Source organism: Balaenoptera ricei, chromosome X (assembly GCF_028023285.1).
Source record: "Balaenoptera ricei isolate mBalRic1 chromosome X, mBalRic1.hap2, whole genome shotgun sequence".
NCBI classification, from domain to species: Eukaryota; Metazoa; Chordata; class Mammalia; order Artiodactyla; family Balaenopteridae; genus Balaenoptera; species Balaenoptera ricei.
Window position 1 is genome coordinate 2,142,030 of NC_082660.1, and position 72,089 is coordinate 2,214,118.

Consider the following 72,089-nt stretch of genomic DNA (forward strand, 5'->3'; position numbering starts at 1 on the left):
TTGTTTGGCACAAGGCACATATGTTTGGCATATGCTCAAAAATATGCATTTAATGAATGCATGAAGGAGATAAGCTATACAATAAGTGGTGTGTGAAGTGGACTGTCTTTCAAACACACGCACTCAGATTTGTAGTGCTTGACAATTTCCATGGTGTAAATACTCCACTAGAGTTGAGGCCAAGCTATCCATGGTTGACCAGATGGCTCTCAGAATTCCTGGCTGTTTGACTTGGCTTCTTACAGCCAAGGTGAGCCTCTGCATACACGGTTCATCCACAGTGTGTGAGAAAGGTCTTTGGTGCATGGAAACACCCCTTCTCAACAAAAGAACATGGTTAGTAACTTAGGGTCAGAAGGATTCTTGTTGATTTAATTTTTTTATTGAAGTATAGTACATTTACAATGTTGTGTTAATTTCTGCTGTATAGCAAGGTGATTCAGGTATACATATATAAGCATTCTTTTAAAAAATATTCTTTTCCATTATGGTTTATCACAGGATATTGAATATAGTTCCCTGTGCTCTACAGTGGGACCTTGCTGTTTATCCATCCTATATATAATACTTTGCATCTGCTAACCCCAAACTCCTAAGCCATCCCTCCCTCCCCCCTTCCCCCTTGGCAACCACAAGTCTGTTCTCTATGTCTTTGAGTCTGTTTCTCTTTCGTAGATAAGTTCATTTGTGTCATATTTTAGATTCCACATACAAGTTATATCATATAATATTTATCTTTCTCTTTCTGACTTACTTCACTCAATATGATAATCTCTAGTTGCATCATGTTGCTGCAAATGACATGATTTCATTTATTTTTATGACTGAGTAATATTCCATTACATATATATATATATATATCTATATATCTATATATCTATATATATCTCACATGTTCTTTATCCATTTATCTGTCGATGGACATTTAGGTGGTTTCCATGTCTTGGCTATTGTAAATAATGCTGCTATGAAAATAGGGGTGCATTTATCTTTTTGAATTAGTGTTTTGTCTGGATATATGCCCAGGAGTGGGATTGCTGGATTATATGGTAGTTATATTTTTAGTTTTTTGAGGACCCTTCATACTGTTCTCCACCAACTTACATTCCCACCAACAGTGTAGGAGGGTTCCATTTTATCCACACCCTCTCCAGCATTTGTTATTTGTAGACTTTTTAAAGATGGCCATTCTGATCGGTGTGAGATGATACCTCATTGCGGTTTTGATTTGCATTTCTCTAATAATTAGTGATGTTGAGCATCTTTTCATGTGCCTATTGGCCATTTGTATTTCTAGAAAGATTCTTCTTAAATAAATATTTGCTTTGTGTTGCCTGATGCAGATTTTCTTGAGTAGAAAAGCCCTTGTTTCTTTTTTAGAGCATCTGTCAGAACCAGAGTTTTGAGCTTTACCTAAGAAATGCTGCTCCAGATACATTGTCCTTCTGTTAACAATCAGAAATGCTGTCAACCGGTGGCTTTGGGACGTATAGTCAATAGAACAGAACAAGAAACATAAATAAGAGATCTAACAATTGGGGAAGAGAATAAGCTATATTTTTTCACAGACAATACGATCAATTAAGTAGCTCTGCTGAAAATGATGTATGTAAAAAAGACCTCCATGAAAAGATTTAGCAAAAGTATTCAAGACTTCCATGAAAAAAAGATCACAGCGTTTCTGGCAGATATAAAAAGCAGATTATTAGTATGAACAATTCATGTCCTTGTGTGGGAAGACTCAATCTCATAAAATACAAATATTGCAAAACTAATTCATATTTTTTTAAAATTCCAATTGAAATATTGATGACTTTTTGTTATGAAATCTTGGAAAATAAAATTTATCTCAGGGCAAAACTGGGCCAGAATGCAGATAGCAATATGGGAAATACTAAGAAACTTGCCCTCTCATGTTAAAATATGACATAAAACACCCTACAATAAGCCAGAGAACCAAAACCCACAGGGGTATTTAATGTGAGGGAAACTTCTGATTACTGGGAAAATAACACATCAATACATGGTACTAGAAAAATTGGTTTAATGAGTCAAAAAAGTCAGGTGTTTTCATCTCATACCGTAGAGCCAAGTGAGTTACAAATGTTTTGAGTTTTGATATTTAAAAATGAGAAATATTTTAAAAGTATGTAGGAGAATACCTAATCTCAGAATGAAGAAGGACTTTCCAAACATACAAAAGGATTAAAAAAAGAGAGGGAATAAAAGAGAGATACAGCTACAAACAGTTTCAAAACGCCTGTACTTCCAAAGATTGCAGTTCTCCAAACAACTGAAAAAAAATGATGAGTGGAAAAAACATGTGCTATATTTAGAACAAGTATTGATGCCTTGTTGTGTATTTGCTGCACTTAGGGTGCGTTAATGCCTTGTTATGTAAATTATTACATTGCTCAGCAAGAAATCCTAAACAGCTCAAAAACTAATAACTAATTCCTCCATGAAATGGCCAACTTATGTATTTTGACAATTAATTAAAAAGTATGAAAGACAGAAAATACAGTGCCACCTTTGAGTATAAAATTAGGAATTGTTAAAGTGAGAGCAGTTCTTAGGCATAAAGGGTAGAAAGATAGCATCCTTACATGCCAGTACGGTGGCCACGGGAAGTGGAAAGCCTTTTAAAAAAGGTTTTCGACAGCACTTCCAAAACGGTTTGCAAGAGCCTTAAAAATGTTCACACCCTTCACTGTTGCAATGATATATCTCAGAATTCAGAGATTTATGAGACAGTCTTTGCAGAGACAGCCAAAAATGGAGAACAATGTAGATATCCACCAAGATAGGATTAAATACTTAATGGCACATCCACTGAATGGGGTATTAGCCTGACTAATGACATGGGGAGATGCAAATCACATTGTTACATGGAAAATAAATGGACTTAAAATCATATAGTTTGGCTTATAAATAGAATATATATATATATATATATATAATATATATATATATATATATATATATATTTATTTTTTTTTTCACAAAATCTGAACGTGTTCAGAGAGTTTATCCTTGGGTAATGGGATTGTGAATTTTTGTGTGTGAATAATTTCCATTTGTTCCTATATTTCTATATTATTTTTAGTTATTTATAAAATTTATACTATAAAATAAGGGTTTAAATCTCAGTAGAGTAGAAGCTTGCTATGCGACATTAGAAACGTGGTCTTTTCCTCCCAAAAGGCCCCCAACTCCCAGATCCACCTTTTTTCTGGGCAATTCCTTCTGTCCCTTCAGCAACCTGGCCTCATGGTGGGTGGCCTTGTGTGCACTTCTCTGGTTTCTGCTGGAAAGATGTCAAGAAAGATTACTTTCCTCCATTTTGAAATGTACTCAATGTGGTATTTTCTGCAGGAAAAATCTCAGTGGTTATTTTTTTTAAATTATTAGCTTAAATAACAGCTTTGACAAAACGTCTCATTTTCCAGAATCAACAATAAGAAAATGAAAAAGCAGTGGATACTAATCCAGTTCTCTGAAAAATTGTGTTTTTAATCTCTTCCTTTAACTATTGATTTAAAATAGACCTCCAGCTCCTGCCATCGTTCAGAAAGAAAAATAGAAAGAGAGCTTTTATACAGAATCTATTTTTATAATCATTCAGAGCCAAGGAAGTCCATAAACTCCAATTCTTCATCCAGACCCAGAAAATGTATCATTGAATTATTTTGACATATTTCATAGATGCTATACAACACAAAATAGTAAAAAGAGACTGCGTGAACCTTCATGGTACACATGAATTCTCTTAGATGGGCTTGTGTTTTTTTATCATTGTTTTTCGATGCCACGTCGCCAGACATTAATGGAAAATAGCCTTGTTTTTTCCTTCCAAAAGCAGTATGTCTGCATTTTTTTTTTTAATAACAGAAAGCTGAATTAGGTTTTTCACTAACAATGCATCACTACTCCCAATCTTTCTAGGACTTTGTAAAAATTAAAATATACTTTACTCGTTCTGTCTCTTAAATGATAAAGGGGTCGTCAGAGTCCAGATGCCTTCATTGCAACATTGTACAAAATTTTAACGTATGCCACGTTTAATAATCCAACTGAAATGCTGACCTGGACTTCAGACAGTCTTTCTCTGCCACTCGCAGACGGCAAGAATTGGGGCTGGCCACGGAATCCCATGAACTAGAGTAAAGACATAATAGTGAAAGTTCCGTTGCTAAAGTCACAGTGTATATGAAAGATTTTGAAAATTGCCACTCCTGTGCAAATTTGAGTTCCACTATCAATCCATCAAGATGATAATAACAATAATAATAATGACTTTAAAAAAAAACAATTTCCATGGCACACCCTTGAGAAATCTTATCTTATTTAAACATCACAACGTTTTTATGGCTTAATGTGTCACGTGGGACAATGCTATAGGTAAGATAAATAAATGGCTTAATGTTTCATGTGGGATGATGGTACGGCTGAGATAAACCTCAGGCTTGCAGACGCGTAACACAACAAGCATGGTTTTCCACTTTCAAGAGCAAGGATGGTTCTCAAGAGCCATGGTGGGCATAAGAGGAAAGGTGATGGGGACCGGAGCCCAACAGAACCCACAGGGCAGCCCATGCCAGGTGTTTGTGTCTATGGTGATTCAGGAACTCAGGTCCTTCCTATCTTGTGGCTCCTCCATTCCCTGGTCCCTTGTAACCTCTTTACTCAGTTGGGGGATGGGAAAAGAGCCAGAAAGGCATCTCTGCATCTTCACCTTCTCAGCCTGGAAGGGACACACGTCATTGGTGAGAATTAGTCACGTGATTCCACCTCCAAGCAACGATCCTGGGAAATATAGACTCTGCCTGGGATGCTGTACTCCCACCAACGTTCTGCCGTACGGCAGCTGGTGCTTGAGGCTTGGGGGACGGGTAACCAAGCACCTCTGCCTCAGGGAACTTGCACTGCTCTTAACATTTTAGCAGCGAAGGAATTGACATAACTAGGAGCCAGATTTAGATCCAGGCTACAAGGTGGTAGGATTGCTTCTGAAAAAATATGTCTTCTGGGCACTAAAATGTGAGTGGCATACCAAAAAAAGAGGACCAAGATTTTTAAAATTCATTTTTGGGGGTTGAAATTGTCCCCTAAGTTGTGTGTTCCCTCCTCTGTGTGACTTTTTGGATTACCCAACTCTACAGTTGGAATCCCATCTGTTTACTTCTCCACGTGTCACTAGAGACACTCCAAAGACAAAGAGAAAGGACATTTAAAATAAGAAATAACTTCTAAGATGACGTTAGGACGTGTGAAAGGACCTGGTTACTATGAAGGATTGTGGCATTCTCTTCTATGGATGGAAGAGTTTTTGTAAACAGATGAGAAGCTGTAACTGGGACAAATGGATCCTGTATGATATTTTTATGGTGTGTGGACCCGGCCCAGGTGGGCAGTGGTGTGCGGACTGTGAGATTTATGTGAATATTTTGGGTAGTAAACAATTCGGCCGGTAATTTAAAATTGATTGTATAGTATGCTTAAATGTGAGTCCTTGAATCTTGAATTCCAATACATATTCACATATACAATTTTATATTAATTTGTATATATTGTATACATTTATATATTATATACTATACCTGTCTACCTATATCTATCTATCTGTCACCTATCAATGTATCTATCTGTGTCTATGTATGTATGTATGTATCTGTGTAACTATGTCTATCTATGTATCTATCGTCTATTATCTATCTATCTATCAATGTAACTATCATCTATCTATTTATTGTCTATCTCTCTCTCTCTATTCTGATTTCCTGTTTGTGTCCTCACTACTTTGCTCTCTATCTCAACTTCCTCCTGACAGCCCAGCCATGGGAAACTTTCTACATAATCTAAAAGTGTCCTAGCGAGTTTTCTAAAACAAAAACATATCTTTCCGATGATTTATGCTACCCTACTGGGGGGGCGGGGCACAGCTGTGGGATTTTTAAAAATATGACTTTTGACCTTTGTTCCACCATCCATATGTTATCTCGGTGGTTTTCCCAGTAATCCTATAAAGTGAGCGGTATCCCTGCCATCGGACACATACAGAAATGGAAGTTCGTGTAGATGACACCAAGGTTCCCACAGCTGTTAAGGGGCAGAACCTAAATTCCAGCCCACGTCTCAGCTGCTCAAGGCTTCGTTGGTTCTGCCATAAACTTCTAATCAGCCTCATGGTTGAGCAGAGCCCAGCACAGCACACAGGTCGGTTCTGATTCTGATTCTGGTTCTGCAACATGGCTTTGGATGGACAAGTCACAGCCAATGTCGCCTGGTGTAGGACTGAACCATATCATCTCTATGAACTCTTCCCCAGAAATCAACTCTTCCAAGAGCAGGGGTGAAGCTTCAGTGGGATACAGTGTGTGCAAGTGCTTTGGAAACCATAGCTATATTTTTTTAAACCCTGGAGAAAAATAGCAAGGATCGTGGGAATAGCAATGCATACTAAGAACAGGCAAAGGATCGGGCTGTGTTCTAAGCACCTTACTCCCTATCTGCACAATGACCCTATGAGGGGGGTGTGCAGTAATTCCTCTCTCTCAGAAGTCTGGAAACAGAAGCATAGCGAGCTTAAGCAACACGCACCAAGCTTCTGATTTTTGGATGGAGAGGGGTCCTACAGTATGGTGGAAATTAGCACATTAGAATGTCCCATGGAGCATTAAACCATGAAGAAATGCAGTGGATTCCGGTACAGATTTGCCAAACCATTGGCAGGATGCCAGCGCTAAAACCCTCCACATGTTCATCTCAGCCTCGACGAACATATTATCGCTGGGGCTTCTCTCGCAAAGATTCTGGTCTAGTTAGTGGGTTGAACAGTGGACTTCCAAAAGATACGTCCACATACTAATCCCTGGAAACTATGAATAGGATTTTACTTAGGAAGAGGATTTTTGCAGATGTAATTAACTTAAGGATCTTGAGATGAGGTCCTACTGGAGGAGGGTGGCCCTACCTCCAATGACAGGGTCCTTCTAAGAGAAAGAAGAGGGGAGACCCAGACACAGAAGAGAAGCCCCGGGAAGATGAAGGCAGAGATGGGAGGGATGTGACCACAAGCCCAAGAACACCTGGAGCCCCCAGAAGCTGGAAGAGGCAGGAAGGACCCTCCCCTGGAGTCTCCGGAGGGAGTATGGACCTGGGACACCTTGACCTCAGACGTCTGGTCTCCAGGATGGGGGAGGATGAATTTCAATTGTTTTGAGCCACGTGGTTTGTGGTCATTTGTTCCAGGAGGTGCAGGAAATGAACATACCAGGGCATGAGAAATTTTTAATCTCCTTAGTTGATTACAACTGGAAGCCAAGGAGAACCACTAGCTTGCCTTGTCATTACAAGATTAACGTACAGTAGAGTCTCTTAGGAAGGAGGCTGAATAGCCAGACACTCAGGATGGAGCTAAAAGGACCTTTGGGCTCCCCCTGCCCCCCAACATACCCCCCATAACCTCAGGTCCTCTTGGGATCCAGGAACTCACCACACTGCCCATCCTTAGTCTGGTCTTAACACGATTAAAAGTGCAGAAAAATATCCTGCTCGGCATCTTGCAGTGTGAATTCAGTAGCAGGTCACCCCTCACCAGGACTAAAGTCCTGTCCAGATTCTTCGGAATGAGAGCTGCATTTGCAATTACACACCAAATCTTAAAGAGTGGGTTTAAAAGCCTGGCTTGGGTTTTGTTTTTCAGTGAGGACCTGGGAACAGTCGAAGAGTGACAATTGACGGCTAACCGAGATTTGTGCTTGTGCACACAGATTTACAAGCACATATACCAGATGTGAGAAGTTGGTCATTTGGGAGGAAAAAAACCCCCTATCTTTTAGTTAGTATATTATTTACAAATCACAACAGAACCATATGTGATTGCAATGAATGATCTCAAACCACATACACCCCCCATTCTGAGCAAATTATTTTAAAAGACTCTTAGGATGACTAAATCTCAAAGTACTTGGGTACCTCTCATTGTGACTGTCTCCACTAGAAAATTTTTAAGATTTGTGTTTGTTTTTCCACGGATGCTATAACCAATTATATCAAACGGGTTGTCTTAAAACAAAAGGGATTCATCCTCTCTCAGTCCTGGAGGCCAGACGTCTAAGATCAAGGAGTCATCAGGGTCGGTTCCTTCTGGAGGCTCCAGGGGAGGGTCCTTCCCGCCTCTTCCAGCTTCTGGGGGCTCCAAGTGTCCCTGGGCTTGCGGCCTCATCCCTCCCGTCTCTGCCTCTGTCTTCATGTGGCTTCTCCTCTGTGTCTGTGTCTCTCCTCTTCTGTGTCTTATAAGGACACTGTCATTGGATTTAGGGCCACCCTCATCCAGGAGGACCTCATCTCAGACCCTTCACTGCATCACATCTGCAAAGACCCTATTTCCATGTAAGGTCCCATTCTGACATTCCAGGTAGACATGGATTTTTGGAGAACATTATTCAACCAACTACGGATATCATAGCATTTTCAACCAAAAAGGAAACACTTATTTAAACTCTAGTCCAAATATGCCTATTACTTTTTATCTGTTGCTCGACCACAGGTCACCTTGCTGGAGGCTGGAACTTTCTTCGAAATATTTTTGCTGCGGGGGGAGCAGTGCTTCCCTCCTATGCATGTTATCCTGCCCAGACATCCCTCTTTCTTAGCCCAGTAAAAATGGCTTCTCCATCAAATAAATATCCCTTAGACTTCCATATGACGTGGCCTTTGAGTCCCCTGGGACAGGAACACCCCCCCTAGAACCACGATTAATGCTTCTGAGTGTCTCAGCCTTGTAGCAACCTGACTTGTAGTCTTATGTCTTTTGAGAAGATGCAGAGTGTAGACCACCATATACCTCTTCATGTCATGCTACCTCGCCTACATCAGGACAAGGCAAGTCCTTAAGAATGTATGTTGAAGGAAATTCCTGGCAATCCAGTGCTTCCACCGCAGGGGGCACAGGTTCCATCCCTGGTCGGGGAACTAAGATCTCGCCAGCCACACAGTGCGGCCAAAAAAAAAAAAAAGAATGTATGTGTAGCTCGCTTACAGAAGTTTACCACCAGTTCTTAACCTTACACGAACCCAGAATGATGGGACAGGGAGATGCTTCACCAGTTTTTTCTAGGTGATGTGTATACAGCAGCCTATGCCTTGGTTGCTGTACCATCCTGGGTCTCACCTTCTGAGGCAGTCAGCCCAAATGAATCTGTTTCTAAAATTCCTTGCTGCATTTATTTCTCTAGCACAGTGGTTTCCAACCAGGAGTGATTCTGCAACTCAGAGGGCATGTGGCAACGCCTGGAGACATTTTTGGTTGTCCAACTCGGGGAGAGGAGGGTGGAACGTGATACTGGCATGTAGTGGGTGGCGGCCAGGGGTGCTGCCCACAGCCCACAGTGAAGGACAGCCCCCCCCCCCCCCCATGGAGGATGGCTCAGCCCCAGAGAGCAAGCGTGCCGAGATTTGGAGACTGCCTTAGCATGACAGACTCAATCTGTTGGTCTGTCTCTCTCTCTCTGTCTCTCTCTACCCACCTATCCATCCATCCATTTGTCATCTATCTTCCCTATCTATATATCTATCATCTATCTAATCTATCATCACCACCATCATCATCTAGCTATTATCTATCTACTATCTACTGATGTATCTATCAGTCAACTATCCACCTATCAGCTATGAATATATGTATCATGTATGTCATGTATCTACCATCTATCTTCAACATCTAGCTATTATCTACTATATATTTACGTATCTTATCAATCATCTGTCTATCCATCCATCCATCCACATACATATCTATTTATCTCTATCATCTATCTCATGTGTCTTATCTATCATCTATTGTCTACCTATCAATCGTATGTATCATCTATCATATATTTATGTGTCAATCATCTATCCATCCATCCACACACCTATCTCATCTATCATTTATCTGTCTTATCTAGCATATCATCTACCTATTTTCTTCCTATCTATCATCTATCTACCTACCTATCAAATTGTATCTATTTAAGATCTATGGTGGTGGTTCTCAACTAAGGGTGATGGGGGGACACTGAAAATACCCGGAGCCATTCTTTGATTGTCAGCCCTGGAGGGGAGGATCCTACTGGCATCTCGTGGATAAAGCCTACAGATGCCACTAAAAACGCTACAGTGCACAGGACAGCCCTCACCCCAGAAAATGATCCAGCCCCAAATGTCCGTAGTGCTAGTGTGGAGAAACCCTGTCCTGGATGAAGGGTTTGTCTATGGAGGATGAACTCTTCAAGCAGGATGTGTTTCCTACACATCAGGGTACCCTGGTGCCCATCCTGGTACCTGGCACACCCCAAGGGCTGTGTAGTTATCCTTAAGCAAATAAATGGATTCATAAGTGGGACAGTGTCCGTGCTTCCCACAGTCTTGAAAAGCCAAGCTCTCTTTCATTTCAATGACTGCCATTCTTTCCAGATTGGCAGCATGGTCAAAAGTCACATTCTTCCCAAATATTTATCTTGAGTTTGCTTTTTTCCTTCCTCTCGGGGGAAGCCAAAGAATGCACATTTGAGGAATACTGCTACACGCACCCAAGATGTCTCTTCCCCGAAGAACACGGGCTGCAGGATTGTTGTGGCACCCTTTCTTCAGCCTCAACTTACCCTGCTTCATACTGGAGCTGGTCCCACCTTACCTTCCTGTCAAAGACTCTGCTGGAGCTGCCACCTTGGACCTAAGTTTCCTTGCTGGTGAAATACTCACAGAAAACAGAATAATTCCAAGGTGGTGGACAAAAGCAGTTTTCCAACCAATCTGATCTGATCTGATCAGATCTAACCAATCTGAAGTGCTTTTGCCCTTGAAAATATCACTGTCATGACTGCCTGTTTCTTTGGAAAATACTATTTTATTATCCAATGTACATTATTTTGACCTTAAAAATACAGTAAAGCAGTCATGGAAATAAGAGATCTATTTTCCGTGGACACAAATTGACAGGAGGAAAGATATTTCTGGGCTTCTCTGGAAGGCTCTGGATTTATTCTGTGCGGTCACAACTTACCTTTGTCCTCCCTCTCCTGTCGTCTCCCCGGTCCCGCACAGCTCTCTCCGGATAAATTTTATTATCAACAAGGAAATCCAATATCTCAGCATCCCCTACCGGAGGGTCGCTGGGAAAGGTAATATAACAGTGGTTCATGAATTTGAAGGAAGTCGGGAAGGAAACTGGTTTTAATTGCATTTCCGTGCCTGCTCTAATGTATCCAAGCCTTGTAAAGACCAATAATTTATTATTTTTAATGAGACAGAAAGTACGTCTTTCGCTTTCTACTCTCATCGTCTGATTAGAAAGAAAAAAAAAAAATATATATATATATATATATAAAACACTATATAAAAAGTGAGTTCCAGGGAGAAAGCGTTCTTTCCTATAAAATGGGAGCTGTACTGTAGGACACGTGTACGTGAAACACAAACAAACAAACAACCCTCTGGTTCTCAGCCCTTGTCGGGCAAACTGGAGTTCTGAAGTGACAGAAGAAATAACGGAAAGACGGACACTCATTCTAGAACGTTCTATCATGTTAAAACGGCAGCGGGTTAACTAGGTAATGCATCTTCCGCGGGGGTAGCAAGGCACTGTGAATCTCTACAGCTTCTTTGCAGTGAATGCCCCTTAGATATCCTACAGACGCCCGTTCAAGCATCAGGATGGTGCCAGCAACACAGAATTTGTCATTTGCGCCCAAGTCCTGTGAAATGCAAGGCAAGAGCATATAGCATCCTGTAAACATGAAAGAAAGTCCCCAGAGAGGCTGACACCTGCTTCCCGTGTCTGCGTTGCTTCCTTTCGTCAACAAGCACAGGTCAAGGTCGACGTGAGCCTGAAACCCAAGCCGGAGGGGGCCACCGTGCCCCGGGGCAAATCCTTTTAGAGCCCTGACTCTCCGGCCCCAGCTGTGAACCCAAAGGAGGCTCTGTTCTAAGTTCCGAAGCAGCGCCCGTGGAGCCCACGGTGTCCTCCCAGGGCTTCAGTAGACGTGGACGTAGGTTGTTTTTGAGTCACGGCCCAGTAGGTTTTTGGCGGTGCACTTGTAGAAGCCCGCGTCCCTCTGGGCGGCCTGCTGGATGGTTAACGACCCCTGTGGGTGAAGAAACCTGTTCCCGTAGAGACGGGGCTGCGCTCCCGCGGTCAGATGCGATTTGTCCGGCAGCTCCCAGCTTATCTCGGCTTTGGGAATGCCCACGGCCATACAGTTCATCTTCACGGTGCTCCCGGGCCGGGTGTAGATGACGGGCGTGGGCTCACTGGTGATCCGGGGAGGATAGGCAATCACGATCACCGGGACGTTCACGACGGAAGGTCCGTACTCCGTGTCCGCCTTGCACACGTAGGTGCCCCTGTCGAAGACGGACGCGTCACGCACGGTGAGGGTACCGTTTTCCCACAGGGTGACGCGTCCTCGGACCTGGGGACCCTCCAGCACCACGCCGCTGGGCAGCGTCCACGAGGAGCGGGTCTGCCGGGCCCCCGGAAGGATGCAGGGCAGCTGCAGGGTCTCCCCGTTGATGATGTTGACCAGGTTGTGGTACTGGTTGCTCGCTTCGGGCTTCAGCCCCACCTTCAGAGACACCAGCCTCTCCGAGTAGCCCGCCGAGTTCCTGGCCACGCAGCGGTAAGCCCCGGCGTCCACGGAGGAAAGGCCGCTGATGTGTAGCATCCCGTCGCCCTTGTGGTAGAACCTCTGCAGCTGGTGGCCACTCTGCAGCTCCGTCCCGTTGGGAAGGACCCACAGCAGGGTGGGTGTCGGGGTCCCAGCCGCTGAGCAGTTGAGACTGATGGTGTGGCCAGCCATGGCGGTGATCTTCTCGCTGACCGGGTCGTGGAAGATGGGCTTCTCCACGGGCTCCAAGACCGTGAGCTGGACAATGAGTCTGGCTTCCCCACCTTCATTACGCCCAATGCACGCCAGCTGGACGGAGTCGCTCTTCCTCAGACTCTTGATGTCCAGGGTACCGTTGCGATGGATGGTGATGCGGTTGCCATAGTAAGGGGCCGGCAGGACCACGCCCTCGGGAAAGGCCCACAGCACTCTTGGCGTGGGGATGCCTTCCGCCTTGCAGTCGATGAGTTTGCGACTCCCTCCTGGGGCAATCTCCCGCACCGTGGTGATGGCGTTGGGGTGCCCGTTGATCTTGGGCGACTGGACGTTGACGTGAATCCAGACCGTCTTCCTATCCTCCCCGGCGCTGTTCCTGACCACGCAGGTGTAGTTGCCGCTGTCCGAGCGCTGGGCTTTCTGGATAAGGAGAGTGCCGTCCTGATATATCTGGTACTTGTCGGAGGAGGTGGGGATCAGCCTGTTGGCCGGAGAAAGCCAGGTCACCCTGGGCGTGGGTTCCCCTTTGGCCTCACAAGCCACGGTGACCACGTCCCCGTAGGGGACCTGGACCACGGAGTACGTCTTATTCCGGATGACGGCGGGCTCGGTCACCACCTTGACGCGCACCCTCATCTCATCCTTGCCAACCTGATTTTCGGCAAAGCAGGTGTAGTCACCTTCCTCTCGCAACCCGACCTCGTTGAAGTAGAGGGTTCCGTTGTTGAAAACGACGTAGCGCTTGGTCCGTCCACCGCTGTCGTCGGACTGCATGAAAGAGTTGACCAGGCTGCCATCCGGGAGGCTCCAGGAGATCTCGGGGTTGGGCAGCCCGGTGGCCCTGCAGTCCACTTTGAGGTCACCGCCGTAAAAGACCCTGTGGTCATTCTCCTCCTTATGCTCGATCTTGGCTGGTTTCATGACCACATTTACCTTGAGCATGACGAAGTCATCGCCAACCTTATTCCGGGCGACGCACAGGTAATCCCCCGCATCTTTATCCGTGACGGATTTCACCACCAGGGTCCCGTTGGCAAACGCCTTGATCCTGGTATCAAAGCTGACCGAGAGAAAGAAAACAGAATAAGATGTCAGTCTCCCAAACGCTCTCTCTCCCGGCTTGAGGTCACCAGAACGAAACAAAAACTTGTGGTTCTCAGAACCTTCAGCGCACAGGGCCGCTGCTGAAAATGTTGGATGGATTTTGCAGCCCGGAGGGGACGGCCATCCAAACGCAGAAGTGATTTATTTACCACAATTAAGAACGCCCCAGTGGAGCCTGACCTTTGGCTGGCCTGGCCACTGATTCGAAGATGTGAAATGCAGTCTAAGACATCAGCCCGGTTTGTGTGGGCGTGTGTGGATCAAATATTTGCCTGGTTGTCAGTGTGGAGCTTGTTGTAATGATAAAATCAGATAAAATTCTAGAGTCCGGGACAGAATGAATATGCATTAACCTTAGGAAGAGGTGACATTTTTCCTAAAAATTTTATAGACGATTTTTACTCTTGACAATTTTTATGATGTTGTATCCCATTATGAGGCAAACAGGCAGCAAAGTAGCTACAGTATGAATCACGTAGTTGCGGTTATACCCAGAGTTTCGATGCTGCGATTGGATTCTTCAGAATTTGGTGCTATTGGTGTAAAAGCTTCTTCCCTAGAATCTGTAACGAAAGCTTCATGACCCTCACCAGCTCGTACCCTCCTGCTGACATTCCATTTCTCCACGCGGTAGACCTAAACTCACACACTGCTGAGTTAATATTTGAGAAAGATTTTTCAGTTTAAAAAGGCAACGTGGAAAGAAAGACAGAAATATCTTCACTAGGTGTGTGACATTTTTGTAAATATATATCGGTATGTCCTCCAGCAACGCAGAACTAATGTTTTGAATAACAGGGCAAAGAGATTTGGGAGGTTCCTACTTTAAACGTGTCCAGATTGAAAATGTCAATTACTTATAAATTATAATTCTGGCATCTGCAGGGAGAGCTTGATTACTCATCCCTAAATATTTCCTGCACACTGTGTCATTCTAATAGCACGTCTGGAATTGTGTCACTGATTAAAAAAAAAAAAAAAAAAAGTGTCTGCCTATGATGGAATTCAGCCTGATTATTGTTCGTCAAAGCACCTACTAACAAGGACCACGTAACGTGTTTTGTTGGCCATGAGTGAGAGTCAAGTCAACATGAATTAGTAGGTCATTCGATAGGAGTGGAGCAGACAAAGGTATTTTAATGACTCTTGGAGTTAGAATCCAAAAATGTATATAGTAGCACATGTCTGTAAACATTTAGAAACTTCTATAGCAGCAAATCCTAACCTTCGTCATTATCTGAATCAACAGAGCAACTCTGAGAAAGACGGCTGGCTACACATCACAGGAGACTTCGCTTCGAGACACGAAAGTCCAGCAGCTCTGTTTTAAAACGGTGCCAGTGTGTAGGCAGGGCAAACAGCCCGTTCTTTTAAAAAACTCACATGGGCTGTTTAATTACACTTTTCTAAGAATGTAATTAGCCAGAATCTAGGAATAATGAAGCTACAGAGACTGAAGCTTATGATTTATAGCGAGATACTAGTAGAATGGCCCCAATTCACACTGGAACTACATTCCCTCACTTCAGTGTTCATTCAGCACTGCCTCAGCCTCGCCAGTGTCAATGGGAAACAATCCTCTGCATGGCAGGACACTGGCTCAGCTGGAAGATACTGCGGGGAAAAGTGGGTATGCGGTATTCTGGACCGATGGTGCAGGGTACACTAGGCACCACCCAGCCACCTGAAGTTAAAATACGGGCTGTGAGAAGGCGACTTCGCCCTTTTCCTGCGTTGGAAGGAGACTGGACAGACCAGACATAGCCGCGCAGAACCTTGGATGCCGCTTTTGATCACATCCCGGGGAGGAACCCGCGCTGAGGTGGGCTCCTGTCTGAGCTGCCAGGCTGTGTGGGCTGAAGACGCACCACAAGCCAGGGGGTTTCCAACATGGCGTCACTGATGTGCCTTTGCTTCCATGTTGCCAATCATTGTCTCTTTCCTCTGCATCTTGAAACGCTTACTAAAGAGACAACGGCTTTTTGGGATCTACCTCAGGGTTTCTCGCCTCGGCACTACTGCTATCAGGGGCTGGGTGACTCTCTGTGGTGAGGCATTCTGTGCACGGCGGGGTTTTGAGCAGCATCCGGGTCTCCACTAATTAAAGGGTAGCAACCCTTCCCCACGAGCTGTGACAACTAAAAATATGTCCAGACACTGATGAGTGCCCCCTGGTAGACAGAACTGTCTAGCTGAGAACCACTTCCATAGATAGACAGGCGATAGACAGAGGGTTAGAGATAGATAAAGATAGATGATAGCATAGATAAATGACAGACGATATACAGATACAGGGAACACGTGATAGAGACAAATGGAAAGATACTATATAGATAAATAATACATATCAGACAGGTGACGACAGATAGATAAAAATAAATGATAGATAGATAGACACAGATGATAGAGAGAGAGAGGTAAGATGGATGGATAGGTAGGTAGACAGAGCTAGAGATAGATGAAGACAGATGATTAGATAAATGTCAGACGATATATATAGATACATAGAATAGATGATAGATAGGCAGATGGAAAGATACTAGATAAACGATAGATATCAGATAGGTGATGTTAGATATAGAAAAATAGATGATTGGTAAATAGGTAAAGAGTTTGAGCTAGATATAGATAGATGAAGGTTGACAGATAGATACACAGAATAGAGGATAGATAGGCAGATGGAACGATACTAGATAGATAAACGATAGATATCAGATAGGTTATGTTAGATATATAAAAATAGATGATTGGTAAATAGGTAAAGAGTTTGAGCTAGATATAGATAGGTGAGGGTTGACAGATAGATACATAAAATAGATGACAGATAGGCAGATGGAAAGATACTAGACAAACAATAGATATCAGATAGGTGATGTTAGATATAGAAAAATAGATGATTGGTAAATAGGTAAAGAGTTTGAGCTAGATATAGATAGGTGAGGGTTGACAGATAGATACACAGAATAGATGACAGATAGGCAGATGGAAAGATACTAGACAAACGATAGATATCAGATAGGTGATGTTAGATATATAAAAATAGATGATTGGTAAATAGGTAAAGAGTTTGAGCTAGATGTAGATAGGTGAGGGATGACAGATACATAGAATAGAGGACAGATAGGCAGATGGAAAGATACTAGATAGATAAACGATAGATATCAGATAGGTGATGATAGATAAAAATAAATGATAGATAGATGATTGACAAATGGGAGATAGGGAGATAGATAGATAGGGAGACAGATAGATAGATAGTTTTCCTCGCTGAGACAGTATCTCTCAGCCTCAGCACTACTGATACTTGGGGCCGGACGACTCTCTGACGTGGGGCGTCCTGTGCACTGTGGGGTGCCGAGAATCATCTCTGGTCTGCACACACCACAGGCCAGTAGCACCCCCTCCTCGTCCCCCAAGTCTCATCCACCAAAAATGTCTCCCAAAACTGCGCAATGTCCCCTGGGGACAAAATCCCACTTGGCTGAGACCCACTGCTCTAGATTCATACATCTGCGAACTGAAGATGGGGCAAGGCAAGGTGCTTTTTTTCCTAGCCAAGATGAACTTTTAGAATTCCAGATGTGCTACCTTTGTGCTGCCATATGCCTTTAATTTTTTTGCTTTACCTACTTTCCTTCTATTGCTAACACATTGGAAGGTAAGATCTGAAGCTCCTATGTGTTTGGTTGAGATTAGGATGAGAAGACAACAAATTGTTTTATCTAATTATTTAAATACACTTAAAAATACGATCGTGAAAACAAAAGCTCTTGGTTTATCTTTCTCTGGAGGCGGGGAGTAGAGGAGCAGGGCCAAGGGCTAGGTGTTTGCTCTGCATCTCAACTGATAAAGACGAGATTGGGACTTCCCTGGCGGTCCAGCGGTCAACACTCTGTGCTCCCAGTGCCGGGGGCAAGGGTTCGATCCCTGGGCGGGGAACGAAGATCCCGAAAGGCCGCCCGTTAAAAAAGAAAAAAAGACAAGATTTCATCGTGTGAGAAAGCAATGCCCCCCACCCGGCCCACACAGGAAGCCACAACGCCCGTGCGCCAGCACTGGCGACAAGGAGTCATTCCTCTTTCTGCCCGACCCCACGAGGAGGTGTCCCCGGCCTCCAGAGGGGGGACGGGCTCAGGAGCCCCGGGACCGCTGGCGGCGCAGGAGCGCCACGTACCTGAAGAGCGCGTCTATCATCCGCTTGGACGGCAGTCTCCAGAAGATGCGCGGCCAGGGGTCTCCGGAGGCGCTGCAGTCCAGCTGGAGGGTCCCCCCGTAGCGGACGTCGGTCCTCTGCGGGGAGGTGCCGGTGATGCGTGCGTTGGCGGCGGCGCGCTGCACGGTGAGCCGCACGGTCCTGCGCGCCGAGCCCACCAGGTTGGCGGCCACGCACTCGTAGCGCCCGCTGTCCTTGGGCGCCAGGTTGCGGATGTAGAGGGTCCCGTTGGGGAAGACGAAGAGGTTGTCGTGGATGAACTGCGAAGGGCGGACGTGCGTGCCGTCCCACAGCGCCCAGCGCACGCTGGGCGAGGGCGCGGCCTTGGCGGTGCAGTGCATGTGGATGCTGAGGCCGGGGGACAGCGAGATGTTCTCCAGCTTCTCCTGCTGGATGACGGGCGGGAGCGCCGCCACGTGCAGGCGGATGGCCAGGCTGTCCGCGCCGGCTGCGTTGCTGGCCACGCACTTGTACACGCCTCTGTCCGCGAAGGACGCCTCCTTGATGGACAGGGTCCGGTTCTCGTGCAGCGTGACCCTGCCCTCGACGGGGGACACGGTCTGCCACACCCTCCTGTCGGGGAAGATCCAGGAGATCTGGGGAGCTGGGGTCCCCTTGGCCAAACACTCCATGGCGATGGTGTCGCCCAGGTAGACGGTGACATCCTTGTAGTGGGCAGCTAGGATCTGAGGCTGCTGCCCCGTGACTGACAGCAGGACCACCATCCTGTCTGCTCCGTGCAGGTTTTTGGCCGTGCACATGTACTGGCCGCGGTCCTGCACCTGTACGTTTCGGATGACGAAGGTGCCGTTCTTCAGGACTTCAAACCGCTGTACTCTGGTGTTGGGGGTCATGAGGGCACCTGGAAACCGAAAGCAGGCACCATCAGCTTCCATGTAAACACGGTCTTTCCAAAGGGACGGAACAAGGATTATGAGTTAATCTGATTCTCCTCGTTATGTCCAGACAGAAAAAGCAAAAGACCCACCACCCAGTTTCTCTGATATTCTTCTTGACTCTCACACTAATCCCCAAATCAGGGCATATGCCACCTTCAGGCCAAGGCAGCAGGTATGGTTTTCAGAGAGGGTTCTGGAAGCCGTCACGAGCCCCAGGGTCTCCCAAGGTGGCCTCTTCATTTACTTTAGGTACTGGAGAGGCAGCGCCACTTTGCTCAGCCTCTGCCTCATTGTGCGGACGCTGTCCTCCTGAGGTCCCCAGGTCGGCTGCGGGGACGCCCCAGGTTCACAGTCTCTGTCTGCCTCTGTCCGGCCAGGCTCCTGAGAGCGACATAGGGCTGGTCATTCTCTGCCCCGTCTGGTTGAGTTGCGCTCTAACTCAGGCTTCCGGATGGTGCCTGAGAGTCCCACCTCTACAGTCAGGGGGCACACGCCCCTCCTTCTCCCCACTGTCTATACTCCCTGTATTTCATAGCCCATCTCTCAGGACTCTGCCACAGTCAGGGTCTGTAATAATCAAGTGTTTCTGATGCTTTGACATGCTGGGGTCTTGCTGACCTTCCAGGGATGGCCAATTCCTAGAGATAGCAAAGGACCCACCTTCCAAATGCAAACTGACACATCCAGAGCCTACCCCCCACTCCCTGCTCTGAGTGGCTCCCATACTCTGGGCCACAATCCACCTGCCCTCATCCCCCCCAGGGCAGGTACCAGACAACTAGGGCAGCCCTTGCACCCAGGACCTGCTGGAATTATTCACACCAGCCCATCGTAATCCTGCTCACCCTGCCTCACCTGTTCCTTCCTGCGAAAATCACAACAAAGGCTCTTGTCTGGTTTTCCCCCTTTCCCTCTGCCTCCTGACCGGCCCTGGTGCTTCCCCGTGTAACCCTGTGTGGTGTGCTGTGCCCCCTCCTCTTGGGAACCGTGAGTGACCAAGTGTCTTTTCAACGGCAGTCATCTCCCGACCTGTTAGCCTCGCCATACCTGAATAATAACAAATCCTATGTTTAAAAACTGGAAAGCCCCAGAAAACCCTGAGTTTCAATCCTCCCATCCTATCCCACGCTGCTTGGTTCCTGGGTCCATGCGCCCGTCAATGGGCTATTCGTTTTAGTTTTGACGAACTCCTCTGCTTCTTTTCCTAATAATTTTCTCTAAGCTGGGAGTCCTGCCTTTGCATGGAACCTTGGAACCCTGGACGCTCTCCCCAGCCCTAGCACTGAGGATTCATGTCCCCTACCTCCTAAGTTACCTGACACTTCCCACGACAAGGCTTTCCGCCATGGATGGGGTATTCCAGGTGAGTCTTCCCAACCCACCTGGTCACAGGGAAACGGGTGTTGGTTGATGACAGTATAACCTCCCCGTCTTGAAGGTGATGCAGGTCACCCTGCTCCGGGTCCAAGCCCTCCTGAATGACAGGTGACTGTGGGCATGCAAAGCCTCCTGCTGCCCCCCAACCACCTCCCCATGGATGGGTTTCATGACGCAGCGATCCGAAAGTGCTTGTCTAGTTCATTGGGTTTGAGGTGGGAGGGAAGGTCCACTAAAACCTCCTGCAGATCACGATGGGCAGGTAGAAGGCAGTCTCCTATTAGCACTCAATGAGCTGATTTGGTTTATCGGGTAGAAAAGGTTCAATAAAATAGAGACATCGTGCAGCTAGCTCCAGGAGCACAGAAAACAGCGCTGGCTGGATGGGAGACTGTCTGGTTTGGGCATGAAATGAGGAAGAACTTTCTAAAAACTGGAGCTAGCTAACAAAGGAGAAGCCAGCAGTAGAAGCAGATTCCTGGTCAGGGAGAGGAAGGTGCGTGTATGTCTAGGGAGGGGGCATGGTCCAGGGATGCTCTAAAATGGCCCAAGGTATGGAAGACCCTAAGGATGAATGCAAATGGGATCTCCCAGGGGAGGAATATGCCTTCCTTCAAAGGCACAATCCTTCTACAATGAAAACCCCGTGGTGTTCCCCATTTGCTATTTCAAGCAAGTTCCTTATTAAATCATTACGAAAGCGTTTGCTGTCAAACGCTGAGCTGATCAAAGATGTTGGTAATTTCCCTATGCTCAGTGCCCTCTGTTCACCACTGGGACACATCCAACATGTGTGAGATAAGCAGAGAACGTACAGCTCTCTCTAGTGATATCAGCACTTGTCATTCCCTAGATTATCTAAATGGTAACCGAAAAAAACCCAACCCTCTGAACAGGATCCAAGCCTGAAGGACACAGCCATGTTGAGAGAGAAGGGAAGAGAAAGGGGAAAAGGGAGGTCCATTCGAGGAGGTTGTAGGCCCTCCGCTATTACTTTCTTCCGTCACCTAGAATCTGTTTCGCCATCGGGAAAGCCGATGGTCATCTTATGAAGCAAAGTGGTCTTTGGGCATCCCAGCCTGCCAAGTAGAGACCGTTGTATAGAGCCTTGTTACGGACTGAATTGTGTTCCCACCACAATTCATATGTTAATGCCCTGACCCCCAGGACCTCAGAATGTGGATGTATTTGGAGATGGGGGTCTTTAAAGAGGGGATGAAGGTACAATGAGGTCATTAGGGTGGGTCCTGATCCCATAGGACTGGTGTCCTTAGAAGAAGAGGAGATCAGGACACAGACACACATAGAGGGACGACCCTGTGAGGACACAGGGAGGAGATGGCCGTCTACACACCAAGGAGAATGGCCTCAGGAGGAACCAGCCTTGGTGACACCTTGATCTTGGACTTCAACCTCCCCAAACTGAAAGAAAATATATCTGCTGTTCCAGCCGCACCATCTGTTCTGGTGCTTTGCTACGGCAGCCCGAGCGGACTCATAAGATTATATCTCTAGGTTCAAGTCAAAGCAATGCCTGATGAGCTCACACCAAGCTGCCCTGACCTTTCAAGCCAGTGCGAGGACAAGAGCGATTTGCACAATTCCCCTCACGCCCCTCTGCACCCCGACATGGCTTGTGGATGACTTCTGTACTGGACCTCACTGGGAAGAGGCAAGAGTGGAACAGTCCTAAGCCTCGGTTAGGAATGCCCTATCCAAAGAACCTTGTAGGTGTTTCCATGACTCCATTAAAACCTGACACCCATTTTAATTCCTTATTTCCTGTCCCCGTAAAGGAATACACCTGTCGCTAGATTCTCAGATGTCCTTTCCCATCCCATCTTCCTATCCTTCTGCCCAGAATCTCTGGTTCTACCTGCACTCACAGACTCCAGTAAGCCCCTCCCCTACACCAGCCCTGGTTAAAATGCAGATGTGTAAACACCCTACCTGTGGACAGCTTTGTCCAAGTCACGAAAGGCTTGGGTTTCCCCATAGCCTCACACGGGAACATGACATCTGTCTCGGCAGTGACGGACACGGTCTGGGGGGATTTGGTGATAATTTGGGGCTTTTCCCCCAGCGTCCAGAATTTGGATGCAGGTGGTCCTCCGGAAGAGAAGAGCTTTGAGCTGCTCTGATGGAAGCTTCTGGAAGGCTGGGCAGAAGATGTTATGAAAGGGATGGAGCTCCGGGTGGAGTAGACCAGAGGGATGTTTCTTAAGCTTGTTGAGGGTGGCGCCATGGTCCGGGGAAGGTGCGATACAGGAGGCGCTGGGGGACCAAAGTCCACATGGCTGATGCTCTGGGAATGTGTCCTATTGTAGGGACCTGGGCTGACTTTTCTCCCTCTCATCCCTGGGGCAGGAGAGGTGGGGATCTGAGGCTTCGGAGTAGCTGCCAACTGTGGAAAAGAGAGGGTCCTGTTGAAAAAGAAAGGGAATCTTCCATCAGGATACTGAGGAACTCTCGAATCTGGAAGCTTGCCCGCTGGGTCTCTTGGCTCAGGGATGCTGTTGTCTCCAAACAATTTGGAGCTGCCGTTGAATGGGTCAGTTCCCTGGTCAGTCGCCTTACTAGGAATGCTAGGTTTGGACCCAGGCAACGGAACCACAGGAGTTGTTGAACTTGGTAATTTTGGAGTCGTGAAGTGCTTATTCTCTGGCGGATCCCTCGACGGATATGCAGCGATTTCCAGTTTGCTGGTCAGGTGGGGCTGGAGAGTGACAACGTATCTAAAGGAGCTTTGTGTGGCCGTGTGTGGTGGCCTCACGGTTCCCCTCGGTGGGACCGGTGTGGCAGCAACGCTGGCTGGTTGGTGGAAACCTTGGACCCTCCCAGCCTCGTGGTGACTATCTGGACCCCTTGGAAGGCTGTTTTTGGTTGTACCATCAAAGGCTTCCTTTCGCGACTCCTGCTTTGGAGTGAAGGTAAATTTGTCCTGGTGGGAAGAGGGAGTGGATAATTCATTTGGCTTCGATACATGCTGAGTTCCTTCGTTATTCACTGAAGGTGTTCTGGTTGCTGGGGTCTCCCCAGCATAATGGAAGAAAATGTTTTGTTTGGAAGCGTCTGATGTTGGCAGTGTTTCTGACATAAGAGGTGTGGGCTTTGCGGTGGTTTCTGCCAGAGACACATGAGTTGTGGGTGGGAATGGGGTTGTTGGCTCCTCCACCAGGGCACGTGTGGAGACTTCACTCTGGTGTCTAATTTCAGAACGGATAATGGCTGGAGTGGTTTCACGATGACTCTGACCACGGATGGTGGTTTCCGCCTGACTTGAAGATGCCTCTACTTTTATGATGGCGAGAGTAGTTGAAGGGACCACTTCTTCCTGTTGCGAGAGCATAGAGACCGCAGAAGGTGAAGACTCAGAAGGAAAACCTAGGTCCTCCAACTCTTTTAAAAAGGGTGAGTCTGTAAGAGCTTCTGAAGAGCTGGTAACAGGTGGGTCTGTCTGTAGCCGCTCAGGCTGGGCTGCCCTTGGAGGGGTCCACCTTGCAGTTCCTGGAAAGCCAGAAGGAGGGGATGCCTCCTTAAATACTCCCGCAGTGGAGACCTCGGCCCCAGAAGGGGATGCCACATGAGTGACTGACTCGCCAGGGACTAGACTGTTGGTTTTATAGTCCTTGATGTTTGTGACATCGTAATTCTTAATTTCCTTTCCGTCTGATACAGGCTCGTATGTGACTGGAATTGTCTCTTGGAACTTATCATGAGATAAACGTGTTTTGGTGGTGGTTGTCCTATAATCTTCCACTCTGGTTGTCTCACGTGGGTCTCCAGTTGTGAGAGAAACGGTGGTAGGTGAAAGTACAACTTCTGAACTGGGGGTAACAGTGTTTTTGTATTTATTTTCTGGGGAAGGGCTGGGCTTGGACACAGACGCTATAGAGCTCACGGTGGAGGTGATGTATCGATGTTTCTTCGGCCTCTTCCCATGTTTCCTGCGTGGGGTTCCCTTGGATACCGGTTCTGCATGCTTCTCCATGTCCATCTGCTTTGGGGTACCAACTGTGCTATCAACCCAAGATGTAGGAACCAGCAAGCTCTCCGCTTGGCTTGGAGTCTTCACTTCAGGTACCTGAGTCAGTGGTGTCAAAAAAGTGACCGCTGGGGCAAAAGTCGCGGGCGGGCTTTGTTTATGCCGGTGCCGGAATCGATGGGGGCGTAATCGCCTCCTCCCGTTGGGTCTCTTTCGGGAAGGATGAGTGGTCAGTGGTGATGGGGAAGCGGCCTTTTGGGTTGGCATCATCATCGCTAGCGTGCTGGTGTCCTTGTCAAACAGAACGCCAAGTGTGGTTTCCCTGGGGCGCTGCAAGGCAGTGATGCTGGCCGTGGCTTCCAGCGCTGAGTCAAGCACAGTGGTAGATGCGATGCCTTGCCTCTTCCTCTCAGGACTTCTGGAGCTTTTGGGGTCTCTCTCTAGCGGACCTCCTTCCTGTAGTGTCCTCTGAGAATTCTCCTCTGTGCCCTTGGGAATCAGTGGGTGGCCCTGAGTGCTTAAACCACTTTTCACAAGCTTCGGGCTCTCCGTTTGCTCTTGTAGAGCTGTTTGTGCTGGGATTTTGGGGTCCCCTAAAATGGGATCTTCAAATGGCTCAGAGGTCCTGGTGTTAGCAACCCACAAGGCAGGCACTGGAGTAACGTGTGTGGAGGTCTGTTCTTTCGTTGTATTTTCACCGGGTTGTGAATTCGTCTCCACACCTTGGTAAAAGTATGGCAGAGTTTCAGACTCAGCCAAGGAGATGGCATCCAATGGAGACTCATACTCACTAGATGTAGACCCTGGCATGGATGCAACATCTCGTGTAGACCAGCCCTCTGTGGCTATGTTTTTGTTAGTGGGCTCTTCGCGGACCATATCCAGGGTCTGTAGAGTAGAAGATTCATAAGGCACAGATGGCAGTGTCGTGGCTGTAGCCCAATTCGAGTCAACTACAGTGGCAGCTGGAGCCTTGGTCTTCTCAGAAAACTCATCATCAATAAATTCTTGCAGGTGTGTGCTTGTCACTTTGGGGTCAGCAAGAATTACTCCATCGTGGCCAGACTGGACCAGAACCATCCTGGTTGAGGAAACAGTGCTAGAAACCTGCTCTTCCTCGCCAAATAAAGACACATCTCCTGAGGATTCTTCTGCACTGGTTGTGGTCTGCACAGGTGATACTGAGCGGGGAGGAACAGCAGGCAAAAGGGGTGTCACTTCTAGACTCTCTGATGGAGGAGTGTTGGCTTTAATGACCTGGGGTACTTCGGTTCCCTTAGGTAGATTTCTCCCACGTACTTTGGCTAAAATATCTGCCCAGTGCTCTGGATTAATCTGTTTGTTGGCCATGTTTATCCTTCGTCTGGACTCAAACACTCTGCGACCTTCTGCGATGTTTGTCTCTGGTTCCTTTTCGGAAGTCTTCCAGTGTTTCAGTTTTCTGCGCCCTTTCTTGGTTTTCTGACCTCCGGTGATGGCATCGTCCTTTGCTTTGATGAACATCTCTTGGTCCTTTGGATGGAGAACTCTCCTCGCTGTGTTACCTTCATCTCCTATGCCGGATCCCCCTTCATCCTCCACGACATCTCCTCTTCCTCTGGAAAGGGTCTTCCCGCCTGGGCGTCTGCCTCTTTTCGGTGCCCTGGCAGATCCCTTCTTACTCACTGTGATCCCCACCGTAAAGTGATCTGCCCCTTGCTGGTTGACAGCCACGCATCTGTAGTAACCACCGTCGCTACCTTGGACCTTTGGGATGGAAAGAGTTCCATCGGCCAACATGTATGCGTGTGACGTGTTAGCCATATCGTTAACTATCCTTCTGTTTGGAAGGATCCAGCTAATCTCGGCCTCAGGTATGGCCAGTGCATTGCAAGGCAGCATCACCGGCTCCCCTGGGTTCTTCTGAATGGTCAGTGTATGTCCATCAGGGGGCTGAGTGACAGGTCGTTGCACAAGGACCCTATAGACCATTCGGTCCATTTCATCCCTCACCCGAGCGATGCACTGGTACAAACCAGCGTCTGACTGCTCCGTGGATTTGATCTTCAGCCAGCCGCTGGTGAGGATGGAGAATCTACCGTCCTTGTCTTCCATTGGTGCTTTCAGGACAGAGCCATCCGGGAGCACCCAGAAGATCGATGGGCTCTCAGAAGCCTTCACGTTGCAGCTCAGCTGGCATGGACTCCCTTCCAAGACAGTCTGGGCTCTCTGCACCGCTCTGCTGGGCTCAATCATTACCCAGCTTCTGCTCCGAGACGGCCTCGCATCTTTGGCGGACACGGTGAGAGCATGTTGAGAGGAATAGGACAGCAGCACTGTTTTGGCCGTACTCTGACGCCGGTTGAGTTGGAGGTCTATGGACGGCTGCGTAACCCACTCTGGTTCTGCCAGGATGTGGGCTCTGACGCCCGTGTAGTAGAGGGTCCCATCGTCGGCGTCTTGCCTGTACTGGTAGCCGAGTCTGGGGTCTTTGCTGAGCGTGAGTTGTCGGTGTAGCTTCACAGGGACCTCGCTGTAATAGGCAATCAGCTTCCAGAGTTTCTCATAGTTTTCTCGAGTCATCGGACACTCAAACTCCAAGGCGACTGTGGCATTTATCTCTATCTCTTGAGGGTCTGTTTGGTTCAAGTGTAGTTGGTACACGTCCATGGGCTTCTTGATGTCACAGACCAAGTTCACTGTGTTCCCGTGTTCGTCGCTCATGTTCAGAGAGACGTTCCATACAGGGTGCTGGAACCCCTGCAAGGACAACGCGTTGTCACCATCCTCCTCTTGATTCTGGTCTTCCTCGCTACTCCTGCTCCTGTTCTGTCTCAGAGGGGACTCGACAGAAGGCTTCTCACAAGTGATGTCCTTCAGCTTCTGAATCTCTTGTTTGTGCAGCTTCCTGGGGCTGAAGCACATGGAGCATAGCTGACCCCCTTCATAGGCTTTGTCCTTCTTACACTTCAGAATCCCTGAAACATGCAATCAAACAAACAGGCTGTAAGTCAATGACCCAAAGAATGGCCAGAGGGTAAAGACTTTGTTTGCATCTTTATCACCTGGATGCACTTCCACAATGATCTAAGACCTCACCCACCTTGCCTCTGTGGCGTCACCTCTGACTTTAAGTCAGTTTAGCACAGTGCGTGGTAACTAACCGGGGTGTTGGAACTTCTGGACAGTAGGTCATGAGTACTTTTTTAAAAGGTGCTTTTAAGTTAAAAAAGAAGGTCTATTCATACGTATTATACACGTAACCTTTTATGAGGGTCCAGGAGAATCTACGTTAAGTCACTGCAACCCATGAATATATTTCCAGGTTATAGGATCAACAGTTGGCATGAATCATATCATGTCTACCTTTTATAAGTATGTTTTCTCTTGCTAGAATTTTTCATTTCAGGCAGTGTTTACTTTTTGGATTCACATTCTACTCTTGGCTTCCCGGACATTAAATCCTCCAGAATTTTCTCCTTCTCTGGCCAACACTGACTCTTTCACTGTTTCCTCCCTCTCTGCCCAACTCATTATGGATGATGTGTTCCCTGAGTCGGTCTCAGCCCTTTCCCTTCTTGCTCTGAGGTCGTAGATGGCCTCGCCCACGTGCACGGTTTCAGTTACCGTTCACTCGCCAGTGATGAGTTCCATCTGTGCTCCTCCAGCCCAGACTCATTCTTATGAGTCCCACACCCAATGCCCTACTTGACACGTCTATTAAATGGCACAAAGGCTCCTCGAACTGACTCCTATAGAACCAAATTATGTTTTCTCCCCGCTGGACGTCTCGTGGCTTTTCTGTATTCGTAACTGGGGAGACTAGAAAACTAGGATGCTTTTTGACAGCCTTCTTGGCATGTGTCCACTTCTTTCCCTTCGCGCTGGAAATAAAACAGCCAAACTGCCATCACTTGGAGTATTACAAACCTTCTAACCAATGTCACTATGTCTACTTTTGCTCCTCTGAATGCAGTTTTCTATTCGAGTTTCAAAGTAAAAATCTCAAGATGCAAATAGGATGGTTTCACACACCTCCCCAAACACACAGGCACACAAATACAAGACATACCACACATACACACAGACACACATATGGACACACACAAACATATACAGACATAATGCATACATATGAGCACACAAAGGCACAGGCATGTATCTCCAGAATGGCTGCGGTGGCTCTCTACCCCCAAAAGCTTCATGATTCCACCACCATCGTGTAGTGTTTCTACTGGGAAATGATGGTTTTCAGCCTGTCTTGGACCCAGTGGGGTTTGGGCACTGAAATATGAACGGAGGTGACGTGTGTCTTTTCTGATTAAGACAATTAAGAGGTCAGTATACCTGTCCTTCCTCATCCTTTGCCTGATTTAGCAAATTTGATGTCAAATGTAAAGTGGAGCCATCGATGAAAGAACCTGAATCTTACCATCTCCATGGAGGAAAGACACCTGGCCACTGCAAGTGCCTACATTAAACTGTGACAAACCAAATCAAACCAAAACTACAATGAGGTACCAACTCACACCAGTCAGAATGGCCATCATTAAAAAGTCTACAAACAATAAATGCTGGAGAGGGTGTGGAGAAAAGGGAACCCTCCTACACTGTTGGTGGGAATGTAAGTTGATACAGCTACTATGGAGAACAGTATGGAGGTTCCTTAAAAAACTAAACATAGAGCTACCATATGACCCAGCAATCCTGCTCCTGGGCATATATCCAGAGAAAACCATAATTCAAAAAGATACATGCACCCCTATGTTCACAGCAGCACTATTTACAATAGCCAAGACATGGAAAACACCCAAATGCCCATCGACAGATGAATGGATAAAGAAGATGTGACACATATATACAATGGAATATTAGCCATAAAGAAGAATGAAGTAATGCCATTTGCAGCAACATGGAGGGACCTAGAGATGATCACACTAAGTGAAGTAAGTCGGAAAGAGAAAGAGAAATATCATACGATAGCACTTATATGCGGAATCTAAAAAAATGATACAAAAGAACTTATTTATAAAACAGAAACAGACTCACAGACATAGAAAAAATACTTATGGTTACCAAAGGGGAAAGGGGGGAGAGGGTACATTAGGAGTTTCGGATTAACAGATGCACAGAACCATATATAAAATAGATAAACAGCAAGGACCTACTGTATAGCACAGGGAACTATACTCAATAAATAACCTACAATGGAAAAGAATCTGAAAAAGAATATATATATATATATATATATATATATATATACGTGAAAACAAAATTGTGACATGTATAAATGAAAACAAAATTGCGACATAAGGTGTGTGGGCTGGAAGTTCCTCGACGGCCACAGGCTGAGAGGCTAAGCTGAAATGAAGGATAGCAAGACCTCTCAGAGGAGGAGAGCTTTCAGTGAAGATCCGAACGCTGAAGAGAAGCCAGACCCTTGAACATCTAGCAGAAGAGTTTTCCTGGTAGATGGTGACCAGGTCCAATGACGCTGAGCTAGAAATAGGTTCTGACCTATTTGAATGCGGGGAAGAGCGGGACCAGCCCACTGCCGGAGGGTAGGCGGTGAGTGGGCGCACCACCGTCGGAACTATGGTAAGAAGCGTGGGCTCCATCCTAAGAGCAGCGGGAAACCAGTGGAGACAGACGCGGCGCTGGGGCATGAGCAGGTGTTTACTCTGAAAACGTGTCTGACAACCGCTCTGTGGGGAGTTGACTGAAACGGGGTAACCGACCAAGGCTGCAGAAAGACCTACTCAGGACTTCCCTGGTGGCGCAGTGGTTAAGAATCCGCCTGCCAACGCAGGGGACACGGGTTCAAGCCCTGGTCCGGGAAGATCCCACATGCCGCGGAGCCACTAAGCCCGTGCGCCACAACTACTGAGCCTGCGCTCTAGAGCCTGCGAGCCACAACTACTGAGCCTGTGCTCTACAGCCTGGGAGCCACAACTACTGAAGCCTGTGCACCTAGAGCCCATGCTCCACAACAAGAGAAGCCACCGCAATGAGAAGCCCACGCACCGCAACTACTGAGCCTGCGCTCCAGAGCCCACGCGCCACAACTACTGAAGACTGCACGCCTAGAGCCCGTGCTCTGCAACAAGAGAAGCCACCGCAATGAGAAGCCCGCTCACTGCAACGAAGAGTAGCCCCCGTTCGCCACAACTAGAGAAAGCCCGCGCGCAGCAACAAAGACCCAACACAGCCAACAATAAATAAATAAATTTTAAAAAATAATAATAAAGTAAGAAATGTTTTTAAAAAAAGAAAATAAAAAGACCTACTCAGAGCACTCCACTTGCCTCCTTAGAGACAGGAGAAAGGAGTCAGACCCCGGCTGGTGGCTGTGAGGATGGAGGTGAGCCAAAAGACTCAGTAGGAGAAACTCAACGGGCTCTGAGGATGGGTTCCAACGTGGGGCTTGGGGAAGGCGGTGTAAAAGAAAAAGGAAAAAGAATCTTTCTTATTTTGATGCAAAATCTACTTTCTTGCAACTTCTACCTATCAATCCTGGGGTTTTTTTTTCCCCCTCTGGTTCAATACAGAACACCTGTATCCCCCATCACGAGAGAATAATCACATAGCCGCCCCAGTCTTCTCTCTTCCCAGCATCCTTGAATACTTCCTGTAGGACGAGGGTGCACAGAAAATCCAACCTTTAGCTGTAACCCAAGGCTGAAAAGAATACTCCAAAAATCCACGCTATGGCAACCATAGTCAACTGTCTATAACTGATTAAATGATAATTACTCTACATTTCGATAAAGGATACTTGCATTTGAATTATGCCATGGAGATGTCTTGGCATTTCAGTTATAACATTTCCTGGCTCACTGATTTGAGGATGTGATTTCACCCGACCTGAGATGAAGCGATGGTGCAGAAAGTAATTTGTCCAGAGAGGTAAAGGTTGGGCAGCTAAGAGTCAGGCAGTCGCTCTGCTGTTCTTACCTTTGGATCTTGCACCCCATTCCAGAAACCACCTCATGTCACAATCACAGGACCACGGATTCCCGTGCAGGTAAAGATTCTCCAGAAGCGGCATGTTCTGGAGCATGCCGGTGGGAAGAGTTCTAATCAGGTTCTCGGCTAAGTAGAGGTGTCTCACGGTGGAGAGTCTGAAATAATCCAGAAACGTGAACGTGGAGAACGTGGCGGGGTGTAGCTGGTGAAGCAGGTTTCCCTCTAAGTGGAGTAGCCTTAGGGACGTCAAGCCACTGAACGCTTGTGGGTGGATAAACTCTATCTTATTGTGGTCCATGTGTAGTCTTATTAAGCTCCAGAGCCCCCGCAGGGTCTCTCCTGTGATCACTCGAAGCTTATTGTAGCTGAACTTGAAAACCTACAAAGACAGGGAGGATGGAAAATCCTGTTTATGATTAAAAAACAAAAACAACAACCAACCAACCCACAACCAGGAACAGAAACCAGAACAAAGGGCAGGAAAGTAATGACATTAAGCTCGTTTCTTACGTTAAAAAAAAAAATGGCCATTTCAATCATCGTTAGGCAGCCCTCTATAGTTTCCCCTCTTCACCACTGGTCCTAGAGGCTGCTATTTGTGCCGTTCATAAATGCCCGGGTTTACCTGGAGAGAAATGAGGTCCCTCAAAGTCCCGTCGGGGATACTGGGGATGTCATTGCCGTGAATCATAAGTAGCTCCAACTTGGTCAGTCCCGCAAACGAGGTTTCCGACAAAGCCTGTATGCTATTAAACCTAGAAAATAAATAATTGGAATGGGGAACAGTGAAGTTCAATCCCATCTGGGGAGGATTTCCCAGCCCACCCAGGGGCAACTTAGCAAAATGTTGATTCTAAGGTTGTACTGGTGCCATTCCCAAAGCATAATCCTCTCTCGCTGTGTCCTTGTCTATTTCTAAGGTTGCAAACAAACCGACACATTTTTATTAGCCTTTGTTCAGTGAAGGCATGGTCGCTGGGAATTCTGACTCGGAGTACACTTACGTGGTCACAGGCTATTTTGGGAGATACATAAGATTTAGACCTTTAAACGCAGCTGGTCAAGAGGGCCCCTCATCGGAAATCATAACAAAGACACGTGGCCAGCATGAATGGAAAACAAAAAACCAAAAAAACAAAAGACAGCTTTGGAAGTGGCTTTGCATATAGTAAGACAAGGACGTTCTCTGAACTAAAGGACCAAATGAAACAGACACCCTTATTTCACAAAGACAAGCTCCCAATTCTGATGGGTGATGGAAGTTATCTGTAAACATTGTGGTGCGTTTGGGGTGTTGTTTTTGCATAGAGATTGGTAAAGACGCTTCCTTGACCGGTCTGGAAATTCCTCACTGCTCCGTTGTTAATGACACCAGGGAATCCCTGGAGAACCAATTATAAGATGAACAGAGAATCCTGTACCTTGCTGTGTTGTAGGGCAGGAACCTGGGGTCAGGGCTTCTGTGGAAATCAAACACATCCATCCTGACATTATTTTTGTATTTCCCCTTATCACCTCAACAAAAGGAAATGCATCTGTAGAGAAGGCTGGTAAAGAGCTCAGAGCTAACTCAGCAGATGACAGCCGGGTCCGGTTTCCTCCTTAAACACATACGTGCCCCACACCTTGGTGATCACAGCCTCTAGGGAGGTGAGGTCCACCCCGCTGCTTAACGTCCTACAACGCACAGGCGAGCGCCCATGACAAGGAACCATGGTATCCAAAACGGTAAGAGGGCCCCAAATGTCAAATGTGCTGAAGCGGAGAGTCCCTGCCTTAACCCAGGTTGGGACAGTATGGGGAGCTCATGTGCTGCCTCATTTGTTCATCATTATTTAGGATTCTACCAAGAAATCTGCCTGAGATGGTGAACACCCAAGAGGGGATGAATATCAACCTGTAAACTCTTTTCCATTCCTTGTTGCCTGAGGTTCGTCTGGAAACAGTAAGTGGGAGAATATTATCAGGGGAAGTAGGTGAGGTTGGCAGGGACCAGGTCATCTCAGAATTGGGAGGATGTAGAAAGGAAAGTGCTTCCTTTGTTCCAAGTCCAGTGGGAAGTCACTAGAGGGTTTTCAGGAAGGGTGTGACATGAACAAAGTTATGTGGTAAAACAACAAAGCTCCACTCTGTGCAGAATGGGTCAGAGACAGACAAGAGAGGAATGAGGAGACCAAGTGAATCCCGGGGAGGGATGCTGGTGTCCACGGCCAGGGTGGGAGCCGTGGAGATAAACGTACATGGGAAGTTTCCAGACGTGCTTAGAGGAAGAGGCAACAGGCATGGCTGAGGGATGGAATTGCAAATAAGGAAAAGATTGCAGGGGAAACACTTCCAAGTTATATTTGCCATGCGATGTTGAAGAGGTCTGTCAGACGCCACGGTGAGGGTGGGACTCAGGAGTCCCATCAAGACCTGAGATGTGCACATGCAGGAAGCATTCCCAAACGGACGCATGGACTAAGGACTTGGGAGGAGGTGAGACCACCTGCGAAGACCCCAGAGGTAAAGAAGAGTGGAGAGGCCAGAGGGAAGAGGCAGGTCTTGACTCGGAGGCAGCGGTGGGGCAAGTCGAAGGCTCCGTCTCTCAGATGGGTCAGAAAGAGTGTTATGTTCCGCAGCACGTTTTCGTTCAAGGCTGTGCTGGGCTCACCAGTGTTCCCTCTTCTGGAATTTTTTTGTCTTCCCAGAGTCTCACTTCCAACTTGACATCCAGCTACAATGGTGGATGCCGCGGCGGGGAGAAGATGAAGGGGAGGAAGATATTTGGGTGCAGAGAATCACCCTTATTTGGATTCCCTCCCCCCCTGAGTAAATCCCCTCAAAGTCCTGGATGGGGGGCATATCGGCTCAGGAATCCAGCAGAGCCAGCAGAGAGACGGGGAAACTCACGTGGCAGTCAGGAAAATAATTTGACCGGCAGACTGAAATGACCTGGTGTAGAGTCCCATTCTTTAATTGATCAGCTACCCATCCTTCTCTCCAAAGTATCTTCCTCATCTGTTGATGGGCAATAACTGACTACATAACCAGCTAAATGGAATGAGTTTTATATCAGAAACATAGGATCGTTTTGCAGTATATACGCATATCAAATCATTATGTTGTACACCTGAAACTCATATAATGGTGTCAATGATATCACAGTAAAAAAGAAAGAACAACAGATACATGTAAAATTGCTTCACGGATACCCGTTAGGATCCCAAAGCAAAATTTAAAATGAAAAAGAGCAGTACGGGCATTTGAGAAATTTCAGAAAGATGTCATCAAAACTCATCTTTTAATCAAAGGGGGGAAAATCTTTAAAGGTCTATAAATCAGACATTTAACTGGATGATATTTTCTTACTCAGAAATATTTGGAAAGTAATTCCTGAAAAAGCTCTGGGGCTGTCCAAACAGGAAAGAGCAGATCTTTCTTTCAATGCTGAGTGAGAACCCTAAAAACATCTGTGTGGGAATGAAACTTTTTCATTACTGCTCTGCCAATAATCCCTCAATCCTTGAGAGTTTTAAACCCTTTCCAGATCGCTAATAGACAACTCAGACCCTGAGTTCTATCTGTATTAGACGTTGCTATTGTTTGGTTTTTTTTTTCCCCCAACAAAAGGCACAATGCCAGCCTCCTTATCTGCTTTGAGACTGGTTTCCAGAAATAGTGCTGTGATATTATACGAGTGATTTTTAAAATGTGGCACATCGAATAACGTTACAAATTAAGCCAGATGGAAGTAATATATGTGGGTGCAGTGAAGCTATTTCTTACTTTTTCTTTTTTCTTCATCTTTAATATCACACAAAACCATCTCAAGATCTTATTGGAGACAGTAGGAAAAAGAATCATTTTGATATCTATCTTTCATTCTAGTGGCAAAGCCTTTAGGACACTGTAATTCATTGTCTTCACCATTAATTGTTTAAAATGAAACCACCAAGAACTATGTTCTCATTGAGACGTGACATAGGTTCCACGCTCACAAAACACGTCATTTTAAAGATGGGTGGAAGAAAACCATCCTGGAAACTGTGAATGAGATGCAAACAGCTCCACAAGAAAAAACAGTTTATAGGTCTTGTAAGTCTCAAGCTATCACACAGCTAAGTTTTGGGGGCGGATGCATGCAGTTTCTTCCCCAAACCCCTAGCCAACCTGACAGCCCAGACCCTCAACACACAACAGGTGAGGCATTCGGGGCTCTTACACAGGAAGCACAGCAGAAAACAGTCCCCCTGCACCTTCAATCCCACACTGTCTAGGGGGCTCCCCTAACGCCTAACAGTAGCCCCGATTCTGTGCCCTGACAAGGGGTCAGCCTTGAGGGATCAGGTAGTTAACCCAGCAAGAGGGACACTACGCTGAAAATGGCTCATGAAAGGGGCGATCCCTAGACAGAGCTATTTTGCACCCCAGGAGGTGTAAGAAAGAAGAGAAATCATAGATGAGCCCTATTTTCCTTTCTACAAACTAGCGCAGCCCGTCCTACCCTGACTCAAAGCAGCTCCAGTTCCTCTTCTGAATGAATTGTAAGATTGTGAAAAGGAAACTGGTTTTAAAATTGTAAAATGATTTAAAGATGGTAACAAGGAAACTGTTACTACTCTCTCTCCTGGCAAAGCCAAACTGTTTTCCCCATGGAACGATCATCATCGTGGTTAGATTTTTCAGAGCGTCAAATCGTAAAGTTTGCCAAGCTTTTTTGGAGGAAGCTATTTAATGGTCTATTGCTATGGATTCACATGTCTTAACTTCCCGTTCTTTTATTCTACTCCTGGACTTTATAATCAATAAATGCAAGAATTGTTGAAGCCCTGTACTCAGAGATGTCTAGGCATGTTTATAATTTTTTGTTCATTGACTCAGGTTAGGCCATTTCATCTTATTAAAATGTCCCCACAGTGGCTATTCATCAAACCCTAAATAATTCTGTTGTTTTATGGGTGGTAGAAAGTAGCTAATATGTTTTGTTGAAGAAGTCCAAATGATTGTTTACTATTAAAGTTGTACAAGCAATTGTTTAATATGAAAATTGTACACGAGTACCTGTAACTCAGAGCAACGTACACTAACGTATAGAAAGCATATATGGGTATAAAAGGAAACTAAAAATATAAAAATTCTACCTTGAAATGCTGCATTAAAATATCTGTTTAAAAGATATTAATATTTTAAATAGGCAAAATCTGAAAGAACTCTTATTTCCTCAAAGTCACAATTGCGTCATGCAGATAACTTACAAAACGTCACAGATGTCTCACTTATTTTTATTATTCTGTAATAGTTCCTGAAGTCTATTTAAAATACGATTAGTATATTTATGTGTGGGTCATACGCTTTCATATCTGCACTATATTAAAGCACTGTTATCAAAGGAGACTTATCAAGGAACTGAAGCTGTCCGAGATGGTTCGTTCTTAAGCCTTGTGATAGAAGCTTCCGGGGATGGATCAGTTCAGATAACAGCCCCAAAGGACCACATTTAGTAGAGTTACAAATGCCCCCTCGATTCAGCCCATATAGGAGCGCATAACGCAAGACACAGTGACACAAAAAGGAGTATATATTCGCAGTTACGTAAACGCACATACACATAACGAAAAACCAAATCAACACGCATGCAAGAAGGCTGAGACTGCTCAGAAGGGACGTGGTACAAACCCCAGATTGATTCTTTCCACATGTTTAGAAATCCCAGCGGGCACGGAAGCCAAGGAGCGAAACGTGCAGTGGACCTCGCTGGGAACGTAACAGGCGCAAGGGTGCGGACAGGCCAGCGCGGCGCGCGGGTGTCCCCAGAGGAGAATCAGCACCACGGAGAGTGCTCGCCACTGCGCCCGCGTTGGCATCTTGTCGGGGTGGGTCATCCCAGGACACCTGTCGTGGAACCACAAAACCAGATGTCAGGTAGCGCTTCCGTACTTCCAGCAGATTTTACTTGAATTGTGCACCATGGGGGTAAGCTTCACAAGACATCACACCGTACATTTTAGGGACACAAAACATGTGCATCAAGAAACACAAAACTTATTTTTTAAAATCTTTCGCCATTCACTTTAATCGTTACTATAGAATATAACCTCCCCTCCTGACTCTGAGATGACTTGGAAATCTCACTGTGTTGTGAAGGAGGGTACGGAATACACATGCCCACATACACGGCCATAAATATACACACAATACATATGTGTGTGTATAAATGTATACATACACACATACATATTTGTATAAATGTGTATATTTGTGCTTATAGAGACAAGAGATACATTCATGTTTCTATAATAAAATAAACAATAAAGTAAATGTTATGTGTCCACCTCCAATGTTATTGCCGAGCCGTTACTTATTGTATATATATTTGAATAAAAAGCTTCTCAGGAAGGCCGTTATTATCAGAAGGGTTTCCTTCTTTTAATGACATTCCTTCAGGTTTTAATTATATCTTCTTCAAGTGCTTACAGAGGCATTCACTAAAGCGAAGTATGTTCCATTATATGTGGTTTTGTTTATGATCCTTAATTTTGTTTTCGTTGGAAGAGCCAAAATGTTGAGATGGTACAGCATCTTAGTTTACCGGAGAGGAAATTTGGGGCGAACCTCTGAAAAATCTGCCATTAGAGAAAGAGGAAAGGAATTACTTCCTGATGAAGAATCTTCAGGCAAAGAAAAAAGATCAGTAAGACAAAAGAAAAAAAAGGAAGACGAAAGAGAGAAGAAGGAAGGAAGCAAGGAAGGGAGAGACGGAGGGAGGGAAGGAAAGAAACGGTCAGATACATATTAGGTTGCATCAGCTACGTCATTTAGAATGTCCGTGATTATTTTTTCATGCATCGGTCATGCCCTCCTTCATCGACCCGTATTTCTGTCAACTCTTGCATAAAGTTTATTTACAAATAAGTAACACACATGCAAAGTAAAGCGCACAGAAGAGAAAGGCGCCTGTCGGTCCGTCCCTGCTCTGGGCAAGCCCTAAGTTCTGATCATAAACTCTCCCTGCGCTCACACGCGGTAGGGACACCCCGAGGCCGCAGCCCTTCCATCGGTTACGGGACCTGCAAAAAGACGCTCTCGGAACTCCGGACGCGTCTCGCCTTCCAGCTGCCCCTCAAGGGCGGACGGTGCCGGCGGCCGTGCAACAAGCAAGCGCAGCCCCTCCGCTGCGCCCTGGAACGAACGGGCTCCTGCGGCTTTGCGGAGGGCAGCTGGCTGGCTCTGCGGAACCCAGGCCGCCCCCGCTCCCGCCCGCGCGCCTCACCTCCGCCCTGGCTTCCTGCCACCGGCGTCCCGATGGCCCCTCCGCAGCCGCGCTCCCCGTCCTGCCTTCCACCCGGGTCCCCCCCGGGAGACCGCAGGAACGCTCCCCAGGGAACCCTCGTCCCGCGGTCCCGAGGGGAAGCGCCCTGAGCCTGCAGGACCTCCCGACACGTCCGGAGAACCGCGCGAGGCTGGCCTCGGGACCCCAGGCGGCGGACAACCTGGAGGGGCCGGGCGCGCGGCCCTGCGCCCCTGCGCCCCTGCGCCCCTGCGCCCCTGCGCCCCTGCGCCCCTGCGCCCCTGGCCGGCTTGCAGCGCCCGCTCTCACGCGCCGGGCAGGCGGCGCGGTGAACGCCGAGCTTTCCCCGAGCGCGGCTCGCGGTGCCCCGCGGGTCTCTGAGGCCCGGCACCCGGACAGCAAAGGACGTCTCTCCCAGACGGTGACCTACCCAGCTCCCGCGCGGCTCAGCCCCCGGCCGAGGGGGGCTTTGCGTCTCCCCCTGTCCAGGGGAAGACGAGCGGGAGGAGAGCCTTAGCAGCCGGAGCTGGAGGATCTGCGAGGGGGCCCTGCAGCTGCGGTTTCCCCCGCCAACCCGAGAGCCAATCGGTTACGCCGGGACATCCCCTTGGTGGCTCTCTGGAAACCGGGGAGGGGTGGGTGAGAGGCCGCGAGGGAGAGGGAGGACGGGAGAAAGGCTGGGGGTTCCTCCGACCTACTCAGCGCATCTTCCCGGAACAGTCCGCCAGCCTCTCGCCTGGACGGGAGCTGGACCCGCGGCCCCTCCACTGTAGGGCCAGGGACCAGTTCAACACGTCCGCTTGCCCTCGCCCCCCGCTCGGCCCCCCCGCGACACAGGTCCGTCCCGCACTCTCGTCACCACCACCCCCCCCTCCCCCCACGGCAGACAGAGCCGGGCCCCCGCCGCGCGCCCGGGCCGCCCTCGGTCCTCACCCGTCCTTCGGCAGCCGCGGCACACGGGAGCGCTGCGCCCGGAGCATCCGCGGGGCCGGCGCGCGCGCGCGTCACCGCCGGGGGTCCGCCGGGGCCATGCCCTTCCCGGGGCCGGGGGCGAGGCGGCGCGGCTTCCCAGCGCGGCGCGGAGAGCCGGCGCCCTTTTATGCGCGTCGCCCAGAGACTTCCCCGAGTGCACGCCTCGGCCCACCCCCGCCCTGCCCCACCCCGGGGAGACGGGGCGCGGGCCCCGGCGCAGGGACCCTGGCCGCGCCGCTCTGCGCTCAGCCCTCCTCCCGGCTCTTCATGGCGCCGCGTGCCCAGTGGGCACGCCTCGTCCACGCCGCCGGGAGCAAGGGCGGGGGCCACGCGCACACGGCTCTGGGAAGGAGGGCTCCGGGTCCGAGACGAACTCCGGGGACCCGAGGGAGGGGGAGAGGCCCGGAGCGCGGGGCGAGCTGCAGCCCAGAGTCTGCACCCGGAGCGCCCTTGCCAGCAGAGTTGGAGAGGGTCTCCTCCTTTCCGCGGAGGAGAGAGGGAACCGGGTTTGCACTCCCCCGGGCGGGCCGCAGTGTTCTCTGGCCGCGCCTCCGAACCCGGGGGCTGGCAAGAGCCGGCTGCGCCCGCCGGCACCCCCCCCCCCACCACCACCGCCCCAACCCGAGGGGCAGGCGCGGCTGCAACGTGAGCCCCGCGGCCACGCCCTCTCGCCTCTGCTGAGGCGCCTGGCCGCCAGCCTCCCTCCCCCTGCCAGAATCCTCCTGCCAAGGAGGTGGAACGCTCTCGTCCTGTTCCGAGAGCCCGAGGGGGGCTGGGTCGGCGCTCTGGGGAGCCTGGTGGTACTTGCTGGGGCAGGTGAGAACCGCCTGTGGACCGGGCGAAATAACAGAGGTTGGAGAGAGCCGTGCGTCCCCAGCGCAGAAGGGGAAGGGAGACAAGGCGGTATCCTGGTTCTCAGGAGGAATCAGATCTGGGGAGAGGGACCAAGGGGTCAGGTGAGGACTTGTCGCCAGCACAGCCCCCCTGGGCAGAGCTAGGACAAGAGCACCCACTGTGAAGAGAAAGCAACAGGGGTGTCCCAGGGCCGGCATCCAGGAGGGGACATTCCAGGTGTCCTGAGTGAGCCTGCTGCACGCCTGGAACCCGTCCAAGAGCTGCTAGAAGGTGTCCAGAAGTGAACCTTCAGATGAGTTGCTTCTGATGGACCCAGCACGGACCGGCTTAGTGTCTCCTGAAAAGTCTGTAGGAGCGACTTCCCTGGTGGCGCACTGGATGAGACTCTGTGGTCCCAGTGCAAGGGGCCTGGGCTGGATTCCACATGCATGCCGCAACTAAGACCCGGTGCAACCAAAACAAAAGTGTCTAGGAATTCCTCACTGTCCCTGCCCAAGGTGGCGGGCATCCACCAGGCAGATCAGGGGCCAGTTCATAAGTGGGTCCATTCACTGCGTCCATAGCAATAATGTGTGTTGACATATTTCCAGGGACTGGTTTTAGGGATCCTCTTTCTTGAAATGCCCCAAACCCTTTAATTAAATTTATTAAAAACCTGTCCCCAGAACATCTCCTTAGCTTTCTTTCGTGGCTTTGCCATCCACCTACTCAGCTAAACTGGCAACTCAAGTCACGGTCCCCATGTGCCTCTCCTCTAGGACCTTGAAGTCAACTGGGGGTCAAGTCTAGCGGATTGTGACTCCTAAGAATTGTTGAGCCCAACGGCCTCGCCCGCTCGGTACTGTAGTCTGGTGCTCAGGTCTTAGCTTCTGCCTGCCTCTTCCTCCATCCATTGTTTCTTTGTCCGACCACCAGCGGGTCACCCAAACTTGGAGGGCTGCCCCATCCTCAGACAAGTTCTGAAGTTGTCCACGGTGACACATGACATGGCAGGGTCTTGCTAACCTGTCCAGGGACCTTGTATCTGCTGATGTCTGGCTTTGAAGAAATGGTAGCAGATCCCTCCTCCTCCTTCTTCTCCTTCTTCACCTCTTCTTCTTCTCCTCCTCCTCTTCCTTCTTATGTCCATGCATGTTCTCATCTTGAGGCACGTATTCAGTCCATCGTTTGTCCCTTCCCTGACGCTGTCTGATGATCTCTTCCTCAACGTCCATCTCGTAGCGCTTTCCAACATTCCTGCCCATCCATGTGGCCCTTTGCTTGTATTATGGCCAATTACTTGCCCTTGTCTAATGATATGGTTATGTTTTGAAACCTGGAAACTAGCACAGAGCTTAGCACACAGTAGGTGCTCAATCAAATGCATGAATAAGTGAGTGAGGAAATGAATGAGCTTCAATCCTACTAAGAAATGTGTAGATTTAAAAAGTCACAGTACATAACGGATATGACAAATCCATGAATATAGCATTACGGGTTCTTAATGATTCCAAAATTTTTTTGAAAAATCAATAGTTTGGTGTATTTATTCCTTTTGTTTCGACATTTGTTTTGCTCCCTCGGTGGTTAGCTCCAGGAACCATGTCTGATTTACTGTTGGATCCCCAGAAGTGCCAACAAAATTCCTTGAATACAGAGGGTTTTAAATACATGCTGGTTGAATTCAATTTACCTGTTTCCCCACAATTCCACAAGGTGGAGGCTGAGGAGGGTTGAGGGGATAAGGGACAGGTCAGTAAGTTAGGACAGTGCGTAATGTGCTTTCTGAGGAAAGGAGTGATTTGACCTCCATAGTGACAAGAGGTTGGAGTCCTCCAGAGTAACCAAACACCATGTGATTCGGTGGATGGCGGCTCCTTGCATGCTGCACCCAACGATTTTATCAGCAATTGCTTCTCCATCTTTCTAATTCTAGCAGCATCTGTCTTCTTGAAGAATTTTGTCTGCATCACCGTAAGAGCCCTCCCATCCACTCTTCTCATTGGACCCCCTTAACAGCAGAGCCATTGGTAAAGAGTACAGACAGCTGGGCTTACGCCCCCCTTTCCTCCTTCCCACTCTCTCTTGGCTGGGCAGAAACCTTCCCTAAAATCAGCTTCCCCAAACGTGACATAAAGACAATGATGCCCATCTTTCAGGGCTGCCGTGACCACAGGATGCAATCCTGTAGACAAAGACCTGAACACAGTACCCGTGTCCCACCTGTGGTTAATACACAGGATCTGTTGAACCTACACTCCCTTTATTTTTTAGTCCTTTCTTGTATCTTTCATCCTCTTATCTGATTTCTCCCCAAGGCAGGATCTCTGGGGATATAGCGGTTGTTTCTTGCTTCGGCTGGAGCTCTTCAACGCTCTGAATCTTGAATGGGAGAGTTTCCTGTTCCAGGGGAGGCTGTGTGTGACCACGGGATTATACGGTTTTTTGCTTAACAGGGATTGTAAAAGTAAATCCTGCATCACCGGCTGCTACCCAGCCTCCGTAATCAGAAGAAGGACTGACCCTAAGTATTCTAGGATGACTGGAGAGAAAGGAAAAAAAAAAAAGTCTGCACAGGAAATGTCTACTCGCATAACTGGGAAATCCCAGGGGTAGACTAATAGCTAGCGGGGATGTATCTTTATTTGAGCAGAAACAGACTTTCAGGAATGTTCCACGTGAAACTTGCCCCCGCTCTGTCTAGGGTAAGCCTTAAATGAGAATACAAGCTACTGGCAACCTCTCTGAAAACGAGGGGGTATTTTTGTTTTGCTTCCTTCCTTAATACCACAGTCAGTGGAAGTCTCCCATTCTGTTGCATTTACTAAAATGCTTCCAGATTTTTCTCAACAGCGAATTTTCAAACAGAACAAAAAATAAGAAGTACACATCAGAGGAACTCCCCAGATCTCCCAAGCACAGTTGAATCATACCTGCAAAATGGGCTGGAGCAAATTCTGCTCAGCGGGGAGGGTAGAAATCTACAGAAGAAGCATCAGGTACAGACGTGAACTCAGTCCGACCCACCAAGGGGGACACGCCGAAGCGGATTGCTTAGCAAACTGGAAGCTTATTTCTCCATCCCTCCCCCTTATCTGAGCCAGAAGCATCTAGAACAAGTCACAGACACAGGCTCTTCCACTCTGGGTCTCCAAATTCTGCTTGGTAGGAAACCAAGTGCAGGGGGATAAGAGAATGGAATTTCAGCTCTCTCTTCCATACCACAGGATAACACGCAGACTGGGGTAAGCAGCCCACGCCGAGGCACCCGTTCAAAGACCTCAGCTCTGGATGGCAACGTGTCAGAAACCAAGATCCGTCTTCCTTTTCGAAATAAAAGTTAACCAGTGGTCTCTACCTCAATGTGAAAGTATTCATTTCAGAGAGATGTCCAGTGACGCTGACTATTCAATATTCTATGGAGTGTCAAGACTTGTGGTTTTTGGTGTTTTGTTTTTTTTTTTGACAAAGCATTTTGACCTGCATTTATGCTGATTTTACATCCTGTCTCTAGGAATACAAATCAAGTAGCTTCTACGGGATTTCATACGGTAGGTGCACGGAAGGCTGGAATGAAAGGTCATTAAAAGCTACTTCTGGGGGCTTCCCTGGTGGCGCAGTGGTTGAGAGTCTGCCTGCCAATGCAGAGGACATGGGTTCGAGCCCTGGTCTGGGAAGATCCCACATGCCGCGGAGCAACTGGGCCCGTGAGCCATAATTACTGAGCCTGCGCGTCTGGAGCCTGTGCTCCGCAACGAGAGAGGCCACGATAGTGCGAAGGCCCGCGCACCGCGATGAAGAGTGGCGCCCGCTTGCCGCAACTAGAGAAAGCCCTCGCACAGAAACGAAGACCCAACACAACCATAAATAAATAAATTTAAAAAAAAATGCAAACCTTAAAAAAAAAAATTAAAAAAAAAAAAAAGCTACTTCTGGGACTTTCCTGGCGGTCCAGTGGTTAAGACTCCATGCTTCCACTTGCAGGGGGCGAGGGTTCGATCCCTGGCCCTTCCGTGGGTCTCATAAGGATAGATCCCAGGGTATTTCTCTCACCTGTGGATGCATTCAGGACACCAGGTAAGGTCCCTTATGCCTTGGGAACATGCCTCTTTCATGAATTGGGATGGGCAGCCTCATTTATGGACAACAGATGACTTATGCAGAGAACTTAAGTCATTCTGAAAACAGACAAGCAGGAAGACATTCTTGTGTCTGGTGACCGTCAGCTCTCCCTGCACATCACGGAAGAGAAACACGGATTTGCCGAATTGCCAGGTGGCACAGGCACTGACAACACATAGGCATGTGTGTTGTAAGCAGAATAGCTTATTAGACAGGCACCCAAACCCAAACCGAGTTCAAAGAAGTATCGACAGGCTTTGGGACATGGTCTTTAAAGATGCAAAGAGAATTTACTTAGGAATAAAGTGGAAGGAAAACATGACTCAAAACAATTAGAGTGTGGAGCAGAAAATGATGCTGGGATTGTTCTGTTGATGGTTTTCCAAAGAAGAAAAAGGCAAAGGAAATACTTAGCTGAAACAGAAACTGCGTGGTGTAGTTATGACTCCTAATTAGCCTTCAAACTTGGATCGTACCTATATGAGTTTTCAGTGGCTGCTGTAATCAATTACCATAAATTTTGTGATTTAAAACAACAGAAATCTGACTGCTCTCTGCTCTGGAGACCAGACGTCTGAGGTCAAGGTGTCCCAGGGTCGCGCTCCCTCCAGAGGCTCCAGGGGAGGGTCCTTCCTGCCTCTTCCAGCTTCTGGGGGCTCCAGGCGTCCCTGGGCTTGTGGCCCCAACCCTCCCATCTCTGTGGGGCTTCTCCTCTGTGTCTGGGTCTCTCCTCTTCTGTGTTTAGAAGGACCCTGTCATTGGATGTAGGGCCACCCTCATCCAGGGGGACCTCATCTCAGACCCTTCACTGCACCACATCTGCAGAGCGAGACCCTCTTTCCAAATAAGGTCCCATTCTGAGATCACAGGTGGACATGAATTTTGAGGGGATACTGTTTGCCTTACTGCACTACCCGTTTGCCCTGTAAGAGGGTAAAATGTGTCACATTGACATCGACCATAGAAGCAATAAATCAGCCCCTAACAACCTTAAAATGTCATGTTTTTAAAGTAATGATAGAAATATTGTGATGGAGGAAATAGAACTCTATCATGTTGCCTACCTGAAAATGTAGGTCCCTGGTGTGGGGTGCATTGATACAGGATGGATTTTTTTTTTCTTGTTCCAGCATCCGGAACCTCCAGACCCAGCACAAACGCAGTCCTTCTCGGCATCGTTCTTCTCTGGGTCCTAAACTGGGTTCAAGCGGGACTGGCCAGGTTTATGTCATCCTACAATGCTGGGCTGTGATTGGCTGGCACCAAGATGAGCAATCGCTGATAGACCTTCTGCACCAATCAAAACGCCTGGCTCCTGGATACAAATGATTGGTGCACGGCTGAGCACATGACCCAGGCCAGGCCAGTCGCGACCCATGCCCAGAACTTCTCAAACAGAGAGGGAGATGCAGTTTCCGGTGATGCCCAGTGGGCAAGTGTGAAGACCCACAGCCGCCGTATTTCTTGTCATGGTGAGGAAGGCTGTTCAAGAAAATGAGGTCAACATTTTGGAGAAGCAGAAATGGGAGATGGAGCAGAGAGCACTTGCCTCCTTTTTTTTTTTTTTTCTTTTTCGGCCTCGCTGTGCAGCTTGGGGGAATCTTACTTTCCCGACGAGGGATTGAACCCGCAGCCTCGGCAGTGAGAACGCAGAGTACTAATCACTGGACCGCCAGGGAATTCCCACCTTTGCTTCCTTCTCAAGGTTCATGTGGGTTCCAGGAACCTCCCTGTCTTGCCTGAGTTGGTTCAGCTGAGTTGATAGCTTTTCCTGTTACGGATCAAAGCAGAAATGCCCACTGGATGGTGTTCCACTCCAAGCCCCATAAAGACAGATGTTCTGCCCTCAGATGTGTTGGTTTATTGTGGGGAACTACAGATTAACTATCACAAAAGACGCTGCCTCAGGACCTTTGCACCGACTGTGTCCGCTACCTGGAGTTGCTCTTTCCCCAGATTCCCCCATGCCTTCCTCTGGACCTTCTCCTGGTCTTTGCTCAGGGGGGTCCCTTTCAGCAAGTTCTCCTCTGACCACTCCCCTTATACTTTTCACTTGTCTTTCCAGCTTTTTTTCCCCCACAGGTTGGAGCTGAAAAGAGACAGGTGGACCTGAGGAGAGGCAGATAGAAGTGGGTGGCAGCTTTGAGTTTCAAGTTAATTGTCATCTCCACGGACTGCATAGTTTCCCTTTGATTCAGGAAACTTTCCATCACCTTTCAGCACACACTTAGCCAAAAGGCACCTTTACTGCTTTCCTAGCTTGAGTAGGGTTTTTGTTACTTGCAATGAAAAAATTTCTCAGTGATATAACAGTCACCGTCCAAATGTTAACCCAGTTTTTTTTTTTTTAATTGCACCACTTAGAACAAATGATAATGTAAGATTCATCACTTTTTGAATCAACAAAACCTGTATGGTAGGGATACATAAGAAAGAAAAATGTATGTTTGCTTTGTTTTCATTATGATGCTATGTTTTATTATTATTAGAACACATAGTCATTTATCCATGAGTTTCATTTTTTTCCTGAAAAGGGTTTTCAGGATTTCCTGAAAATAATTCCTAAGGTTAATGGTTTACAACTGGTCCTTCCCCATTTGTTTCTCGGGCATAATCGTTATGAATATAAGCATATGCATTAATGTTTATTCTTTCACGTTTTACAGTGTTTTTAATGGCATACACCCATATATACATGCTTGACTGCATATAAAAATTCTGAAAGAAGTTAAAAGAAATTGTTAATGGTTACTTCTGACATTTAAGACCGAAAAACAAGGGGGGTAGACAAAACGTTTCGTGTTTGTATTCTTTTTTTTTTTTTCTTTTTTTTGCAATATGAGTTTTTAGTTTTATACCAAAAGGGGCCTTTGTTTGGTTTAGAAATGTCTCCCGATTTTTATAAAAATACAGTGGAATGTTTTATTGCCTTGCAATTTAAACGTAAAGCTATTAAGGAATATGATGTCAGCCCCGTCAAACTTGTGAAAGATCCAGGACATACAATGCTTTTAATTTTGGGGATTCCTTTTTCTTTTAACTTAGAATAATCTTTTAAGAAGGAATATTTCTTGTTTAAATGAAACATGTGTCCAAAGTGTAGTCATTCTTTGACTTCCGCTTTTATTTTATGAAGGTGAAAGCCACACAATACAAAATTTACCATTTAAACCACTTTAAAGGGCACGATTCAGTGTGTTTAGAGCATCCACAGTCTTGTGCAATTGTCATCACTACCTGGTTCCAAGACATTTACGTCATCCCCAAAGGAGACCCATTAAGCGGTCACTCTTCCTTTTCCACAGCTCCTCCCACCCCCAGCCCCTGGCAACCACTAATCTGCTTTCTGTCTCTCTAGATTTACCTAGTTGGGACATTTCATATAAGTGGAATCATAGGGTATGTGGTCTTTTATGTGCGGCTTCTTTCACTCAGCAAAATGTTTTCAAGGTTCATCTATGTTATAGCCTGTATTCATACTTCATTCATTTTTTAGGGTTGAATAACATTCCATTGTATAGCTGGACCACATTTTGTTTATCCACTCAAGCACGGGTGGATAGGTAAAATTCAGTGAAATGCTTTTTAGAAAATAGCCAAAGATGGAAGACTCTACTTTAGACCTAGTGCAACAGGCATGGTTCTGCAGGTCAGGAAATGACCACGGGTGATTATGACATGCAGAGACTCCGATTCACACCTTGCAACCACAGTTCTTGTACTTTTGCAGGGAAAGGCAAGCTTTGCTCCTAATGTCTCTCTTCTCCACAGAGACGGAATGCATGAGAAATCTCTCTGGATCCCACGTGCAACATCATTCAATAGAATTACTGATGACAATCATTTTTAAGATTCTAATAGTTGTGTTGGATTGCTGACTTGTACTTAGCAGCTGACTTGACTTAATTAAAGGCATTTGACTCCGAATTTCCTGCCTAGGGGCAAGGGTTATGTCAACTTATAATTTGCATAGATAAAACTATATTTAGGAAGAACTGGCAAAGTGTGTCTGGCATGAAGACTTTTCTCTATAGCGTAGGTGGAATTCTGCCCATTTTAGGAGTTTCTAAATCAGAGAACAGAGAATGAGAGCACACAGATATCCCTTTGCTCGCTAGTAGTTCAAGTTAGATGTAACTTGTTCAAGGAAAAGTATATTTTATGGCTGTTGATGCCTTGACCACCAGGGTTCACACCGAGGAGCCATGGTCAGGACTTTAAGGTCTCAGTAGAATAAGAATAGAATCCATCCTGAGGTGGATACCTACTCAAATAACCCCGATTCAACTCAGAGCTCTGAGGGGGAGGGATAAATCGGGAGATTGGGATTGACATATACACACTACTATATATAAAGTAGATAACTAATAAAGACCTACTGTATAGCACAGGCAACTCTACTCAATACTCTGTAATGACCTATATGGGAAAAGAACCTAAAAAAGAGTGGATATAGGTATATGTATAACTGATTCACTTTGCTGTACACCTGAAACTAACACAACACTGTAAATCAACTACACTCCAATGAAAATTTTTTTTAAATAAAATAAAATACATCAAAATGATAAAGAAACAAACAAACAAAAAAGCTCAGAGCTCTGAGACCTGATTCTGGACCCAAAGGGATTCCATGCTGCACTGCCGTAAGATAATCTATTCATCATCTCTATCTATCTGTCTATCATCTACCTATCTGCCTATCTATTATACCTATCTATACTTAAGATAAATGAATGCAACTAATTTCCATTAATTTGACCAAAAAAAAAAAAATAGCCTTATCCAAAGGTTTGCTTGAAATTTTGAGTCTGATGATTTCTTCTTAAATAAAATAATAATAAACTGCGTACCACATTTTAAAAAAAAGCGATCCTGCTTTCAATTATTTTGAATATATACCCAGAAGTGGAATTGTTGGATCATATGGTGGTTTTATGTTTAATTTTTTGTGAAACTTCCATAATGTGTTCTCTACCAACTGTACTATTTTACATTCTCACCAACAATTCTGATTTTTTAACATCTTCACCGAAACTTGTCGTTTGCTGTTTGTGTGGTTGTATTTTTTGTTTGTTTGTTTGTTTTTATAGTAGCCACCCTAATGAGTGTGAGGTGATATCTCATTATACTTTTGATTTGCATTTCCCTGATGATTAGTGATGTTGAGCATCTTTTCATGTGCCTGTTGGCCATCTGTATATCTTCTCTGGAGAAATGTCTATTCAAGTCCTTAGCTTGTTTTTCAATTGGGTATTTTGAGTCAAAATCACCAATTTGGAGTCCTCTGCCATTGTTTTGTTGCTGTTGTTCAGTTTTAAAAGTTTGATATATACTATGGATATGCATCCCTTATCAAGTATTTAATTTGCAAATGTTTTCTCCCATTGTGAGGGTTGCCTTTTTATCTGTTGATACTGTCTTTTGGTGCACAAAATTTCTTAATTTTCATGAGGTCCACTCTGTCTATGTTTCCTTTTGTTGCCTGTGCCTTTGGTATGCTGTCCAAGAAATCATTGCTAAATCTAGTGTTGTAAAGCTTTGCCCTACACTTGCTTCTCCCCATAAAATTTAATTACATCAAGTTATCAACCCTGGTGATGATTTACCACCTGGATACTCTTCTAACCTAAGGATCACACTGTCAAAAGGACAACATAAATCTAATGATTTTAGTTTCCAGTTTGCCGAGTTTACCCTCAAGCCTTCTTTCTTTAAAAGTGCTTATTGAGCCACTCACTGCAAATTAGATTTGATAATTGAATCGTTAAACACGACATGAATTTAAGAACATCATTTGAGTTCTGCCTTCTGCCGGTCCTGGAACAAAGTGAATTGGAACCTTGAAATAGGAGGTCTGCGTTCTAAATGGACCACCCACCTTCTCCCCACACGTCATGCAAGGTATCTGAGAGAAGCTGCTTTTGTTTACTTAGCCAAATATCCTGTATCCTTAAGTGACACACATCATGCAGTGATATTATATAACCGTCTTTCCAAGAGAGACTAAACATTTCATGACTGTTAAGGAAGGAAAAAGCAAGTAACATGTTCATACATAAAGTTCAACCCTGGGGCCAACACACCTATTAAACACCTAGAAAATTATATATGTATATACTGTATATACTGCATATATATATATACATACTGTATATTTTTTGAAGGAATACAGATACAATTTACATACTTTCCACGTATGGAAACGATATTCGGTGTATATAATCTAGGGAGCTAAGTTAATTGCAAAGGAATACCTGTTGCAATACCAAGTATTACCTTGATGGGGGTGGGAAACGGGTACAGATCTGGAGGAAGTCAGATGACCTAGATCCTTCTTTAACTTTAGTGATTAGGAGACCTATAAAGAGAGGGAAATAATAGCCCATGGGCTTAACTCAGGATGGCTGTTCCAGAAACAAGTGAAAGAACAGATAAGTGTCCTTCAAAAGGAAAATCTTCAACGGAGGGCAGTTTCCTATTTGTTTATATAATCCCCATCTGATTTTATCACCCCATTAATGGCTAAAGTAATTCCATACCATCCTTGCCAAGCTCCTAAATGAGTTGAGTGCCTCCAATGATGGGGGCTTGATTCTTTTAGAGGCGTGCCAAAATCTATCACATTCAGCCCCAAATCCATCTCTTTGTAACTTTCATGGGTCACAGGTATGCCCCAAGTGGACATGTAAGATATCTGCGGTACTTCAACTCCATGGCAGCCCTTTAAATGTTAAAAAAAAAAAAAAATCTCTGTGCTTCCCATGTTTTACTTCCTTTAGAATAAATACATGTCCGTGCACGTCCTGGTTAAAAGCCCTTGTACCAGGCATCGCTTTTCTATATTCTTTCAAAATAAGAGTACTCTTCGCTCATGGGTATCCAGGTGGGGCTAGGTAGGGAGGGACGAGGGTTGTATCTACACTTCGGCTGATGGAGCTGAGCGGCATAGTATTGTGTTGGCCAAAAAGTTCACATCTTACGGAAAAACCCAAACAAACGTTTTGGCCAACCCAAAACACATCATCTGATCTGGGAAGGTATTTCTTATGACCAATTCTCATTGAATCAGTTGTAGATTTTTGTAAAAGCTTTCAGAGGCATTTAGAAATCTTGATACCAAGCAGGACCTTGTGGGGCTGTTGGGCACAAAAGCCTTTCTGTGTCCCCCTGTGTCTTGATTACAGGAAGTGGGCTTCATTCAGCCTCCATGACCTTCCCTGAGTTCCAAAGGGCAGGTTCAGACAGATGCTAATCAGGGAAGGGAGGGGATGTGAGACAAGGCAGGAACAGCCAAGGGAAACAATAGTGCAGCCTTGGGACAGGGTCCTGGTTCCCCCTCTAGGGATACACAGAACAGTATCTTTGAGCTGCTTTGCAGATGGGAGAAGTTAACTGCATGCTGCCCACCAGCACACAGACCCCAGACCGGTTGGAACCAGAAGGTTGATGATGCCAACTCCTTATGATCTCCCCACCAACCAATCAGAAGAAGGTCCACGAGCTGACCACGCCCCCTTTGAACCATGACTATAAAACTCCTCACTACCCCCTGCAGGTCAGGACACAAAGTTTTGAGGGCACGAGCCCACTGTGGCCCCCTTTGCCCGGCAGAGCAAGAAAGCTATTCTCTTCTACTTCACCCCAAAGCTCCGTCTCCGAGCATTAATTCAGTGTCGGGGTAACAGAGGCTGGATTCAGCTTCAGTCTCTGCCCATCGGGTGTGGAGATAACCAGTGCTGCTGTGCGGAGTGGGAGCATGTGTCTTCTCCAGCTGGGCCCTACGTCATCACAGGGGTCCTTGGAAAAGGGAGGCCAGAGGCTCAAAGCTTGCAAAGGACATGTGATCTGAGAAACAGGTTGGATTGATGTGACGAAGGGGCCGTGAGCCCAGGAATTCAGACAGAGTTGTTTTTTTGTTTTTTTGTGTTTGGCCGTGCGGCACATGGGATCTCAGTTCCCCGACCAGATAGCGACCCTGTGTCCCCTGCACTGGAAGCGCGGTCTTAATGGCCAGACCAGCAGGGAAGTCCCTGGACAGAATTTACAAGCTGGAAAGATAAGAAACAGGTTCTCTCTTGGTGCCTCCAAAATGAACCAACCCTGCCCACACTTTGATTTTAGAACTTTGGTGTCCAGAACGGTAAGAGAATACATTTGTGTTGTTTTGAGCTGCTAAGTGGGTGGCAGTTTGTTACAGCAGCCCTAGGAGACAATAGACTTAAATCCTGCTGACCAGCCTACAGCACAAGATAGATCCCCATCAGGCCCTTTACACCTACTGGAAACCTCTTTCTCCAAATGCTGAATGGTTTATAAAGATACCATCTCTTCAGAGTGGCTCTCCTGCTTCCCTTTGTTCCAGAATAAGCTTCCCCCCTCCCTGTGGCCTGATGGACTTTTGGAAACAGTCGTAAATACTTGGATTTGGCATTTATTGCATCGTCTCTAACCGCTCCCCCTGGAACATGAGGTCAACGGGATCGCCAGCATTCTCATTGCATTTTTCTAAGAAAGTGCCTGGAACCATCAGTAGACATTGGAGGAAGAAATGGGCGTGCCCAGGTTTAGGGGGTGGTGTGCTGAATGAGTACAAAGTATCGTCACAGGAAGGAGGGAAAAGAAATTAGGTTTAATCACGGACTGAGAGAGCCATGGGGTTTCCTACGAAGGGAGCAGAGCACATCTATTGGAAACCAGAATCAGAGGACACCACGTACCAGCTGTGTCTCCTTGGTTCTGAGACCCTGGCTGTAGCGTGAAGCTCCTTCAAGGCATGGTTCTCAGACTCAGCTGCACAGGGAAATCACCATGAGCTTCAGAAAATACCCTTGTCTGTGGTCCCTCCCAGAGATTCTGACTTAGTTGCTCGTGACCGTGGGATGGTAGATGTACCCAGGTGATTGGAACATCCCATGTACGGATGGGGTGATACCCAGATCCCAAGAGACAAACAAAGTTACGGGGGATGTTACCTTGGCTCAGGATGTAGGAGGGGGGACCACAAGGAATCAGGGAAGAAGAGAAATCCTGAAAAAGTAGATCTTTAATATCAAGATGGTTGGGACTTCCCAAGTGTCGCAGTGGTTAAGCATCTGCCTGCCAGTGCAGGGGACACGGGTTCGAGCCCTGGTCCGGGAAGATCCCACATGCCGCGGAGCAACTAAGCCCGTGCGCCACAACTACTGAGCCCGCGAGCCACAACTTCTGAAGCCTGCACGCCTAGAGCCCGTGCTGTGCAACAAGAGAAGCCACCGCAATGAGAAGCCCATGCACTGCAGTGAAGAGTAGCCTCTGCTCGCCGCAACTAGAGAAAGCCCGTGCACAGCAATGAAGACACAACGCAGCCAATAAATAAATAAATTAATTAAAAAAAAATCAAGGTGGTCATATTTTCCTTCTACAGGGTAAAACGAACTCAATTTTTAACCTAAGTTAGAGTGTGTGTGCGTGTGTGTGCATGTGTGTGTGTTTATCCCTTAAGGACTTGAGTCATTATACTATTAATTTATATTTCTGAAATTGTTTTATTTCACAGTGTTTTATACACAGTGCCCTAGAGGAAAAAATGTAATTTTCTCTGATTTGAAGCCAATCCCATTTTTTGGCTGTGGTTCAGACATAAGGGGGGCTGGCAGAATTTTAATTGTCTTGAGACTGTGGGAATGCACGTAAATTGAAATTTATACAGGGAAACAGTGTGTAGGCAGTGTTTGCCTATTAGCTCCCAAAGAGACAGTAAATATTTTTTTTCCATGTAATTCCATCCTAAGGAATGCCTTGTTTAATTCCCAGAAGCCACCTAGAAAATCAGGGTACACCCAAAGAGACGCCAGCAAGAGTTTTGACCCTAAACAGAGGAAGCTAGTGTCTCCACCCGATGACCTACACCATTCAAGGACAGAGAATTAATACTGTATGAAGGAAGAGCTACCATATGACCCAGCAATCCCACTACTGGGCATATATCTGGAGAAAAACATGGTTTGAAAGAATACGTGCACCCCAAAGTTCATAGCAGCTCTATTTACAATAGCCGGGACATGGAAGCAACCTACATGTCCATCAACAGAGGAATGGATGAAGAAGATGTGGTTCATATATACAATGGAATATTACTCAGCCATGAAAAGAATGAAATAATGCCATTTGCAGCAACATGGATGGACCTAGAGATTACCAATACTAAGTGAAGTCAGTCAGACAGAGACAAATACCATATGATGTCACTTATATGTGGAATCTCAAACATGATACAAATGAATTTATCTATGAAACAGAAACAGACTCACAGACATAGAGAACAGAGCAGTGATTGCCAAGGGGGAGGAGGCCGGGGTAGGGAAGGATCGGGAGTTTGGGATTGACATATACACACTATTATATTTAAAACAGATAACTAATAAGGACCTACTGTAGAGCACAGGGAACTCTGCTCAGTATTCTCTAATAACCTAAACGGGAATAGAATCTGAAAAAGAATAGATACATGTATATGTATAACCAAATCTTTTTGCTGTGCACCTGAAAACTAACACAACATTGTAAATCAACTATACTCCAATATAAAATAAAATTTTTAAAATTATCCATTGTTAATCTGATACTCACCTTTCACTGGAATCCTCTAAACCTGGCAACCCTGCCACTGGCCATTTAGAGTTTGAGAAATAATAGATAAGTGGCTTGATATTAGATCAAATATTGGACCCTTTGGCATCAATAGAGTAGTAATAATTATTATTACTATTCTATTGCATCAGTATTATTTACAGAATAATTACTATAAATAACTTTTATAGAGGAATTATTCTATAAAAATTATTATTCTATTGATTGCTTATAATATATAATGCAATATATTAATAACAATAATAATTATTATTATTTTATTTTGTCTTTTGGTGGAAGAATTTCTCCATTTGCCTTAAATCCCGCTGTGTTAGGAATCGTCCTAATGCCCATCCAAAGTCAAACCTGCTTGCTGAGTCTTGTTTGTCATTTCTTCTCATATCTCCGGGTCAGGATAATAAGAGGCAGAGACAAATCATTAAGCCCACAGGAAACAGAGGCTTTTCTTTGAAAGTAGAAATGCGGACCAAATGTATTTTATTTTTTTATTATTATTTTTAACTTTTTTTTTTTTTTTAACTAACCCGAATGTACATTAAAAATTCATCTCCATATGTGATAGTAATGTATTCATCCTATCCTTTGATCATTTTCAGCCACCTGCCTTCTGGGTGTTTTTGAAGGATGTCCTTTGCGTTTGCAAATGGTTACAAGACTAGCATTTGGAAATAAAAGTGAAATCAGTTCAAAACACTGGAACTTCTTCTTTTTGACCCTGGGGTCAGAGGTAACCTCTGATGATCTATAAACCCTTGGAAACTTTAATTCAACTACATGCAAAAGGGGAAAAATTGGCATTTTTAGACATTTTTATTTGAACAGTTCTTAAAGAGACCTCAGCACAGAAAAGAAAAAAATCTGCCATGATTTTACTATACGAGAATATGTCACAAATGCAAAACATAACACATCTTCACTAAATAATGCATATGGTGAATATTCATTACAAGCAAAAGACAGATGAATAGAATAAACCACGATCTACAGCATGCCAGTGTCTAAAGAAAAAAATTTTTTTAAACTTAATAAAGAGAAGCAACTGAATCTCCTTTTATGATTTTGGCAAAGACCTTGAAAATTGCATCTTTTTAGAGCAAATGCACATTTTCACGGTCACTAAGCAGGTAGATGAAAAGAAAGGAAAAGTGGTGGTCAAAAAAAAAAAAAATATGATCAGAGGAGTTTTAAATTGAATAAAGCAGATGGCAAGTGGCCATCCGTTAAGTCGCTCCACATCTTGGAAGACAAATTCAAAAAGGAAGCCAATTTCCAAATTAAAAAATAAAGCCATTGCTGAAAGAACGGTTCCTTTTTTCAAGTTTTTCTTTATCCTTTGTAAGCTGTGCCTACCTTCCTGGTTACCGGTCATCTGGGACTTTGTGGTCGCAAATTGTTAACATATAATTTGTTTCTAAGAGTCCACATGGTGCCCTGGAATTGGAGTCGATGCTCTTTGGGGGTTTAGCTTTGGTTTAGAAAAAAAAATGATGAGCCATGAAAAGATTCTTTCTCAATATTGTTTACTTTGAAAGACATTTAAGGTTCCTTTCTGGCTCTTAATTTATTCTGCTTTAAATTAAAGGGTTGTGAGGGCAAGCATGTATTAAAGCAATCTAAAAATAAAAATGCAGATGTAATATCTATAAAGCATGTGAAGAGGGTGCTGGGGGAATGTGTTTCATGGGTGGACTGCCTGTTAAGAGCTTCTTTTTTAATAAATTTATTTATTTTTTGGCTGCGTTGGCTCTTCGTTGCTGCGCGCGGGCTTTCTCTAGTTGCGGCGAGCGGGAGCTACTCTTCATTGCGGTGCGCGGGCTTCTCATTGCAGTGGCTTCTCTTGTTGCGGAGCACGGGCTCTAGGCGCTCTAGGCTTCAGTAGTTGTGACTCCCTGCCTCTAGAGCACAGGCTCAGTAGTTGTGGCGCATGGGCTTAGCTACTCCACGGCATGTGGGATCTTCCCGGACCAGGGCTCGAACCCGTGTCCCCTGCATTGGCAGGCGGATTCTCAACCACTGCACCACCAGGGAAGCCCAAGAGCTTCTTAAAATACAATCAGTGCTTCCTAAGTTTAGGAGATACGGTATCATGTGTAATGCTTTGCAAGAAGAAAACCCCATAATGTACGGATCTGAGAAATCTTCCTAGACCTGTGCTTCTAAAGTTTTAATGTGCTTTTGCATCACCCAGGGATCTTGTTACAATGCAGATTCTGGTTCGGTACATCTGGAGTAGGGGCCCCAAATTCTGCATTTCAAACTCTCCCAGATGATGCCGATGTTATGGGTCCATGGACCACACTCTTGAGCAGCAGATCCATTAGAACAGAATCTCTTGGACCAGAACCTAGCACTGGATTTGTTCTTCAAATCCCCAGGTCACGTTAATATGTGGTCAGGATCGAAAAACCCAGATTGACCCCTACTCCTTGGTTTTCCAGAAGAGGAAACGTAAGACCTAGTGTTCTTAGGACTTGGCCATGTTCCCATGACAACAAGGAGGAATCATGGCAACCACAGCCCACTTCCCTGATTCCCAGGTGTTGGCATCTATTCTGTACCACCTTAGTATCCCTGATCTGAAGAACTTTGATGGGTGAGAACACAAAGCACGTACTCATGTCTCAAAGGCTACAGCTAAGAGATTGGAGGAGAAAATTCAGTCACAAACATTTTCTTTCCTTCTTTGGTGGTGCTTTCACTTGCCAGTTGGGACGGGGTCAATCCCCATCCTTGATAAAAGTAGTTGGACGAGATAGGATGGGGAGACAGGTGGTAATAGGGACAATGAGGGAGAGGAAAAGCGAGACATACAGGTGGTGGCAACAGAAGCCTTCGGTCAGGGCTGTCCTGGGCTCACGCCTACATAAGAGACACCTCTGCAGAGTCGTAGTTTCCACGGGGATGGTCCACCCATCTGCATTCCCTGACATACCCACTTGCATCACCTGAAACACATTATTACTACTAGTGCTAGGTATTTTTTTTTCAAAAGAAATTTCCTGAAGAGCTGCTGGAACCAACCATGCCTGAAGTCCAGCTGTCACCAACCACACAATGAGATGGGCCTGAACACGTCTTGCTGGTGAGGGTGATTTCAAGAGGCAGACAGTTTCTCACAGCTCTGAGTTATGGAAATGTGAAACAAACAGGGGTAAAGAGCAGGGAATACAGAGCTTCAGCTGGTCTTATCCATTTGCAGCTAAACGGAGCAGGGAAAAAGGCAGGGCCATCCAAAAGTCTGTACTTCCTAAAAGAGATGATTTCTTTTTCACAGCTACGAAGGCTTCAGGGGAACATAAGAAACAGATTTGCACAGATTCTCTTGTTGAGAAAGTTCACATTGAGAAATATCCTCTGGCACCTCATAGAAACCACCAGGGAAGCACACCTCCAGATTCAGAATCAAGGAGGGTGGTTAGGCGTGGTTTCTCCTATGGCCTCACTCCTGGTTTATGGTGGAACAAAAAGGCAAGTCTTGTCCGTATCTTCTCCCCCATCATAAGCTGTTCTTACTTGAATCACTGTTTTTTTTCTTCAGTTACAGTCTTCTGCTTGGAGGGAGATGAAATAGAAAAAGCAAAGAAACAAAAAAAGAATTTCTAGCAAAAAGTTTCTGTCTCACAGACACACAAAATCCACATTTATTTGTGTGTTGAAAGAACTCCAAGATCCTGATGTGAAAAGAGAAAAAAAAAAACAAACCCACATATAATGATTATGCTGAGCTCTGAAATGCTCTGTTGTGTAGACTAGTGGTTAAGAACTCAGAGACAGAAGCCAAACCCTGAGTTCAGATTCCAGCTCCCACTTGCATAATAAGTGTCCTGACTCACAAAGATAATGTCTGTGAAGCCATTAGCCCAGGACCAAGCACACACACAGGCCATTCAGTTGATAGTATTGTGATGATTTTATAACACTTTCAGAAGTCGCTTCATCGCGGTCTTCATTTATCACCAATCCTACAATTAGCTCTTTCTTTTGCTTCTTCCTCTTCCAGACATGCTATGTACCGACAAGATGCTGTGATAATATAAGATTTGTGTGCTGAGGAGATGGGCCATTAGGATGCGAAAACATCCCTGGAGAATTACAGAATAACACATGCAAAAAAAAAAAAGACCAGCGATAGGAAGAGTAGAAAATAATGATTTATTAGAATCCAGGACTCTTGCCAAAAATGATCTCAGTGAGCAACCCTTTAGGTAAATAATGCGTAGGAGGTTCTTAATCACATATATCCAGTGTATCTATTGGGTTCCAGAAGGCAAATTTGTGGCAGGGATGCCATTTCTCTTAGACAACAGAGCTGCCCCCAGGCTTTGTGGTCGAAGAGCTCTGGCCGACAGGGCCAGCCTACTCTGTGTGCATGAGGAGAGCGGAACTCAGTGTCTAGGCATGAAGATAATCTTCTGATTAGACCCAAGCATGGCGTCTTTGTAGGGATGCCAGCTGCAAACGTAAGCCACCAGATGCCGTCTGCCATAGCTCACCTCCAGTAGACACAGGAAAAATAACTTAGAACGGCTTCTTTTGAAGCCAGGAACATTATTCCATTGCAGGGATATTTCATGTGCCTCCTCAGTCTTTGAGGATTGTGTGTGTGTGTGTGTGTGTGTGTGTGTGTGTGTGTGTGTTTCATCCTATTTGCCTGCTCTGTTGTTCTAGCCCTATTAAACACTTCACCATCTATTGGTGTTGGGTGTATTGGACAAAAATGCAAACCTACTCAGGGCTTGACCTCAGTTGATTTTGTACTTTATAACGATGCTCTAAAAATACCAATTCATCCATGTGCAGTTTTCCTTGTGTTTCAAAACATGTTGGTGACTTATGAATTTCCTCAACCCTAATCAAGGGAGTCAACTTTCCTGTTGAAACTCTCTGAGTTACTCTTGCATCCTTGAACGGACTGGACATTTGCTATGACTAAGAATTGCTTCGATCAATGTTTCTCACACATTACTAATGAATGGCAGCCTTTATTGTTAATGGGAAGAGAGATGAGCAAAATATATTAATCCCTAAAAGTTGAAACTCATTGCCACAAACACATTGTGTGAAACTCTCAAAACTCTATGACCCATATTGTTTTAAAATAAGCCTTGAAATTATTTAAAGATAATGAATCTAAGTTGAAAATGGAAAAGAAAAACAAAAAACAACCACCATGGACCAAATACCCTGAGGTAAGCAGCCATGGTTCTCATCAGCACTGTAAACGCCTGGGGAGAGAGAAACAGTATCCAGCTCAGGTATGGCCAGTGCATGGGTGCATTCGTGCCCTGTGGGTGCCATCGCATAGTGCCATGGATGGGGCGGCTTAAACAACAGGCATGTATTGTCTCCCGTCCTGGAGGCTGGAAGTTCAAAATCAAGGCGTCTGCAGGGCTGGTTCCTCCCGAGGCCTCTCTCCTGGGCGTGCAGACGGCCGTCTCCTCCCTGTGTCCTCACAGGGTCGTCCCTCTGTGTGTGTCTGTGTCCTGATCTCCTCTTCTTATAAGGACCCCAGTCCTATGGGATCAGGACCCCCCGAATGACCTCATTTTACTTTCATCTCCTCTTTAAAGACCCCATCTCCAAATCCAACCACATTCTGAAGTCCTGGGGGCTAGGACTTCAACATATGAATTGGGGGCAGGGGGGAGGATACAATTCAGCCCATAACAGAACTGCTAGGTCATATAGTAATTCTTTGATTAACATTTTAAAAAATTTATTTATTTTATTTATTATTTTTGGCTGTGTTGGGTCTTCGTTGCTGTGCGCAGGCTTTCTCTAGTTGCGGCGAACGGGGGCTACTCTTCATTGCGGTGCACGGGCTTCTCATTGCAGTGGCTTCTCTTGTTGCGGAGCATAGGCTCTAGGCACGTGGGCTTCAGTAGTTGCGGCATGCAGGCTCAGTAGTTGTGGCGCATGGGCTTAGCTACTCCACGGCATGTGGGATCTTCCCGGACCAGGGCTCGAACCCGTGTCCCCTGCATTTGCAGGCGGATTCTTAACCACTGCGCCACCGGGGAAGCCCTTTGATGAACATTTTGAAGAACCTGCACCGTTCACTTTTTTACTTCCATGTAGCCTTAACCATGAACCAGAAACTGTGCATGACTGTATCCTTATAATAAAAGAAGCTTAGGACACACACAGAGGGATGGCCAAGTGAGGACACAGGGAGGAGAGGGCCATCTACACAGGAAGCAGAGAGGCCTCAGGAGGAACCAGCCCTGCCCACACCTGGATCCCAGATTCCGGCCTCCAGGACTGGAGACAATATATGTTTGTTGTTTAAGCCCCCAGTCTATGGTGCTTCATTATGGCAGCTCTAGGGAACAAACACACACATGGAATTTGGAGTTCAGAGTCGTGTCCTAAAGCACTAAGATCAGCTGGTCATAGAGTTAAGCTCCCCACACAATGCCTATTGCTCTATCTGGGCTCGTCACTTAATCTTCATCACCCTTTACTGACCTGCAGAAACATACATACACATCTCATGGTAAAAACCTGTCCAACTTTTGTCAGCATCGCATGAAGCCAGCTGTGGGTCTGGGAGAATTTGAGGACTGCCTTCCAGGCTTGCTAAAAAGCTTCTCCAGATCAACAGAGCCTCTACACCTGCCTGTCACATCTTGAAACGTCCCCGGGGAAGAATCCTCTCTGTTGGCAGGGTTTTACAGTCTTGTATTTAAAGGAAATGTGCCCCGGAGAGACTAAGGGATAAAGGAGAAGTAGTTGTTGGTTAGCTGGAAGCAGAGTCATTTTCTGAGAGGGGAGAAACGAGGAGGATGGAGCAAAAAGGATGGGAAGGGAGAGCTAGGAGGTGGAAAGGATGGATAGAAAGGGCCGCCAGGGACCAAGGGTGCTACAGGGCAGAGGAGACATGAGTGGGTAGAACAGGGAGAGCAGGGAGGAAGCCCATGAGACTTTGACGATAGCGTTTCTGTTCCTGCTGCCGGACTTCTCGAGGTTCCCCAGCCCATCCCAGGAGCTTCTGATTTGCTCCCTTCCGTGCTTTATCCGTTGCGTGGGAGACCCGTTTCCTCCCCAGAAACATGCTCCGTCTGGCAGCCATCAGATTCCCACCCGAAACGTTCCCTGTGGCCTCCAAGAGACCACGATGTAAAAATCGCATCCGCCCTGAGTTCCTTCAGGGAAGCAGAATCTACCACCTCCTTCTTGGGATTTCCCTGGCTGGTGATGAATGCCGACTCCTCGTCCTACCCACCCACCCCCGCACCCCCCCGACCCGCCAGGCCATGGCATCTGTCTCTTTTCCTCCCCAGGAGAACTGGCTGCTGACCACACAAGAGGACGGCCTGAATCATCTGACAAGAGGTCCTTCTAAGTGGTCCAGCCTCATCACCAGGCTCGTAGTGGAAATCACAGCTCAGCTCCTGTGCAAAGAACTGTGGACCCAAGCAGTTTCATCTGGGGAAACAGAACTGCTTCCCACTGGACGGATTTCTGGGGGCAGCAAGGACCTTCCTCCTGACTTCTTCTGGAATGTACGATACTTTACTGAAATTGTGAACACATTTCCAGGAATGGTCTTCTCCTTTTCATAGACTTGGTGACTTTTGGAACGTTTTCCCCACAAAAAACACGCTGCCTTTTGGCAATGGGCCATGCCATTAAATGGAAGACATGTACTTTTGCATATTCATGATTTCAGTTCCGGGCTTTAAAATATATTACTTTCCAGGGGAGATAAGAGACATACAGATTGCACCTCCTTCAGTGAAACAGAATCTACAGTTTCTTGCTGAATTGAAACCCTATGCACTGGTGGAGACCTAGTTTCTAATGAGATAAGATGATTAATGTATTGTACGTTACATGTAGGTGATATAAGAAGAAGTGGAAGGGACTTCCCTGGTGGTGCAGTGGTTGGGAGTCCGCCTGCCAATGCGGGGGACACGGGTTCAAGCCCTGGTCCGGGAAGATCCCACATGCCACAGGGCAACTAAGCCCGTGCGCCACAACTACTGACCCTGTGATCTAGAGCCCGCAAGCCACAACTACTGAGCCCACGTGCCACAACTACTGAAGACTGTGTGCCTAGAGCCTGTGCTCCGCAACAAGAGAAGCCACCGCAGTGAGAAGCCCGCTCACCACAACGAAGAGTAGCCCCTGCTCGCCGCAACTAGAGAAAGCCCACGCACAGCAACGAAGACCCAATGCAGCCAAATATAAATAAATAAATAAATGTATTAAAAAAAAAGAAATGGAAGCATCACTAAATAAGTATAGTGAACCATATTCTCTGAGTTGTTGATATTGAAAGTCCTATTTCTTCATCCTCAGATATAATCTGAAATTTACCCTTAGCTCTCAGTGAGTATATGATAACTAACTTCACTGACCCCAAAGGATGCATTTGACCTTCTCCATTCTTCCTCAAGGGTCTCTCCGGGACTACTTTCTCTTATTTGACTCACTTTTGCTAAGTTTTATCATCAGACGCCCTTGGTGTCCGTCACCACTCTAGACTTCCCAACATTCCAAATGTGTGGTGTAGCCTAGATCCTGTCTACACCCTCCAGACCCCTATATTTCATCTCCAACATCTCAAAGGTCGTTAAAGTCATCAAGACCAAAAATCAGACTTGCCTTGCAGCCTTGCAGGTCCAGGCCCACAAGCTAGGAGCCTAGCAGTCTTCATTCCTCCTTGTTTTATCCATCAGCGGCCCGCATGGGCAGCTCTCCTTGACCTGCATCTCTCCGTGCCCATCAGCACCACTGGGAAACCACCATCTGTCACCTGGACACTTTGCTTCCTGAATGGCCACCCTATGGACTGGCTCTGTTCCCACTCTGTTAGGCATTCTCCTAGCATCCTGTTTATTTCCATCGTGGCACCTACCACCGTCTATAAATGTCTACTCATCTGATTTTTAAATTACCGTTCGCTTCCAGTACTCTGGCTGTGCTCGTTTCTTAACCCCCATAACTCAGCAGGCGTGCAACAAAAACACACGAATCAATGGATACAAGTAATGCACTCCAGAGCTATTTAAAGAGTTCGCTACCAGGAAGCCTGTCTTGGAGGAGAAAGTTAAACAGGAAACTCTGTCCCTCGGGAGTCCCTGGCTCCTTGCAATGATTCTGAGAAGCAAAGAATGCACTCGGGTAGCTCAGACTGCACAGTTCATGACCACGGCTAAAGCTGTTCCTTATTCCGTTCACGGGAACATACTGTATTTAATACCTTCTATGATGTTAGCTTTGTTTCTCATCTAAACGTCGGAATTCTGAGCTTAAGGACTCTTCTTGATGCTGTTCTTGTCTCAAATCTTATTAATCCTAATAACTGCTGGATTCCGTTTATGTGTCAGACTGAGAAGCACGTCAGGGTCCATCTTCTCAAGCTGCCAGCGGTCAGGTTCAAGATGCCAAGGAGGACGTGAAGTCGTTCATGAACACTAAGCATTCTTTCTCACCTTGGATGGAATAATTAATTTTTTTTTGTTTTTTTTTAGATTTTTTAAATTGGGTATAATTGATTTACAATGTTGTATTAGTTTCAGGCGTACAGCAAAGTGATTCACGTGTATATATATATATATATTCTTTTTCAGATTCTTTGAAAAGGAAAATAACTTCGATCTACCATGGCCTTCTGGTTATATCCCAAAGTCACAGGTTCCTATTATTCTATTTTCCCAACAGCTTCAACGGCAGTATTTTAGAGACTCTGGTAAGACATAGCAGATGAAGAAGGAGGTGGTGTGTATATGTATACTTGCATATGGCATTCCATCAACATTAGGGGAAATGTGTGTTTCTGTATTTGGTTTGGATCTAACACCACGATGTGAGAATGGATTCATTTCACCCAGTGAGGGGCACCATCTCAAACCCCAGGGAACACAAATAGGAAGATAAGTCGTATACAACCTTTGAGCCAAGTCCTTGCCATATAGCATCTTATTGAATCCCGTCCATAACCCAACAAGGTCCAAAGATATTGAATAAAAATACTTGCTCAAGAATTGAAGTCAGTCAAGCAGACTGCAAACCTTTGCTTTATCTGGTAGACATTGATCCTGTAGTCTGTAATCCCAAGGAGCTCACTGGTAAGCAGAGCAGAAGTAGGGAGAAGGTTGAACAATTCACCCAGAGAAGTACATAGTAAGTTGATAACCTAGTGCTTGGGATCTAAGTCAGCTGAGTTTGGGCTTACCAAACACACACTACTATATAAAAAACAGATAAACAACAAGGACCTACTGTGTAGCACAGGGAACTATATTCAATGTCTTTTTTAAAAATTGAAGTATAGTTGATTTACAATGTTGTCTTTAATTACTGCTATACAGCAGAGTGATTCAGTTATACATATATATATATATATATATGCATTCTTTTTTTAATATTCTTTTCCATTACAGTTTATCATAGGATATTGAATACAGTTCTCTGTGCTGTACAGTAGGACCTTATTGTCTATCCTTCAATGTCTTGTAATAACCTGTAATGGAAGAGAATCTGAAAAATCTGAAAGATGTAAAACAGAATCACTTTGCTGTACATCTGAATCTAACATAACATTGTAAATCAACTATACTTCAATTAAAATGGAAAAAGTTAAAAATAATTAAAACACAAACAAAGAAACCCCCAAAGGGGGTTTCAAACTTGAAAAAAAGTAATTGAAAAGCTCAACTCTTTCTTCTGCTATTATTTCTAAGGTCATTATAAATGGAGAAAAATATTGAATTTGCATGAGGCTAATTAGCTCTTTTTTTTCAAGACTTTTTTTTTTTTCCTCTAGAGCAGTTTTAGGTTCACAGCAAAATTGAGGGGAAGGTACAGAGATTTCCTACAGCCCCTCCCCGACCCCTGCCGACAGGCTCCTCCACTGTCCATATCCGCCACCAGACAGAATGTCTGTTATCACTGATCAACCTACACTGACACATCGTCACCACCCAAAGCCCATAGGTTACATTAGGGATCCCTTTTGGTGGTGTACATTCTATGGGTTTTGGCAAATGTATAATGACATGTCATCTACCATGAATTAGCTTTTTAATTTAAAAAATAATTTTAAAAAATGAATTTCCATGAAGCTAGTATATGAATTGATATGAAACCCTAGATTTAATTTTGTTCCCTAACTATACAAGTATGCCTATAAAAAACAATATTATGCTGGGCTGCTTTCCTGATGGGGGCATGGGGGAACTGCCTTGTACAAAGATCTCAGGGTAAGGGCCTCAAGGGTAACCCTCAAAACCCAGTCACTTCCAAGTAGGCAACAAGCAGGCATCTTCAAAATGGTTTAATTAATTAACTGATTAGTGGCTTAATACCTGGAGCAGAGGATTCCAAACCTTATCAAACCTTGGAATCATCAGGGGATCTTTAAAGATGCCGGTACCCAGGACACAATCCAGATATCTCACTTAACTGATCGGGAATTCATACTGGGCATTAGCATTTTTTTTATTGAAGTATAGTTGATTTACAATACTATATTAGTCTCGGGAGTACAACGTAGTGAATTGATGTTTTATAGATTATACCCCATTTAAAGTAATTATGAAGTATTGGCTCTATCTCCTGTGCTGTATGATATATCCTTGTAGCTTATTTATTTTATACATAGTAGTTTGTACCTCTTAATCCCCTCCCCCTATTTTGCCCCTCCCCCCCCCCCCACTGGGAACCAATAGTTTGTTCTCTGTATCTGTGAGTCTGCTTTTTTTGTTACATTTGTTCATTTGTTGTATTTTTTAGATTCCACATATAAGTGCAATCGTATAGTATTTGTCTTTCTCTGTCTGACTTATTTCACTTAGCATAAAACCCTCCAAGTCCATCCCTGTTGCTGCAAATGGAATTATTGCATTCTTTTTTATGGCTGAGTAATATTCCGTTGTATACATGTACCACATCTTCTTTATCCATTCATCTGTTGATGGACAATTAGGTTGCTTCCATGTCTTGGCTATTGTAAACAGTGCTCCTATGAACATTGGGGTGCATGTTTCTTTTGAAATTAGTGTTTTTGTTTTTCTGAAACATACCCAGGAGTAGAATTGCTGGATCATATGGTAATTCTATTTTTACATTTTCGAGGAAGCTCCATACTGTTTCTCACAGTGGCCGCACAAATTTACAATGCAACCAACACTGTACGAGGGTTCTCTTTTCTCCATATCCTTGGGCATTAGGATTTTTGAGAGCTCCTCAGGTGATGTGCGGCCAAGTTTGGGTCCCTCTAATCTGTAGAATAACAGACCAGACAGACCAATAGAAGCTCTGTTTGTAGGTTCATACGTATATACGTATACGTATACATATATCCACTCACCGATGACTTGCAATCAGCCGTGGTGAATGTTTGCACTCCAGGAACTGGCAAGTATTTCACATATTGAGTTTTGCGGTCATTCCCAGGACTAAGATCTTCAGAAACTTAGGAGCGTGGAGTCACTTGGATCCCTCCAAGTAGATGGGGTGAAGGTGAAAAAGTCACCCTGGGGAGTAGCTGACAGCCCTAGGCCGGCTGGGTGGCCTGTGGTAGAGGTCAGAGGGCAAGGGCCAGTTTTAATTTGCGCTGGGCGGTCCTCCTCCCCTGAGGCTGACACCAAACACCCCAGTCACCCAAAGCTCATCGCAAAGCTTCTGCTAACAGAGATAAAAGTCAGTTTATAAGAAGGTGAAGATCAGAGGGTTGACACAATGCTGTACCCCTTTTATTGATTGTTACCCTAAAAACCCAAATGACCCAAGTTTGCTGCTACACCTACATTGGCCTCACCAAGCTTGTAATTAATTCTAGACCAAAGCAGAGCCAAGAAGTGACTGATGATATATAACAACCAAGAAGCGATTTACGATACATGTATGTGTATGTCTGTGTATATATATACGTTTACTGGATATCCATTTCCGGCCTTTGATATATCTGTGTGTATGCTTGATACGTTTTTCACATGAGAAGAAAATGCGAAGCTTGTACATGTATGAAAAGAAGCAGGCTGTTTAACTTTATTGCACCATTTTTCAACAAAAAGGTCTACAACAGTAACATGAAAGCTGCAAGCCTTCTCTTGCAAAAGTATCTATTCCAACCTTTGTAAGATGGGAAAGAGCCAAGTGGTTTCATCTTTGTCAACGAGGGATTTTCTTTTTCACTGAGACATCCAACCATTAAAATCAATCATTTGGGAACACAGAACGTCCTTTTAAGGTAAGACAAGCTTTGTTTGTGTTTGATTTCCAGCGTTGTGATTGTGGATTTTCCTTGACAGTCCCTTTGGGCAAAGTACAATTTGGCATATGGTGCCAATAAATGAATTAAATGAATTAATGAGCTCGATCAATGTAAATACATAAATAAATTCATCCAGAAACAGGAAGGTTTCCCGATGTTATTGGTCTTCAGGTTTTAACGACTGTATGTACATTGGCACCAACCTGGAATTCTTTTTTCTAGGGAAAATTTTGTCCCAATCAGAGGTATCTTCCAGTGTCTTTCCACGCAAGATTGAGGTGACTTCTACTAGATATACAACAGAGATCTCTGTTTTTATGAAAAGACACAGTCCTGACTTGACTTGTTTGTTCTCAATAGCTAGACTCGGAGTTCTCGCCGGAGATGTCAATTTTGAAGTCTTTACCCTCCGTCTTTTTCAGCATCCCAGGTAAACTATGTTTACTCTGAAAAGATTGCCTGAGGGACATTTAGTCAATTTCTCCGTGTACAGATCCTAAAGTTTACCCTCGGGTCAATTCAAACCATTGAAATGTTTTGGAGTTTTAAGAGAAGGGAGGCCTCACAATTGGAGTTCAAAGTGCGGGCTTCTCACAGGAAAGCTTGCCCAGTATTACTTCCGCTCCGAGACGGTGGTTTACACTAGGCCCATAAAAACTGGGAACTTTTGAAACACACTGTGTGTCTATGTCAGGATGTTATCAAAGATGTTCCTACAAAATAAACTCAAGGAAACACAGGAAAAGTCCTCCCCTACTATCAAGTGATTTCATTTTATAGGATGGACACGGTGGATATTTTATTCTTTATTTTAATTTCATTGGAGTAGAGTTGATTTACAATGTTGTGTTAGTTTCAGGTGTACAGCAAAGTGAATCACTTATATGTATACATATATCTACTCTTTTTTAGATTCTTTTCTCATATAGGTTATCACAGAATATTGAGTAGAGTTCCCTGTGGAGTAAGTCCTTCTTGGTTCTCTCTCTTATGTATAGTAGTGTGTTTGGATTTTTTAAAAAACTGATTAGGATTTCATTCTATCTTTTTAAGAAAGTGCAGAGGGAAATTTGACCCGTTCCCATAGCCACTGCACACGCCCGTACACCTGCCAAATCTTTGTGTAACCTTAGCAAGGCAGTATTGCCCAGTGGTTAGCTGCCTGAGACTTGGACAGAACAAACCTAGGCTATAATGTAAGTTCATCTTGCCCCACAGTGAGCATGACCCTAATTCACCTTAAGTGTGTGTGTGTGAGAGAGAGAGCGAGAGAGAGAGGGAGAGAGAGAGAGAGGGAGATAGTATTTGTGTATTTCCATTCCCTGAGCTGCTTTAAGTCAGGTACATCACTAAACTTTCAAAGTCTGCCTTTAATTCTCTGTTCTACTAAAATGTCTTTAATGCATATTTCTGTCTTTATAAAAATTTGGTATATAAATATTCAAGTGTAAAATGTACATCATAGAGAAAAATGAAAGATACATCAGGGACTCAAATTAACCTTTCCTTTCCTGAGACTAAGCATAGAAGATTGCTTTTAAAACAAAGTTTTATTTTTCAGTAAATATCAGATTTCACATGGGCAGCCATTGGCTCTTGATGTTTTCTGATTATGGCACGGCGGATAAGTTTGACTATCCAACTTCAAAAGCAACCAATCGACACATAAAAGTAGCAATGTTACAGGGTATGAATCAGTTCGGTGAGTTTTAAAATAACCTCACTGAACAATTTACTGTCTGTGGAATTCTTATTTCTTTTACTTTTTTCGGTGAAAAGTTATTCCAGGGAGAACTGGATTCTGGTGGTTAAAATGATCTTCAGGCTTTCAAGGCTCATAAATAGAAGGTCCCAAAGTGAGAATGGAAGGTGGTAGAAAATCCATGTTCTACCTTTAAAATGGATTCTTAATTCACTTTTAAAATGTGCAGTGAGTAATTTGGCATTTCCTCTCAAAAAACGTTTTTGCTTTTTTACATTCCATGTAAATAATGTAGTAACAGAAAAATAACTCAAATGGCCAATTTTACGTATTTATTTTGAATTGGAGTAGAGTTGATTAACAATGTTGGGCTAGTTTCAGGTGTACAGCACAGTGATTCGGTTATGCATATGCATGTATCCACTCTTTTTCAGATTCTTTTCTGTTACAGGTTATTCCAAGATACTGAGTAGAGTGTCCTGTGCTCGACAGTAGGTCCTTCTGGGTTATCTATTTTATTGACTATATACAATAGTGTGTATGTGTTAACCCCAAACTCCTAATTTATCTCCCCTCCCTGTGTTTCTCTCTCCCTCCCCTTCCCCACCTCCACTCCCCTGGTCAATTTTAACAATGTAATTTAACGATAGGTCCTCTTCACTTACATGCCTTCTTCCATGAGCTTTTTCCTCGTTTTCAGTTATCCTTCCCCTCCTGTTCATTCTCCTTTGGAAACTATAAAGCACGGAGTCAACATTCTAAAGAACACATGCTTTGCCTAAATCTGCATGCCAATCATATCAGGAAGCTGAAACAGGCAACACACTTTATAGCGTTCAGCCGTCCAGTTCCTTCATTAATTGCAAGGTCATAATCATCGTTGTCATTGTTCTGTTGCATCATCACAGCCATGTAGAGTTTTTATTATTTTGCTGCCATAACAAAATACCACAAACTGGGTGGTTTAAAGAAGAGACATATATTCTCTCCCAGTCCTGGAGGCTGGAATGTGAGATCCAGGTGTGGGCAGGGCTGGTTCCTCCTGAGGCCTCTCTCCTTGCTGTGTAGATGGCCCTCCCCTCCCTGTGTCCTCACAGGGTCGTCCCTCTGTGTGTGTCTGTGTCCTAATCTTCTCTTCTTATAAGGACACCAGTCCTATGGGGTCAAGACCCACCTAATGACCCCATTTTACCTTAATGACCTCTGTACAGACCCATCTCCAAATACAGCCCCATCCTGAAGTCCTGGGGGTTAGGGCTTCAACATATGGATTTTGCAGGGGACACAATTCAGCCCCTAATGAGCTTCTTCGCCATACACATTATGGTCCTTGACCCATTAATTTCTCTGACCTAGAACTTAGACACACCTACACACACACACACACACACACACACACACATTAGTGGAAATATCCATTGGGATACATAGAACCTCTCTAGTTAGTGGTTTTATTTTTAGGGTTGGAGATTCCACCTGGATTCACCGTTGAGGGTCGCTCAGCCTTCCAGAATATCTTGACTTGAGATGGTCAATGAACTCTTAACACTTGCCAAAACATTTTCTTCACAAGCATGTGTGCAAATGCCTGTAAAGTGGTAAAGATTGGCTTCTCTTTTTGTCTTATATTTTACGATCTTGAAGTAAAAGTCACTTTAGTGCTCCATAAATTGTAAGAAAATTAAGAACAGTGGTAAAAGATAGGCCATTGATGAAAAACATATAATATTAGATACACCTGTTTTCCAGAAGAGAGTAATTCTGCTTCCTCCACATTTCGGTAATATTTCCAAAAGGATAATATACCCTAAGAATGAAAACGCGTATGGACTTTCTCTCTTTCTTGGAGTCCTGTCTAGCAGATTAAGAAATCTGGAAAACGAATTCTCTGCCTGCTCAACTAATTATTGTGAGGGATATATAAACAGAACCGTGCATATGTG

General features: G+C 45.6%; 1 protein-coding gene across 2 annotated transcripts; it reads right to left on the reverse strand.

The window, feature by feature from the left end:
* Window positions 1-11,550: 11,550 nt before the first annotated feature.
* MXRA5 (matrix remodeling associated 5) lies at window positions 11,551-39,660 on the reverse strand. Of its 2 annotated transcripts, none has more exons than XM_059911332.1 (7): window positions 39,593-39,660; window positions 37,048-37,263; window positions 32,015-32,144; window positions 31,378-31,768; window positions 22,410-27,401; window positions 18,145-19,045; window positions 11,551-13,926 (listed from the first exon to the last, which is right to left on the reverse strand). In XM_059911332.1, exons 1-7 carry the CDS (start codon window positions 39,637-39,639, stop codon window positions 12,018-12,020), a joined length of 8,586 nt encoding a protein of 2,861 aa, XP_059767315.1. In that variant the 5' UTR covers window positions 39,640-39,660; the 3' UTR covers window positions 11,551-12,017. The 2 variants fall into 2 exon arrangements, with proteins under 2 accessions (XP_059767315.1, XP_059767316.1); XM_059911333.1 differs by lacking the exon at window positions 39,593-39,660 and adding an exon at window positions 39,090-39,152.
* Between the last annotated feature and the right edge of the window lie 32,429 nt (window positions 39,661-72,089).

Coding starts and splice junctions, on each gene's coding strand:
- MXRA5 (XM_059911332.1), bottom strand. CDS start 39,639: ATGCTCCGGGCGCAGCGCTCCCGTGTGCCGCGGCTGCCGAAGGACGG. Junction 37,264..39,592: donor CCGCGGCTGCCGAAGGACGG/GTGAGGACCGAG, acceptor GTTCCACGACAG/GTGTCCTGGGATGACCCACC. Junction 32,145..37,047: donor GTGGAAAGAATCAATCTGGG/GTTTGTACCACG, acceptor TTTATTTTCTAG/GTTTAATAGCATACAGGCTT.